At 46.2% G+C, this 72,089-nt stretch overlaps 1 protein-coding gene and 1 pseudogene across 1 annotated transcript; one reads left to right on the forward strand and one right to left on the reverse strand.

Moving 5' to 3' along the window:
- Positions 1-19,512: 19,512 nt before the first annotated feature.
- Positions 19,513-40,207, reverse strand: LOC142906378 (uncharacterized). Its single transcript, XM_076054036.1, has 3 exons — positions 40,159-40,207; positions 29,758-29,916; positions 19,513-22,552 (listed from the first exon to the last, which is right to left on the reverse strand). The coding sequence occupies exons 1-3, from the start codon at positions 40,205-40,207 to the stop codon at positions 20,592-20,594; spliced, it is 2,169 nt and encodes a 722-aa protein (XP_075910151.1). The 3' UTR covers positions 19,513-20,591.
- Positions 40,208-40,952: 745 nt separating this feature from the next.
- On the forward strand, positions 40,953-55,541 carry LOC142906434 (pre-miRNA 5'-monophosphate methyltransferase-like; annotated as a pseudogene).
- Positions 55,542-72,089: the final 16,548 nt, after the last annotated feature.

The following is a 72,089-nucleotide window of genomic DNA, read 5'->3' on the forward strand; positions in this document are numbered from 1 at the left end:
ATTAGCTTGTGACTGGTCACAGAAATAGATGTTAAAATAAAGGCCTACACATCCACAGAGCTTCAATGAACGCTGTTAAGATTCGTAGCGACTTTTAAGCTGGTTGGGAGAAGTGAGGCACCTTGACAAAGGGGTTTACATATCAAATAGCTAAGGGATTAGCTTGTGACTGGTCACAGAAATAGATGTTAAAGTCAAAGCCGACACATCCACAGAGGCACCTCGTTCATGGACGCCAAAGGGGGCTGCAACAACTCAACTGTCATACAGTAAAGCGATGTGCAAACCAACCGGCAACCATGAGAGATTCGTTCATGAGGCCATCCACATATACAAACACATAGACAATTTCAACCGAGAAGATGGATTCTGGCTTAGTAACCATTGGAAAGATGTTTTAAACCATTTCGGTTCTTAATTAATAGTATTTTACGAGGACCTTCAGACTGCAGCTCTTTCGCTGGCACTGACTTTTAATACCTCTCACACCACGGTTAATGGTATGGTTTATAACATGGAGTATAACAGCGCCTCGCAGCTGTTTCTCCCCTCCTTCCTCCTCTGCTCCAACCATGGATGGACTCGTCCGTCTGAACGTAGCTGTCCGTGGTGAGGAAGGTAAGAATCCACCCGTTTTTTCACCATATAACATTGTGATATAACATTGAGGTAGTTTATATTTTAGTTTTTATTGGTTTATTATATGATATTCATTATATAGTGTAGTGTATATCCAGTGAATGTTAATAGCTAGCTAATTGAAGAATATATTGAGTACATTTATTATATTGATGTAATTTAGAATTAGGTTTTGCACATCGCTTTACTGTATGACAGTTGAGTTGTTGCAGCCCCCTTTGGCGTCCATGTACGAGGTCCCTCTGTGGATGTGTAGGCTTTGACTTTAACATAGGTATTTCTATGACCAGTCACAAGCTTATCCCTTATCTATTTCAATGCTAAATTCTCCTGTTTGATTTGTACTAGGTGCCTCTGTGGATGTGTAGGTTTTTACTTTAACATAGCCATTTCCGTGACCAGTCACAAGCTAACCCCTCAGCTATTTGATATGTAAACCCCTTTGTCAAGGTGCCTCACTTCTCCCAACCAGCTTAAAAGTCGCTACGAATCTTAACAGCGTTCATTGAAGCTCTGTGGTTGTGTAGGCCTTTACTTTAACATCTATTTCTGTGACCAGTCACAAGCTAATCCCTTAGCTATTTCAATGCTAAATTACTAGTTGCCTCTGTGGATGTGTAGGTTTTGACTTTAACATAGCCATTTCCGTGACCAGTCACAAGCTAATCCCTCAGCTATTTGATATGTAAACCCCTTTGTCAAGGTGCCTCACTTCTCCCAACCAGCTTAATAGTCGCTACGAATTTTAACAGCGTTCATTGAAGCTCTGTGGATGTGTAGGCCTTTACTTTAACATCTAATTCTGTGACCAGTCACAAGCTAATCCCTTAGCTATTTCAATGCTAAATTACTAGTTGCCTCTGTGGATGTGTAGGTCTTTACTTTAACATAGCCATTTCTGTCACCAGTCACAAGCTAATCCCTCAGCTATTTGCACAAGCTAATCCCTTAGCTATTTCAATGCTAAATTACTAGTTGCCTCTGTGGATGTGTATGTTTTGACTTTAACATAGCCATTCCTGTGACCAGTCACAAGCGAATCCATTATCTATTTCAATGCTAAATTACTAGTTGCCTCTGTGGATGTGTAGGTTTTGACTTTAACATAGCCATTTCCGTGACCAGTCACAAGCTAATCCCTCAGCTATTGATATGTAAACCCCTTTGTCAAGGTGCCTCACTTCTCCCAACCAGCTTAAAAGTCGCTACGAATCTTAACATCGTTCATTGAAGCTCTGTCGTCCCGACAGTTCTTTACCTTTCACCTGAAGACGGCCGCTTGCGTTGTGGCCAAAACGTCGTGAGAATTTTATTGTGTTTTTTTATTATTTTATTCTCATTCTACGTGACTTTACCAAAAGAACCAAAGAAGATGAATCCTTGCAGTCACGAAAGCTTCAAATCGAAAAATATAACTTTATTGTTTCCCTTCTACGTGACTTCACCGAAAGAACCAAGAATATAGTATATGAATTAGATCATTTATTTATTTTTCTGACTTTATAATTAATCGTACACTTTAATTGCACTAGTTTAATATCTTAAGGTTTAGTTTCTAATTCTCTAGGATAAAACAAGTTATTTTGTCAAAAAAAATGACGTTAATTGGCGCATACATTGAAAGTGCATTTTTAAATTAACCGTGTCAGTCTTCAAATACTGTTCTGGTTATTCCCACCTTGTTGGTGTCCCTATTGTCTCCTGCACCCACTAACAACGGAGTTATTGTTGGGGTGGAGAGAAGCACAGCCAGCAGCCAGCCAGGAAACTCGAGACATAGAATATTTTAATAGCAGCGTGACTTACACTGCTACAGCAGCGATGTTGTCATGTAACTATTTACATTCTCTGTGTCGCAAACATTAAATGGAAACTAATTTTTTCTGTGGTACGCTTGTCCCCACGATTTGAGGGCCAATTCCTTAGCGAAGAATTTACTACCAATTGAAGGATGATACAAGTGAAATGTGAAGTTGTAAGATTGATCTTAGATCATTGCAAGCCAATCCCAAATTCTGAGTGCGGAGTGACTCGGCAGGGCCGACGGCGTGAGCCCTGCACCTTGGGAGTTGTCATGGACAGGGAGCAATGAGGCCGCGTTACCGGTTGTCTTAGTTTTGGGGAATTCTGTCTCCAGAACTCTGGTCCACAGTAACGATGAAACAAACACAATGTAGAAAAAAGAACAGTTGCAAATGTTGCAGGAAATTGAAAGGCATTTTATTACAAAAATCATTACCATTCACACAAACAGTATAGTATTATAGTAGTTCGAAAATTAGACTGTAGAAAATAGTCATGTGTAATGATGAAAAATACTTGAATATAACATTTATCATTATCTTATTGCAATATATGAACGTGTAATGGCAAATTAAAACGATGCGATACGATTTGACAATCCTTTACAGCGATACACTTAATCCAGTGAAGTTGAATGTGAACGCTGAAACACGTAAATATTACTGAACATATCGTGAATAGAAGAAACTGATTTAACAAAATATCCATGCAATTAAAACATCAATGAAGCAGGTTGCTGGAATGGATGCTCCAGGCGCCACTCTACGCGTGAGTGGTGCCAGTGGACTGAGAGGCCGTGCCAGGAGTCGCTGTCGCTGGCTGCACAATGACCACCACCCTCTCGGCCGCTGCAGGGAGGGCGCGGCGCTGAGCCTTGAACTTCAGCTTCCCGTCTTCAGTCAAGCAGCAGCTCACGCTCTGCGGGTCCACGTCCCTGGGCAGCTGCGTCTCCCTGTGGAACTCCTGGCAGCTGTGACTGTAGCTGCCGCTGCTGACTTCTCCGCTCTTCACCTCGCGCCGTCCGGCCACCACCAGCTTGTCTCCAGACACCTTCACGGCCAGGTCCTGTGGGGAGAAGTCCTGCACGTCCAGGGACGCGACAAACCCGCCTCCCTGCTCCTGTGGATCTTCAATCTGGAACCCACTGCTCACGGCCGGCTGCTGCAGCAGTGCGTCTCAGAGGCTGCCCGGAGCCCGCGTGTGGCTGCTGAGCTGATCGACTCCACGGAAGATTCTCTCCATCCTCTCGATCTCGCTCCTCATGTCTCGCTGCAGCTGCTGGAAAATACTTTCACCGCGGGGGTTCCAGACCGGCCAGCCTGGCCAGACGCTCCTCTCCATCACGTGCATCGCAGGGAAGTAAACACTGAGGGCCATGCTTGTTGATGTGCTTCACAGTGAGGCTCGCTTCAGCTGTGAGCGGTGCTCCCTCCTCCGCCGATGTTCTGCCAGTGCAGCTACAGGAGCTGCTTTTATAGCCCTGGCAGTAGCTATGAGCAGATGCCAGGGGGAGCCAGAAGCGTCCAGAATGACGCAGCTGCTCCCAGGGCTTCCCTCATCCACAGAAAATAGCAGTGACTCAAACCTGGGGTTCAGCTGTGTGACGCCTTCTCTAAACTAAAAATGATATTTCCATTGGAAACAAGCAGGCAAGACACAACTTTAATACACTATAGTACACCAGGACAGTGATATTTTGAAATGTACATATTGTCAATGAGAAAACGTGGTGTGCATTTGTGTCATTCCTTCACGTAAAGTCCTGGTCACAAAAGCAAAGTTTATGGGGAATAATAATACCCATTTTATATAGTTTTGAGGCATAAGCAATTAGAAAATAACACTTACTACCCAGGAACAAAAATCGTGTTACATAGTGAATTATCAGTGCAGAGCAAATTCCATGGCAGTAAACTGCTCACAGACTGCAGCCCGAGACACGAGTCACGCTCTTGATTCTGTGCGGATGGAGGAAGCCCCTGGGAGCAGCTGCGTCATTCTGGATTCTTCTGGCTGCCCCTGGCATCTGCTCGTAGCTACTGCCAGGGCTATAAAAGCAGCTCCTGTAGCTGCACTGGCAGAACATCGGAAGAGCAGGGAGCAGCGCTAACAGCTGAAGCGAGCCTCACTGTGAAGCACATCAACATGGAAGCATGAGATGTCCTTAATTAACGCTAAGACACATTAATCAAAAACGCTAAAACACCTATTAGCAACATCAGTAAGGATGAGCGCTTTGAGCTTCCTCAATTAAAAAAGAGAGAGGACATCGTCATCCTCTCAGCCGACAAGAGCGATGTCACTGTCATCATGGAAAAAAAAACACATACAATAACAAAATTCAGGACCTACTGAATGATTGTAGCTATACCAAAGTCAATAGAGATCCCACCAACCGCCTTGTTACAAAAACCAACAATATCATCACTGATTCAACATCTTTAATCGAACCAACCAAGCGGCTTTCCTTAAAACCCTCTGCTGCTAGACCACACAGATTTTATGGCTTACCAAAAATCCATAAAGAAGATACACCACTTCGTTCTATCATCTTCATCATTAACTCACCCACCCACAAACTGGCCCGATTTCTGTCTGAGACCTTACAACCATTCACTGGTAAGACCACCTCAGCTGTACTTAAATCAGCTCACTTGGTATCGTTAATTAAGGACATCTCACTATCTCCAGGTGATTTGCTTGTCACTTTCGATCTAGTATCGTTGTTTACCAAAGTTCCTGTGCCTGACACCATTACAATCATTGAAGATGTGGTCCAACAAGGATTGAATGCTGATGTTCCGGCCCTGGTTAGACACTGCCCAACACTTACTTCACCTGGAATGGAACATTGTACAAACAAGTTGAAGCTACCCCAATGGATTCGCCCTTATCTCCAGTTGTAGCCAATGTTTTCATGGAAAAATGTTTTGAGACAGATGCCATCCAGGCATCCACCCTACGTCTTTGTCTAAGAGGTACATAGATGACACGTTCGTCATCTGGCCACATGGCCTACCAGATCTGGGCCAATTTTTCAACCACATCAATTCCATACACCCAGCGATCAGATACACGATGGAGATGGAAAAGGATGGCAAATTAACATTCTTGGATGTTTTAATCGTACAGAGACCAGATGGCTCAATGGTACACTCTGTCTACAGGAAAGCCACCCATATGAATGCCTAACAAAACCTGACTCCCACCACCATCCATCCCAGAAGAATTCTCTCATCATAACTCTACACCATAGAGCTCGATGTATTTCCGACCATCACCGCCTAGCCAGTGAACTGGAACACGTACACCAAGGCCTCAAGATGAATGGATATTTAGACTACACAATCCGAAAAGCTATCATCCCAACCATTGGGAAGGAACCATCTGAGGACCCAATCAAAACCATCACCTTGCCATACATAGCAGGGGTCACCAAAAATATTTCCAAAATCATGAGCAAACACAAGATCCAGGTTCGATTCAACACAGTACATAACATTTGTGATCTGATCCCATCTGTGAAGGATGTGATCCCTGACATGCAATACCCCGACGTCTAAAAACTAAGCTGCGTCTGCGGCAGTAGTTACATTGGGGAAACTAAGTGACATGTCTCGGACCGTGTTCGTGAACATAAGGCAGATCTGAAACACGGTAGGACCAATACCTCAGCCATGGCTGATCATTGTTTTAATGCTGTGGGCATACACGAAATTGATTTTTCCAAGACGAAGTTACTCTGCAAACCCACTGCTTATCAGCAAAGATTCGTTAATGAAGCCTTCCAGATGGGTTAACACAGACACAATTTCAACCGACTTTGGTACAAACTGAGCAATCATTGGAAGGACGTTATTAACCAGTTTAAGTCATGACGGGCCATGATGTTCCCAGCCTACCACCTTCTGATATTAGTTGTTTTTTTCGGCTCTCTGATTTTTTACATTAACAGATGTCATTTCTCACTAACACAGCTACCTCGTGTGCCATCCTCGAGGCTGCTGCTTCAGGATCTCCCATTAACATGCTAATCTCTCACATTAACATAGCCACCTTGGCGCACTCGCCGTGAAGGAGTCTCGGCGATCTTGCATTGACATGCTAATTTCTGCCTGGCAGCCCTGTGATTGGTGGAAAGCCCACCACCGCCGCGGTCGCTACCCACCACTTGCATTGGCATTGGCTGCTGACATTTGGGCCACGCCCTTTTCAAACCTTTATACCTTTATAAGCAGTTGTTTTTAGCAGCTAACCCCACTTTTCCTGATGACGACCGCTCGTGTTGCGATTGAAACGTCGTGATATTTTTATTATGTTTTCTTATTTTTTCTCTCTACGTGACTTTACCTAAAGACCCAAACAATATGAATTCCTGCAGTCATGAAAGCTTTGAATCAAGGTTGATTAAATGTCAAGTATTGGAGATTTAATTCTGATACAATTATGTTAGTTTTTATTGATTTTGGCGCAGTTTCAAATAATTATTTTTATATCAGTATTTACGTAACTACACTCGTTTACATTCGGCTGTACTCAGCTCACCATTCCTTTGAACTAATAAAAAACTTCTGCTTAACAATTATTAAACATCCTCAGTTGTGTGTCATTAGGTTCAGTATACAAACTGGACTAACAACATTTGGTTTTATGCAACAAAAACTTTATTTCAAAATGTATTTTTTAAAAAGTGTACTGACGAAAGCAACAAATTAAACGTTCTAAATTATATTGTACGTGTACTGCATACAATGTTAACAGTAAGAGCTCAAAGCAGGAACGTACATGTACACCAGATAACTATATTCGTGTGTAAACAATAAATTGCTTACAATATTGTACTTAATGTTGCCCGGTGAAATGAAACATTCTAAATCTAATGAGTCGCATTGTAAATAACATCCTACAGGCTGTTAATATTACTGTTTAGATACGACACATTACATGTCTTTAACATTCTCATGAAGACAAATTACAAAATGCATGACATTGTATCACACTGAATTCCAGCACGAATACTGTTAAATAGTTAGACTACTGGAATGGATGCTCCAGGCACCACTCTACGCGTGAGTGGTGCCAGTGGACTGAGAGGCCGTGCCAGGAGTCGCTGTCGCTGGCTGCTCAATGACCACCACCCTCTCGGCCGCTGCAGGGAGGGCGCGGCGCTGAGCCTTGAACTTCAGCTTCCCGTCTTCAGTCAAGCAGCAGCTCACGCTCTGCGGGTCCACGTCCCTGGGCAGCTGCGTCTCCCTGTGGAACTCCTGGCAGCTGTGGCTGTAGCTGCCGCTGCTGACTTCTCCGCTCTTCACCTCGCGCCGTCCGGCCACCACCAGCTTGTCTCCAGACACCTTCACGGCCAGGTCCTGTGGGGAGAAGTCCTGCACGTCCAGGGACGCGACAAACCCGCCTCCCTGCTCCTGTGGATCTTCAATCTGGAACCCACTGCTCACGGCCGGCTGCTGCAGCAGTGCGTCTCCGTGGCTGCCCGGGGCCCGCGTGTGGCTGCTGAGCTGATCGACTCCACGGAAGATTCTCTCCATCCTCTCGATCTCGCTCCTCATGTCTCGCTGCAGCTGCTGGAAGAGACTTTCACCGCGGGGGTTCCAGACCGGCCAGCCTGGACGTGCAGGACTTCTCCCCACAGGACCTGGCCGTGAAGGTGTCTGGAGACAAGCTGGTGGTGGCCGGACGGCGCGAGGTGAAGAGCGGAGAAGTCAGCAGCGGCAGCTACAGCCACAGCTGCCAAGAGTTCCACAGGGAGACGCAGCTGCTCAGGGACGTGGACCCGCAGAGCGTGAGCTGCTGCTTGACTGAAGACGGGAAGCTGAAGTTCAAGGCTCAGCGCCGCGCCCTCCCTGCAGCGGCCGAGAGGGTGGTGGTCATTGAGCAGCCAGCAACAGCGACTCCTGGCACGGCCTCTCAGTCCACTGGCACCACTCACGCGTAGAGTGGTGCCTGGAGCATCCATTCCAGTAGTCTAACTATTTAACAGTATTCGTGCTGGAATTCAGTGTGATACAATGTCATGCATTTTGTAATTTGTCTTCATGAGAATGTTAAAGACATGTAATGTGTCGTATCTAAACAGTAATATTAACAGCCTGTAGGATGTTATTTACAATGCGACTCATTAGATTTAGAATGTTTCATTTCACCGGGCAACATTAAGTACAATATTGTAAGCAATTTATTGTTTACACACGAATATAGTTATTTGGTGAACATGTACGTTCCTGCTTTGAGCTCTTACTGTTAACATTGTATGCAGTACACGTACAATATAATTTAGAACGTCAAATTTGTTGCTTTCGTCAGTACACTTTTTTAAAAATACATTTTGAAATAAAGTTTTTGTTGCATAAAACCAAATGTTGTTAGTCCAGTTTGTATACTGAACCTAATGACACACAACTGAGGATGTTTAATAATTGTTAAGCAGAAGTTTTTTATTAGTTCAAAGGAATGGTGAGCTGAGTACAGCCGAATGGAAATGAGTGTAGTTACGTAAATACTGATATAAAAATAATTATTATAAACTGCACCAAAATCAATAAAAACGAACATAATTGTATCAGAATTAAATCTCCAATACTTGCCATTTAATCAACCTTGACTTAAAGCGTTCATGTCTGCAGGAATTCATATTGTTTGGGTCTTTCGGTAAAGTCACGTAGAGAGAAAAAATAACCAAAAAAATAATAAAAATTTCACGACGTTTCAATCGCAACATGAGCGGTCGTCATCAGGAAAAGTGGGGTTAGCTGCTAAAGACAACTGCTTATAAAGCTTTGAAAAGGGCATAGCCCAAATGTCAGCAGCCAATGCCATTGCAAGTGGTGGGTAGCGACCGCGGCGGTGGTGGGCTTTCCACCAATCACAGGGCTGCCAGGCAGAAATTAGCATGTCAATGCAAGATCGCCGAGACTCCTTCACGGCGAGTGCGCCAAGGTGGCTATGTTAATGTGAGAGATTAGTATGTTAATGGGAGATCCTGAAGCAGCAGCCTCGAGGATGGCACACGAGGTAGCTGTGTTAGTGAGAAATGACATCTGTTAATGTAAAAAACTCAGAGAGCCGAAAAAAACAACTAATATTGGAAGGTGGTAGGCTGGGAACATAATGGCCCGTTATGACTTAAACTGGTTAACAATGTCCTTCCAATGATTGCTCAGTTTGTACCCATCTTCTCGGTTGAAATTGTGTCTGTGTTTACACATCTGCATTGCTTCATGAACGAATCTTTGCTGATAGGCAGTGGGTTTGCAGAGTACCTTCGTCTTGGAAAAATCAATTTCGTGTATGCCCACAGCATTAAAACAATGATCAGCCACGGCTGAGGTATTGGTCCTACCGTGTTTCAGATCTGGCTTATGTTCACGAACATAGTCCGAAACATGTCACTTAATTTCCCCAATGTAACTACTGCCGCAGACACAGCTTAGTTTTTAGACGCCGGGGTATTGCATGTCAGGGATCACATCCTTCACAGATGGGATCAGATCACAAATTGTATGTACTGTGTTGAATCGAACCTGGATCTTGTGTTTCCTCATGAGTTTAGAAATATTTTTGGTGACCCCTGCTATATATGGCAAGGTGATGGTTTTGATTGGTTCCTGAGATGGTTCTTTCCCAACAGTTGGGGTGATAGCTTTTCGGATTGTGTATTCTGAATATCCATTCATTTTGAGGGCTTGGTGTACGTGTTCCAGTTCACTGGCTAGGTGGTGATGGTCGGAAATACATCGAGCTCTATGGTGTAGAGTTTTGATGAGAGAATTCTTCTGGGATGGATGGTGGTGGGAGTCAGGTTTTATTAGACATTCGTATGGGTGGCTTTCCTGTAGACAGATTGTCCCATTGAGCCATCTGGTCTCTGTACGATGAAAACATCCAAGAATGGTAATTTGCCATCCTTTTCCACCTCCATGGTGAATTTGATCGCTGGGTGTATGGAATTGATGTGGTTGAAGAATTGGCCCAAAGCTGGTAGGCCATGTGGCCAGATGAGGAACGTGTCATCTATGTACCTCTTAGACAAGGACGTAGGGTGGATGCCTGGATGGCATCTGTCTCAAAATATGTTTCCATTAAAAATTGGCTTCAACTGGAGATAAGGGCGAACCCATTGGGGTAGCTTCAACTTCTTTGTATAGTGTTCCATTCGAGGTGAAGTAAGTGTTGGTGAGGCAGTGTCCAACCAGGGCTGGTACATCAGCATTCAATCCTTGTTGGACCAAATCGTCAATGATTGCAATGGTGTAAGGCACAGGAACTTTAGTAAACAACGATACTAGATCGAAACTGACAAGCAAATCACCTGGAAATAGTGAGATGTCATTAATTAACGATACCAAGTGAGCTGATTTAAGTACAGCTGAGGTGGTCTTACCAGTGAATGGTTGTAAGGTCTGAGACAGAAATGGGGCCCGTTTGTAGGTGAGTGAGTCAATAATGAAGACGATAGGATGAAGGGGTGTATCTTCTTTATGATTTTTGGTAAGCCATAAAGTCTGGGTGGTCTAGCAGCAGAGGGTTTTAAGGAAAGCCGCTTGGTTGGTTCGATTAAAGATGTTGAATCAGTGATGATATTGTTGGTTTTTGTAACAAGGCGGTTGGTGGGATCTCTATTGATTTTGGTAAATCTACCATCATTCAGTAGGTCCTGAATTTTGTTATTGTATGTGTTTTTTTTTCCATGAGGACAGTGAAATTGCCCTTGTCGGCTGAGATGATGACGATGTCCTCTCTCTTTTTTAATTGAGAAAGCAAAAAACGCTCATCCTTACTGATGTTGCTAATAGGTGTCTTAGCGTTTTTGATTAATATGTGTCTTAGCGTTAATTAAGGACATCTTATGCTTGCTTGTTGATGTGCTTCACAGTGACGCTCGCTTCACCTGTTAGCGCTGTGAGCGCTGCTCCTTCCTCTGCCGATGTTCTGCCAGTGCAGCTACAGGAGCTGCTTTTATCGCCCTGGCAGTAGCTACGAGCAGATTCCAGGGGAGCCAGAAGCGTCCAGAATGACGCAGCTGCTCCCAGGGCTTCCCTCATCCACAGCAAATAGCAGTGACTCAAACCTGGGGTTCAGCTGTGTGACGTCTTCTCTAAACTAGCACATCAACAAGCATGGCCCTGAGTGTTTACTTTCCTGCGATGCACGTGAAGGAGAGGAACGTCTGGCCAGGCTGGCCGGTCTGGAACCCCCGCGGTGAAAGTCTCTTCCAGCAGCTGCAGCGAGACATGAGGAGCGAGATTGAGAGGATGGAGAGAATCTTCCGTGGAGTCGATCAGCTCAGCAGCCACACGCGGGCTCCGGGCAGCCTCGGAGACGCACTGCTGCAGCAGCCGGCCGTGAGCAGTGGGTTCCAGATTGAAGATCCACAGGAGCAGGGAGGCGGGTTTGTCGCGTCCCTGGACGTGCAGGACTTCTCCCCACAGGACCTGGCCGTGAAGGTGTCTGGAGACAAGCTGGTGGTGGCCGGACGGCGCGAGGTGAAGAGCGGAGAAGTCAGCAGCGGCAGCTACAGCCACAGCTGCCAGGAGTTCCACAGGGAGACGCAGCTGCCCAGGGACGTGGACCCGCAGAGCGTGAGCTGCTGCTTGACTGAAGACGGGAAGCTGAAGTTCAAGGCTCAGCGCCGCGCCCTCCCTGCAGCGGCCGAGAGGGTGGTGGTCATTGAGCAGCCAGCGACAGCGACTCCTGGCACGGCCTCTCAGTCCACTGGCACCACTCACGCGTAGAGTGGCGCCTGGAGCATCCATTCCAGCAACCTGCTTCATTGATGTTTTAATTGTATGGATATTTTGTTTAATCAGTTTCTTCTATCCACGATATGTTCACTAATATGTACGTGTTTCAGCGTTTGCAATTAACTTAATTTGATTACGTGTATCGCTGTACAGGATTGCTAAATTGTTTCGCGTCGTTTTAATTTGCCATTACACTTTAATATATTGCAATAAGATAATGCTAAATGTGTTATTCAAGTATTTTTCATCAACGCTGCTATAGCAATGTAAGTCATACTACTATTACAATAATCTATGCCTCGAGTTTCCTTACTGGCTGGGTTTCTCTCCACCACAACATTAACTCTGTTAGTGGGTTCCAGCTGTTTCCACCGAAACTAGCTGGGTTACTGGCTACACGGATTTTTCCGTTTACAGTAACAAATAAACATTACACATACATGCAGGCATCGACTTACGAACACTCGACTTACGAATTTCCGCACTTAGGAACCAGCTACCATGAAACATGTTTTAACATTGAGAATTACAACGCGAACTCGCACTTGCAAACTGAACCGAGGATCTATTCTTTTTTCAGCGGAGCGATCCTCCACGAGTTGTGTCATCCTCGCGCTTCCAGTGTTTGTGCTCGTGTGTGCGTGCGCGCACGTGTGTACATTATTGTGTTCCCACTTACAAACCGTTTGACTCACGAACGGGTCCCAGGAACTAATTGAGTTCATAAGTCGAGGACTGTCGGGATCGTTGTGTGAAACATAAAATACATACAAATTTATAAAAACATTTTATGTTCAAATACCTTGCATCCTGATGCTGGCTTGTCGTAAGGGGCGAAATGAGTCACCACAATTGCACACACACACACGGACAACAAACGCCACTAAGTGGCGGTGACGTTGCCACGGCACTTGTGCCAGGCTAAGTGCACTTTATGGCCACGTGATCACGGGTCAGATCCAGCTGCCATGGTTTGACTGAGATGAGTGGCAGATGTGTAAGCTGTGCCTCCCCTACTGTGCCAACTTGATGTGTTTTACCCGCCTGAGGCTCTGCTCGTTGTTGTGAGCGTCTCTCTGCTGCCCTCTGTTGTTGCTGGAGGGCGACTACCTCCAACTGCCCAGTATCGTCCATCATGAGTCTCCTCCACATAGGCCGCTCTTTACACTGCTGGTACCAGTCATTCGCAAGTCAATTCAGTTCCACATCCTCTTGTACCACATCATTTAATCTCTTCTCTAGCCCGTGCCGCGCCTGTTTAGACCCCTTTAATGTAGTGGTTAGGGAGGCGTGGTACATGACCCAGCCAATGTAGCATTACCTGCTGGAGGTGCTTACCGATGGGACTTTGTCCAGATCTGTAAAGGATTGTGAGCTCACACAATCCAGCCTGGTTAAACACAGGATGGATCGTAGGAAGGCCATCCTGAATGTTTATTACCGGCGAAGATGTTCCATTAGGGGGGTCCACGTTTGGCAAGCATCGAGAAGGAAGGGCATGACCGTGGCCGAGAAGATCCGAAGACTGCTGTGGAGCGACAGATATCAGGTAGCTTCCACACAGCGTCATGCAACCGATGAAAAGATAATGCCGCTCGACTGATTCGGAGTGAGACCTCTTCTGTCAAACCGGAGTTGGTCATAAGCACACTATCCAGATGTGGAAAACCATCCAATTTACAACTGCCCCATTACCAATGGGGAGTTAAGGGGTGGAGGGTTTAATGCAGACATGGGCTGGGCTTTTTAATCCGGCCCCCCGAACTTGTCCAAATATTATTAAATTAAATTTTACCTTTCACCTGTAATGCCCTCATTTCCCCATTAGATGGAGCACTTTGACCGGGAATGTGGTAATTGGTTTGGGCGCAGGCCTCAGATGTTTTCATGATGTTTGATCAGTCACGTTACGACATGTTTTTGTATTGTTCATGTTCGTGCAATTTGTTAAATTGCCTTGCAAATAAATGCTTTGCTACCTGTTAAAGGCCAAATCCTTTCATGTAATGATTTTTACATGTCATTTATATTAGTTCACACAAACACTCCATCCATCTGTTCCTTGCCCGGCCCCTCTGTCAAATTTTAGAACCCATTGTGGCCCGCGAGTAAAAAAAATTGCCCACCCCTTGTTTAATGGCACAACATAGCGAGGCAGGTGCTTAGTTTTGGTGGGGCTGATGGTTAAGGCCCCACCTCTTAGTGCAGGGGTGGGGAACCTTTTTTGTGCCAAGGGCCATTTGGATATTTATAACATCATTCGCGGGCCATACAAAATCATCAACTTAAAAATGAGCCTATTATATTTGGTCAAACATTTAGTTAACTCACCCCTAATGCGATGGCTGGAACTGCTTCTCTTTGGTGAGGCGTGTGGAGATATTAGCTGGCATTGATGATGTTAGCTGGTATTGATGATGTTGCTACTCGCAACTGCTTTTCCAGGTTTGCTCCAAGATTGATTGAATTTCGAGTCCCGCCTGCGGTTGCCTTGGCAGGGCCAGACCAAATGATTTCGCAGGCCTCATGGCCGGCCGGCCGGACGTTCCCCACCCCTGTCTAGTGGCACGCTCCAGGTCTAGATCATTCGCATACGTAACATGGATGACAAATCGGGAGCAAGCTCTCAAGCGCACCCGGGCATCAATCCGCCTCCCATTGTATCTATATCAGATATAGATTGCTCCGGTACGGACATGGAAGGTTTCTCGAACGACGTGGACCAAAAATATTTTAAACAGTGTACGGAGCCGGAGGACATTACTGTCGAATCCCAAGGTTAACGGGGAATAGCTTTGTCTTCCGGCCAAGTAGCTTTACTCGGCCCTGCTCAATATCATGGAAGTCCTTAATTATTGTGAGCAGAGAGTCAGAGACTCCGAAAGCATGAAGAACAACCCAGAGTCCAGACCTATTGATGGTATCATAGGCATTGACCAGGTCAATAAAGCAGAGCTGTAAGTCCTGTCGGAATTCAACACTCCTCTGCTGTAGCAAACGGAAGGAAGATGTGGCATCTGTGGCTGCCCTGGCCTGAAACCACAATGAGGCTCCCCAATCCTCTTCTCAGCATGCCTGGCAAGGTGATGTTGAATAATCCTTGCCAGGACTTTTTCTGGCACTCTAACACAGGCACAGACTCTAACCAAAGCTATCGAATAATTACACGGTTTATTTAAAATTGCACTTTCAATTAATGTCCCTATTAATGTCATTATTTCGGCAAAAAATGTTTTTATCTTAAACTAGTGCAATGAAAAAAATACCCTTTATTGTAAAATTTGCAAAATAAAGACGATATAATTCCTGTACTGTTTTAGTTTATCTTTCTGAATACACATTTAATGAAAATGTGTTTTAGTGAATGGTTGTTTTTGAAGGTGATATCGTGTAAATGTTTTCCAAAGCTGCTTATGCAGCCGTCACCATCTCCAGCCGTGATTTCTCCACTTCTGTCCGAAGCCATCACCATCTCTTGCGGATTTGCAATGCAAAAATCTGTCTGGCTACTGCCCACCGGTTGATTTATTCGATCCATCTTCGCAGTGGACGCTCTATTGGTTGTGTTCCCTCCTTTAGCTCCCATTCCCACGTTAGTCACGACCACTGGCCGTCATCTCTTCAAGTTGTGTGTCCTGCCTCACCCCACCTTTCTAAACTAAAATTATGCCTTTAATTTGCATATGATGTCCAATTGACGTGTCCGTCTTCCATTCTCAGTTTAATTCCTAGCATGTGCATCTCTATGCTTCCTTGTGCACTTCTCAACATTGGTTCCATTGTCTTCGTCAATGGCCATGTTTGTGATGCATCTGTTGTTGCAGGTCATATCCACTGATTAAAAAACGTTCTGCTTTAGGAAAATGGCTTTGTTACGTTTCATGATTTAAGTTCAGATTCCAATCAGCACTGTGCTCTGCCCTGATACGCCTCTCTTAATAATTTTCATCCCTCTCCCCCTTCAACAACCGCCCCACGTATAAATGCACTTCTATGTTTTCAAGTTGTGTCCCTGTTCTTTTTGTTCAATTTGTTATTCCCCCGCACCGCCAATAAGCATGGTTGCCCGCGTACGGTGCGAAAGAAGTTCAGCATGCAAACATACGCTGCGTTGAAAACTTACTCTACAGCATATTCACACTGGAGACGCAGGAGGGTGCTGCTATGAGATTGCCACATTTTTGACTGTAGACCAAGCCTGGACAGATTTCTCAGTCAGCACTCAGTCTAGAATTATCAGAACTACACAGTAAACGACGCAATGCGGGTGCTATATCTCGTAAGAATGAATACCCACCACCTAAACACAAATGGTAATTCCTGGACAGGTGACAACTCTAGCCATGCCCATGAAAAAATATATAGTGACTAACTTGGAGACGTAACTTCTTCGAGGCAATTCTTTAATTACACACCGAGCATACTGTTACACACTCTCTGCTGTAATACAACGCTCTGTCCCTCGCTTAAACGCAACTCTCACTCGTGGCTAGCCTACAACACAACGCTCGCCATCTGACACTGACGGCGCTGAACTAAGACAGGCAACTACTGCTAGCAGCACAATTATCAAGTGGATGACGACAGCGGCGAAGGCGACGATCTTCAACAGCAACGACGACGACGACGACGGAGATCCCACTCCAAACGATGGCCCTCATCCCCTGCTCGGGGTCCCCTTTAATCCTCTTAGCGCGGCCTCGCTCCCCTCCGGCCACGCTCCCCTTCTAGAATCTACTAGCAGGATCTCGACGTGTCCTACCCGAGATCCTTCTCAGGTCTATCACGTGGTCTGCTGTCAATCAGGGCTGCTTCACTCTGCAGATCCCCTTCCCTGCCAGCAGCCAGCGCTATGCTACGTAGTGACCAATTCTATGTGACTACACATACACAACATCCTGACCATCACTCGCCTATGCGGATGATAAAATATCAAGCATTGTAGATTTAATTCTGATCTACTGTTGTTCGTTTTGATTGATTTTGGCACAGTTTAAAATATATATTTTAATATCAGTACCAGCGGGAAGTACCCAGCATTTCCCGGGGCAAAAATATATTTACAAACTTGTCTTCTCTTAAAAACATAACATATACATACACAAACACTAAGCTATTGTGCCCATTTGTCCGTCAACAAAATTATAGAAGCGACACTAGAAAAACGGCGTATTCTATTATTTTTTTTTTTTTCTGTCAACGTGACTTAACCGAAAAAACCAAAGAGTAATTCCTGCAGTCACGAAAACTTTGAATCTAGTTTTAGCGTGTTAATGTTAAATAAACGTGTTGTCTCCTATAGAAGCCTGAGTCTCCATTTGAGCCCACTACAACTGGTGTTGGAAGTGGCCAAACGTTAGTTAATTAACTATAGATTATGGAGACTAGGCGAACAATATGTACCAGGTCTCCAGATGAAGAGGACGACGACCCACTGGCCCCGGGGATGTCGGCGCAATCCCCCAGCCCCCACTGGGGGCCTGGGGTGTCCACCTCCGGTTCCAAACCGCCCTCCAAATTGCCTTACCTACGAGTCCTACTTGGTACAGGCCGGACCCGCTATTGCCGCCTGTTGGGCCCTGACTGCAGCTACATATTTTCCAGTAGTGGTGGCGGCGTATTACGCCTGACAATTACCCACCACATTAAGAAGCACGATGGTAGCTTGCAGTTGTGTGTCGACTTTAGGAAGCTTCATAAGATATCGGTGGCTGACGCGTATCCTCTCCCTCGGATGGACGATTCCCTGGACGCTCTGGCGGGAGCACAGAACTTCTCCACCCTTGATCTCCTGTCCGGATTTTGGCATTTGCCACTAAATGAGGCCTCTAAACCCAAACGGCTTTTCGAACACCTCAAGGCCTGTTTGAATTAAATCAGCTTCCCATGGGACTCCACGCAGCACCGGCTACGTTCCAATGACTGATGGAGCTGGTGCTGGCTGGACTTCAATGGGACTCATGCTTACAATACCTCGACGATGTCATCGTCTTCAGCCGTACGTTCAAAGAACATCTTGATTGGTTACGCGCTGTCTTTCTTAAAATGCGAGCGGCCCATCTCAAATTCAAGCCGCAGAAGTGTTACCCCCTTCAGAAATCCGTGCGGTATCTCGGTCATATTGTCAGTAAATCGGGCATTGCGATAGATCCCGACAAAACCACGTGTGTTCGGACGTGGCCGACCCCCACGTTGATGATGCAGGTGCAGAGTTTTATTGGTTTTGCGTCTTATTATCGCCGGTTTGTCACTGGGTTCGCTACCTTCGCAAAACCTCTCCACGCCTTGACGGTTATGGGTCAAAGGTTTCATTGGGGGGAGGAGGAAGCCGCATTTGTTGCGCTTCGCAATTCCCCTCCGCTACTCTGACTTTGCCATGCCGTGCGTCCTTGATACTGACGCAACCAACACCAGCATTGGCGCGGTTCTGTCCCAGGTTGTCAACGGGGTGGAGTGTGTTGTTGCATACGGCAGCAGAGTGCTGTCGCCAGCCGAACAGCGTTACTGTGTCACGCGCCGGGAACTATTCAGGTCTCCCGCATTAACGAGTTGATTGCTCTGGACATCCCTGGTTCGGTTCCCGTCACCCCTCGTGGGAATAAATATTTGTTGGTTGGCGTCGAATATTTATCGCGCTGGCCGATGGCCTGGCAGCTATGGATGGGAGCCATCCGGTAGTGCCACCTAGGCACATGCCATGGTACAATGGTGAGCACACAGGACTTGTAATCAATACAGAGGTACTATGTACAGGGGCGGCAAGCAGCTAAAAAATGGTGCACGTTTATTATAAATACGACATTCTCAAATGGTTTCGAAATTAAGTGTCTTATCAGCAGAATCGTGCAGAGTTTCTGCCGAACATACACAGCATTAGTTCCTAACACACTTTGGCAGAGTTGGTGTCACTGCCTGGGAAAGGAACATTAATGGTGATTTTGTGGAAAGTCAGGTGAAATGGGTGGTTGGTCACACTGACCAGCACCCTGTGCTGTGTGGATCGCTCGTGGTTCTGGCCACCAATCGCCAAGCAAATTGGTTGCAGAGACTTCCACGTGTAGAGTGACTTCAGTTGTGTGCAACCGAGTTGCGCAACTGCTTGCACCGGCTGTGGCCGTGTGCGGAAAGCTAACTCGGGTCAAACCTGGGTTTCGAAGCGCGGTGTAGCGTTAACCATGACACTACCGCTCCACACAATCACACACACGCGAAGATCGACACCAAATACGTGCTCTGTTGCACCGCACAGCAACTCACACGCACACTGCAGTGTCCAATAACAACACAAATGTATTAATCATGACAACCACCTGCTCTGCCACTCAAAGCAATGTCCATCACATGGCCATCAACGCGACACATATAGTTCATCACGGTCACCCGACCAGCAGGAGTCACGTGTGTGAGCAGTCCGTGAATGTCGCCGGGCTATGGTGATGCAGTGGTGTGGGTTGGACAAGGGGCGGATGATGATGTCTGTCATGGAAATCTGTGGAGCGGCACGGAACAAAAGTGGGACGGGTGGCCCAGTGTGGAGCAGGAGCCGCTCGGCTGGGACGAAGGTGGGGAGGAATCCACTGATCCGGTGGAGGCGTGGGGAGGAGGGCGGGACGCCGCGTGAAGCGCGACTCGTGGGAGTGGTGCCAGGCAGAAGGGGCACCTGGGACTCCGTACGCGGGACCCCGGCCGTTGCACCTGGGCTGGGGGGGGATCCGCTGCCCTGCAGGTGGAGCGAGGCCGGGGGGAAGGTGCTCTCGGTCCGGGTGGATGGGACGAATCAATGCGGATGGAGTTGAGGATTCGAGAGGAGGTTTGCGGAGGCGGGGAGGAAGGCGGCTGTTGCGGGACTTGCGGTAACGCTGCCGTGAAGAATAGGGAGCAAAAGACTCGTGTGCCGGGCCCGGTCTGGTATCACGGTGGCGTGGAGGAACCCAGGGCTCTGGTGGAGGTGGAGGCAGGTGGAAAGCAGGGAGCTCCCAATCCTGGGGTTTAGCTTGATTACTCATGGGTGGAGGTGATGGTGCGAGTGGCGGTGGTGGCGATAGTGGCAGTGGAAGCGATGGCAGAAGTGGAGGTTGAGGCAATGGCAGGAGTGAAGGTGGAGTCGATGTCAGCAGTGGGGGTAGAGTTGATATCAGTGGTGGAGGCAATGGCCTGAGTAGAGATGGAGGCGATGGCAGCAGTGGAGTTGAGGATTCGAGAGGAGGTTTGCGGAGGCGGGGAGGAAGGCGGCTGTTGCGGGACTTGCGGTAACGCTGCCGTGAAGAACAGGGAGCAAAAGACTCGTGTGCCGGGCCCGGTCTGGTATCACGGTGGGGTGGAGGAGCCCAGGGCTCTGGTGGAGGTGGAGGCAGGTGGAAAGCAGGGAGCTCCCAATCCTGGGGGTTAGCTTGATTACTCATGGGTGGAGGTGATGGTGCGAGTGGCGGTGGTGGCGATAGTGGCAGTGGAGGCGATGGCAGAAGTGAAGGTTGAGGCAATGGCAGGAGTGAAGGTGGAGTCGATGTCAGCAGTGGGGGTAGAGTTGATATCAGTGGTGGAGGCAATGGCCTGAGTAGAGATGGAGGCGATGGCAGCAGTGGAGCCGATGGCCCGATTGGAGGTGTAGGCGATGGCAGCAGTGGGGGCGATGTCCTGAGTAGAGATGGAGGCGATGGCCTGAGTAGAGGTAGAGGCGATGGCCTGAGTAGAGGTGGAGGCGATGGCCTGAGTTGAGGTGGAGACGATGGCCTGAGTAGAGGTGGAGGCGATGGCCCGAGTAGAGGTGGAGGCGATGGCCCGAGTGGAGGTGGAGGCGATTGCCTGAGTGGAGATGGAGGCGATGGCCTGAGTAGAGGTGGAGGCGATGGCCCGAGTGGAGGTGGAGGCGATTGCCTGAGTAGAGGTGGAGACGATGGCCTGAATAGAGGTGGAGGCGATGGCCTGAGTAGAGGTAGAGGCGATGGCCTGAGTTGAGGTTGAGACGATGGCATGAGTGGAGGTAGAGGCGATTGCCTGAGTGGAGGTGGAGGCGATGGCCTGAGTAGAGGTGGAGGCGATGGCCTGAGTGGAGGTGGAGGCGATGGCCTGAGTAGAGGTGGAGGCGATGGCCCGAGTGGAGGTGGAGAAGATGGCCCGAGTGGAGGTGGAGGCGATGGCCTGAGTGGAGGTGGAGGCGATGGAAGCAGTGGAGGTGGAGTTGATATCAGTGGGGGAGGCGATGGCCTGAGTAGAGATGGAGACGATGTCCTGAGTGGAGGTGGAGGCGATGGCCTGAGTAGAGGTGGAGGCGATGGCCTGAGTTGAGGTGGAGACGATGGCATGAGTAGAGGTGGAGGCGATGGCCTGAGTAGAGATGGAGGCGATGGCCTGAGTAGAGGTGGAGGCGATGGCCTGAGTAGAGGTGGAGGCGATGGCCCGAGTGGAGGTAGAGGCGATTGCCTGAGTGGAGGTGGAGGCGATGGCCTGAGTAGAGGTGGAGGCGATGGCCTGAGTGGAGGTGGAGGCGATGGCCTGAGTAGAGGTGGAGGCGATGGCCCGAGTGGAGGTGGAGAAGATGGCCCGAGTGGAGGTGGAGGCGATGGCCTGAGTGGAGGTGGAGGCGATGGAAGCAGTGGAGGTGGAGTTGATATCAGTGGGGGAGGCGATGGCCTGAGTAGAGATGGAGACGATGGCCTGAGTGGAGGTGGAGGCGATGGCCTGAGTAGAGGTGGAGGCGATGGCCTGAGTAGAGGTGGAGGCGATGGCCCGAGTGGAGGTGGAGGCGATGGCCCGAGTGGAGGTGGAGGCGATGGCCCGAGTGGAGGCGATGGAAGCATTGGAGGTGGAGTTGATATCAGTGGGGGAGGCGATGGCCTGAGTAGAGATGGAGGCGATGGCCTGAGTGGAGGTGGAGGCGATGGCAGCGGGGGAGGCGATGGCAGCGGTGGAGGCGATGGCCCGAGTAGAGATGGAGGCAATGGCCCGAGTGGAGGTGGAGGCGATGGCCCGAGTGGAGGTGGAGGCGATGGCCCGAGTGGAGGTGGAGGCGATGGCCCGAGTGGAGGTGGAGGCGATGGAAGCATTGGAGGTGGAGTTGATATCAGTGGGGGAGGCGATGGCCTGAGTAGAGATGGAGGCAATGGCCCGAGTGGAGGTGGAGGCGATGGCCCCAGTGGGAGCGATGGCCTGAGTGGAGCTGGATTCTTCAGGTGAGGAGCACAGCTCTGCTTGGTGCCGGGGCTGTTTCCCCTCCCCTGCGCCCGCCGCTTTCGTCTCCGCGCCGCGGCCATACGAGCCCAGGGACTCGGTGCTCGGCCGAGACCTCCACCTTTCTTTCTCTGCAGCGCCCGGGAAATCTTCCTCCTTCCGGTCCTCATCCTCATTCTCATCGCTCTCTGCAAAAGTTACGAAAAACATCAACGGCGTCATTAGCTGAATCTCCCTGCTCCGTGTCTGTGAGTGCGTTGTGACCCTGGGGACAGACTTGCGAGTTTGTTTTTTACGTTTTTGAGCCAGGAGGCCAGGATTGGGAAAAACTTGGGCCACTTTTCATCCAGGCAACTGGAGAGCAGCACAGACTAAGTCTTACTTACCAAACATTTAAACTAACAACAGCATACTCTTTGGTATCTTTCGGTAAAATCACGTAGATAGAAAAATAACTAATAAAGTGAAACCTTGGATTGCGAGCATAATTCCTTCTGGAAACGTGCTCTTAATCCAAAGCACTCGTATATCAAAGCGAATTTCCCCCATAAGAAATAATGGAAACTCAGATGATTCGTTCCACAAACCAAAAATACCGTATTCATATAAAAAATATTAATACAAAATACCTTTTTATATTTTTATTATTTAATATAAAGTAATCAAATTTATTAATTACATTTAATCGTGGCTGGTGTGAGGGAGACGAGATAGAGGATGGTTATTGTGTAGGACGACTTTCACTTGCAGTACAGTTACTAAAGAACAGTCACTACACATGGACACAAAATAAAAAAAATGCTTTACGCACACACACGTATTCACAACACTACAGTACTGTAGTAAACAGTATACACGTGGTCACAACACTATAGTACTATAGTAAACAAGATAGGTTCGCACGGATGTTGACTATACGAGTGAGGCACACCGACTGAGACCGAGCATGGGAGACGATTACCCACAATCCCGCAGTATACACGTGGTCACAACACTATAGTACTATAGTAAACAGTATACACGTGGTCACAACACTATAGTACTGTAGTAAACAGTACACACGTGGTCACAACACTATAGTACTGTAGTAAACAGTATACACGTGGTCACAACACTATAGTACTATAGCAAATACAGTATTCACGTGGTCACAACACTACAGTACTATAGTAAACAGTATACACGTGGTCACAACACTATAGTACTGTAGTAAACAGTACACACTTGGTCACAACACTATAGTACTGTAGTAAAGAGTATACACGTGGTCACAACACTATAGTACTGTAGTAAACAGTATACACGTGGTCACACTATAGTACTATAGTAAACAGTACACACGTGGTCACAACACTATAGTACTGTAGTAAACAGTATACACGTGGTCACAACACTATAGTACTGTAGTAAACATTACACACGTGATCACAACACTATAGTACTGTAGTAAACATTACACACGTGGTCACAACACTATAGTACTGTAGCAAACAGTGTACACGTGGACACAACACTATAGTACTATAGTAAACAGTACACACGTGGTCACACCACTATAGTACTGTAGTAAACAGTATACACGTGGTCACAACATTATAGTACTATAGTAAACAGTATACACGTGGTCACAACACTATAGTACTATAGTAAACAGTATAGATGTGGTCACAATACTATAGTACTATAGTAAACAGTATACACGTGGTCACAACACTATAGTACTGTAGTAAACAGTATACACGTGGTCCCAACACTATAGTACTATAGTAAACAGTATACACGTGGTCCCAACACTATAGTACTATAGTAAACAGTATACACGTGGTCACAACACTACAGTACTATAGTAAACAGTATACACTTGGTCACAACACTATAGTACTGTAGTAAACAGTATACACGTGGTCACAACACTATAGTACTATAGTAAACAGTATACACGTGGTCACAACACTATAGTACTATAGTAAACAGTATACACGTGGTCACAATACTATAGTACTATAGTAAACAGTATACACGTGGTCACAACACTATAGTACTGTAGTAAACAGTATACACGTGGTCCCAACACTATAGTACTATAGTAAACAGTATACACGTGGTCACAAGACTATAGTACTGTAGTATACAGTATACACGTGGTCACAACACTACAGTACTATAGTAAACAGTATGCACGTGGTCACAACACTATAGTACTGTAGTAAACAGTATAGACGTGGTCACAACACTATAGTACTATAGTAAACAGTATACACATGGTCACAACACTATAGTACTATAGGAAACAGTATACACGTGGTCACAACACTATAGTACTGTAGTAAACAGTATACACGTGGTCCCAACACTATAGTACTATAGTAAACAGTATACACGTGGTCACAAGACTATAGTACTGTAGTATACAGTATACACGTGGTCACAACACTACAGTACTATAGTAAACAGTATGCACGTGGTCACAACACTATAGTACTGTAGTAAACAGTATAGACGTGGTCACAACACTATAGTACTATAGTAAACAGTATACACATGGTCACAACACTATAGTACTATAGCAAACAGTATACACGTGGTCACAACACTATAGTACTGTAGTATACAGTATACACGTGGTCACAACACTACAGTACTATAGTAAACAGTATGCTCGTGGTCACAACACTATAGTACTGTAGTAAACAGTATAGACGTGGTCAGAACACTATAGTACTATAGTAAACAGTATACACATGGTCACAACACTATAGTACTATAGTAAACAGTATACACGTGGTCACAACACCATAGTACTGTAGTAAACAGTATACACGTGGTCACAATACTATAGTACTATAGTAAACAGTATACACATGGTCACAACACTATAGTACTATAGGAAACAGTATACACGTGGTCACAACACTATAGTACTGTAGTAAACAGTATACACGTGGTCCCAACACTATAGTAATGTAGTAAACATTACACACGTGGTCACAACACTATAGTACTGTAGTAAACAGTGTACACGTGGTCACAACACTATAGTACTATAGTAAACAGTAAACACGTGGTCACAACACTATAGTACTATAGTAAACAGTATACACGTGGTCACAACACTATAGTACTGTAGTAAACAATATACACGTGGTCACAACACTATAGTACTATAGTAAACAGTATACACGTGGTCACAACACTATAGTACTGTAGTAAACAGTATAGACGTGGTCACAACACTATAGTACTGTAGTAAACAGTATACACGTGGTCACAACACTATAGTACTGTGGTAAACAGTATACACGTGGTCACAACACTATAGTACTGTAGTAAACAGTATACACGTGGTCACAACACTATAGTACTGTAGTAAACAGTATACACGTGGTCACAACACTATAGTACTGTAGTAAACAGTATACACGTGGTCACACTATAGTACTATAGTAAACAGTATACACGTGGTCACAACACTATAGTACTGTAGTAAACAGTATACACGTGGTCACAACACTATAGTACTGTAGTAAACATTACACACGTGATCACAACACTATAGTACTGTAGTAAACATTACACACGTGGTCACAACACTATAGTACTGTAGCAAACAGTGTACACGTGGTCACAACACTATAGTACTATAGTAAACAGTACACACGTGGTCACACCACTATAGAACTGTAGTAAACAGTATACACGTGGTCACAACATTATAGTACTATAGTAAACAGTATACACGTGGTCACAACACTATAGTACTATAGTAAACAGTATAGACGTGGTCACAACACTATAGTACTGTAGTAAACAGTATACACGTGGTCACACTATAGTACTATAGTAAACAGTATACACGTGGTCACAACACTATAGTACTGTAGTAAACAGTATACACGTGGTCACAACACTATAGTACTGTAGTAAACATTACACACGTGATCACAACACTATAGTACTGTAGTAAAAATTACACACGTGGTCACAACACTATAGTACTGTAGCAAACAGTGTACACGTGGTCACAACACTATAGTACTATAGTAAACAGTACACGCGTGGTCACACCACTATAGAACTGTAGTAAACAGTATACACGTGGTCACAACATTATAGTACTATAGTAAACAGTATACACGTGGTCACAACACTATAGTACTATAGTAAACAGTATAGACGTGGTCACAAAACTATAGTACTATAGTAAACAGTATACACGTGGTCACAACACTATAGTACTGTAGTAAACAGTATACACGTGGTCCCAACACTATAGTACTATAGTAAACAGTATACACGTGGTCACAACACTATAGTACTGTAGTAAACAGTATACACGTGGTCCCAACACTATAGTACTATAGTAAACAGTATACACGTGGTCACAACTCTACAGTACTATAGTAAACAGTATACACTTGGTCTCAACACTATAGTACTGTAGTAAACAGTATACACGTGGTCACAACACTATAGTACCATAGTAAACAGTATACACATGGTCACAACACTATAGTACTATAGGAAACAGTATACACGTGGTCACAACACTATAGTACTGTAGTAAACAGTATACACGTGGTCCCAACACTATAGTACTATAGTAAACAGTATACACGTGGTCACAACACTATAGTACTATAGTAAACAGTATACACGTGGTCACAACACTATAGTACTATAGTAAACAGTATACACGTGGTCACAACACTATAGTACTGTAGTAAACAGTATACACGTGGTCCCAACACTATAGTACTATAGTAAACAGTATACACGTGGTCACAACACTATAGTACTGTAGTATACAGTATACACGTGGTCACAACACTACAGTACTATAGTAAACAGTATGCACGTGGTCACAACACTATAGTACTGTAGTAAACAGTATAGACGTGGTCACAACACTATAGTACTATAGTAAACAGTATACACATGGTCACAACACTATAGTACTATAGGAAACAGTATACACGTGGTCACAACACTATAGTACTGTAGTAAACAGTATACACGTGGTCCCAACACTATAGTACTATAGTAAACAGTATACACGTGGTCACAACACTATAGTACTGTAGTATACAGTATACACGTGGTCACAACACTACAGTACTATAGTAAACAGTATGCACGTGGTCACAACACTATAGTACTGTAGTAAACAGTATAGACGTGGTCACAACACTATAGTACTATAGTAAACAGTATACACATGGTCACAACACTATAGTACTATAGTAAACAGTATACACGTGGTCACAACACTATAGTACTGTAGTAAACAGTATACACGTGGTCCCAACACTATAGTACTATAGTAAACAGTATACACGTGGTCACAACACTATAGTACTGTAGTATACAGTATACACGTGGTCACACCACTACAGTACTATAGTAAACAGTATGCACGTGGTCACAACACTATAGTACTGTAGTAAACAGTATAGACGTGGTCACAACACTATAGTACTATAGCAAACAGTATACACATGGTCACAACACTATAGTACTATAGTAAACAGTATACACGTGGTCACAACACTATAGTACTGTAGTAAACAGTATATACGTGGTCCCAACACTATAGTACTATAGTAAACAGTATACACGTGGTCACAACACTATAGTACTGTAGTAAACAGTATACACGTGGTCCCAACACTATAGTACTATAGTAAACAGTATACACGTGGTCACAACACTATAGTACTGTAGTAAACAGTATACACGTGGTCCCAACACTATAGTACTATAGTAAACAGTATACACGTGGTCAAAACACTATAGTACTATAGTAAACAGTATACACGTGGTCACAACACTATAGTACTATATTAAACAGTATACACGTGGTCACAACACCATAGTACTGTAGTAAACAGTATACACGTGGTCACAACACAAGCAATCGTCTTTAGGTGAAATAATACAGCAGGCGGACTGCTGAGACAGGAAGAAATGTAGCGAGAGAGCTACTGCAACCAAAGGTTACACTATATACGTTTGTGGTGGGATTTGCAAGTAAATGTAAGATCGCAGAGCAAGCATACCCCGGCTAATCCCTCGGCTACTCCGAGGGGGAGTGGGAGCGGAGGGGCTGCCGTAACGGGCGAGCTAGTGGGGGTGAAATTTACAGAGGGTACAAGCTGATAGAAAGAGGATCAAACTCAGCAAACTTAGAAATGTAATGCAACTCATTGAGTCGGCCAACACAACAAATAATACTTTGCCTGGTTGATCACCGTCCTTCTCTGCTTGTGTGTCTCCCTGTGTGTGGGGAGCGGTGGTGCAGCTGTTAGCGCTACGCTGCGCTATGAACCTGGCGACCCGGGTTCGATTCCCGCTCACGGCCAACACCAGTGACGATTATCTGAACCGGTCCCGGGCCTCCCCTAGGTCGACTCAGCCTCAAATGAGTACCTGGTGCGGTGTGTAAACATCGCCACTAGGGAGACAAAGGCGGTCGGGCGTGGTGCTGGCCACCCACCCCCTCGTGTACTGTTCCGGCCTTCACAGGTGCTCGCTAACAGCACTTGCCCCTACAGTCTGTTCAGGCTATACGGGGGATCTTTGTGTCTCCCTGTCTGTGTTTGGTCTCTCTCTCTCAAATTTAGTTTCACCTGATGACGACTGCTTGAGTTGCAATCGAAACGTCGTATTCTATTATTTTGTTTATTTTTTCTACGTGACTTTACCGAAAGACCATTGAGTAACAACAGTGTTTTTACGAATCACAGCTAAGAGACAAACAACATTATATTTTCTATTAAACATAACATTTTAATAACATGTTAAAAAATACTTTAAATCTCATCACTGCTCCTCATACTCAATCCGTGATCAGTGCCGGATTATCCTCGGAACAAAATAATCATTAGCTGTGGGCCCTGCACTTTCAAGCGCCCCGCGCTAAATGATCTCACCCTATAAATCCCCGTTCAGTGATTCTGTACTTGCTCTATTACTATAGTAAAATTACAATTACTTTACTATGCAAGTTAAAAACTTCGTGCTTTATAATTGTGTTTTTTATTTATTCTGGGCACCTTTATAATATAAGCTACAGGACCCGCACGAGCTTAATCCGGCACTGTCCGGGATACTGTTCCAGTGCCCAACCAGGCTGTTGAAGACACCGTGAGTGGAGTTGAGGGGGATCGGTGGAGGTGTGAAGGGGGCGAGTGATGCCGACGGGCTGCGAGGGGGTCATCCGAGAGGGTGCCCAGTGGGGAGATGAAGCAATGAAATCGCTCCACGTGCAGGTGCTGGGTGGATTACTGCACAGCGGCATCGTGGGAGGTGGCGACGGCTCGTGGAGGTCTCTACCCACTAGTGGATTGACCATGGCTGATGGTGGTGGTGATGATGATGGATGTTGCTCACTCACTTGGCGATGTATGAAACGCCAGAGATGCACGGCGATGTGCAGGGTGTTCAGCAGCACGGTGGAGCTGATGGCCTCCTTGCAGCCGCTGTACAGTTGACCCACAGCGTGGAGCAGAGCAGGGAGCGCGCTGTCCACTATGGCCTGGCAGCTGCTGCTCAGCTCACCCATAGCCTGCAGGAGGGCAGGGAGCACGCTGTCCACAATGTCCTCACTGTGGCTACTGAACATCGGTCCCCAGGTGGCGACCCCTGCTGATGCAGAGACGTTCTTCACGAGTCCCGAGTAGTTGATCGTGGTGGTGGTGGTGTTGGAGGCGTTAATGTCCGAACCCCCACGCCGAGATCCTCCGAGGAGCTCCACCATCGGCTGCGTGAGCAGCAGAACCACAGTGAGGACAGCCGTGAAGATCGCCATGGTGGTGGTGGTGGTGGCGAAGGTCTCTAAAGAACTCGAAGTGGAGGAGCAGCGTGGGGTGAGGTGGTTTCCTCTCCAGGAGCCGACTCCACTCTGACCTCTGCCGTGACGTCACCGGGCCATGACGTCACCGTGACGTCAGAGGTTTCCACGGCTCTTACGTCATTATAGCATTTGGAACGTGGCTGTGCAATGGAACATCAACACGTGATGCACTACAACACTGTATTGTTTATAAAATTGTAATACAATACTAATTATTCACATCTGAGACAGAACATCGGCAGAGGAGGGAGCCTCACTCCTCACTTCTCCCAACCAGCTTAAAAGTCGCTACGAATCTTAACAGCGTTCATTGAAGCTCTGTGGATGTGTAGGCCTTACTTTAACATATATTTCTGTGACCAGTCACTAGCAAATCACCCAGTTATTTCAATGCTAAATTCGCCTAGTTATTTCAATGCTAAATTCTCCTGTTTTGATTTGTACTAAGTGCCTCGGTGAATGTGTATGCTCTGACTTCAACGTAACTATTTCTGTAGCAGTTACAAGCGAGTCACTCAGCCATTTCAATGCTAAATTCTATGCTAATCCCATTGTCAAGGGGTGCCTCTGCGGATGTGTATGCCTTAACTTAGCTATTTCAATGCTAAATTCTATGCTAATTCCTTTTAACAATGGGGGCCTCTGCGGATGTGTATGCTTTAACTTTTAACATAGCTATTTCTGTGACCAGTCACAAGCTAATCATTCAGCCATTTCAATGCTAAATTTTATGCTTATTCCTTCGTCATGGCTCTTTGTTCCTCTCACACAGCTTAAAAGCCGTGATCTGAACGTGGCTCTCTCACTCCAGCGCTGTCCTACCAGACAGTCTCGCCCCCTTCACCTGATGAAGGCCGCTTGTGTTGTGGCCGAAACGTCGTGAGAATATTATTGTGTTATTTTATTTTATAAATTTATTATTTTATTCTCATTCTACGTGACTTTACCGAAAGAACCAAAGAAGATGTAGGTTTTTACTTTAACATAGCCATTTCCGTGACCAGTCACAAGCTAATCCCTCAGCTATTTGCACAAGCTAATCCCTTAGCTATTTCAATGCTAAATTACTAGTTGCCTCTGTGGATGTGTAGGTTTTGACTTTAACATAGCCATTCCTGTGACCAGTCACAAGCTAATCCCTTAGCTATTTCAATGCTAAATTACTAGTTGCCTCTGTGGATGTGTCGGTTTTGACTTTAACATAGCCAATTCCGTGACCAGTCACAAGCTAATCCCTCAGCTATTGATATGTAAACCCCTTTGTCAAGGTGCCTTACTTCTCCCAACCAGCTTAAAAGTCGCTACGAATCTTAACATCGTTAATTGAAGCTCTGTCGTCCCGACAGTACTGTACCTTTCACCTAAAGACGGCCGCTTGCGTTGTGGCCAAAACGTCGTGAGAATTTTATTGTGTTTTTTTATTATTTTATTCTCATTCTACGTGACTTTACCGAAAGAACCAAAGAAAATAAAATAATAAAGATATAAAACAATAAAATTCCCCAAATCAAAATTCATATACTGTTGATTTATTCACTCCATCTCCGCAGTGGACACTGCCGGTTGTGTTCCTTCCTTAGCTCCCATTCCCACGTTAGTCTCGACCACCGGCCGTCATCACTTCAAGTTGTGTGTCCTGCCTCACCCCACCTTTCTAAACTAAAATTACGTCTTCTTAGTTTTTTCGGTAAAGTCACGTTGAAGAGAAACAACAAAATAACAAAATATATATAAAACAATAAAAATTATCACGACGTTTCGACCATAACTCAAACGGTCATCATCACACCTGATGATGACCGTTTGAGTTATGGTCGAAACGTCGTGAGAATTTTTATTGTTTTATATATATTTTGTTATTTTGTTGTTTCTCTTCAACGTGACTTTACCGAAAAAACTAAGAATATGAATTACTGCAGTCACGAAAGCTTTAAATCAAAATTTAAAATTACGTCCTTAATTATATGAAGTCATATGAAGTCCAATTGACGTGTCCGTCTTCCAGTATCAGTGTAATTCTTAGGATGTGCATCATCTCTACGCTTCCTTGTGCATTTCTAAACATTGGTTCTATTTTCCGTTTGTGATGCATCTGTTTGAAAACAACGTTCTGCTTAAGGCATATGGCTCAGTTACGTTTCATTATTAAGTTAAGATAACAATAAGCACTTTGTTCTGCCCTGATACACCTCTCTTAATCATTTTCATCCGTCTTCCCCTTCAACAACCGCCCTACGTGTAGATGCACTTCTGTGTTTTCAAGGCTGTGTCCCTGTTCTTTTTGCGTTCAGTTTGTTATTCCCCCGCACCTCCAGTAAAGCATGGTTGGCTGCGTACGGTGCGAAAGAAGTTCACCATGCAAACATACGCTGCGTTGAAAAATGATTCTACTGACTGCAGACCAATCCTGGACAGATTTCTCAATACGAGTGCAATATCGAGGGTACAGATCAATACCAACTGAACACAGATGCTAATTCATGGACGGGTGGCAACTCTAGCCATGCCCATGCAAACATACACAACATCTTGACCATGAATCGCCTATGTGGCAGATTAAATGTCAAGCATTATACATTGAATTTCGATCTACTTTTGTTCGTTTTGATTTATTTTGGCGCAGTTTCAAGTAAGTATTTTTAATAGAATTATTGTATTGCCATTTACTGTATAATTGTGATAATAGACCAAGCACTGAGACATTGCCCAGGGTTGGTCTACAATCGAAAAGGTGGCAACCCCATAGCACACCCTCATGTGTTCCAGTGTTAACACATCGTATGTTTGTATCTTGAAATTCTTTCGCACCGTACGTAGCCCACCGCTCCCCCCACCACACACGTACACAGCAGCTCCAGAGAGCGACTTTTGGGTCAGAGGTAGCCGCATTGTACTGGGGCCGTCCATAAATGAGGGGGGGGGGGGGTGAGAAATGTGACGTCACATCAAAATGTGCAACTTTAAATAAATATAGACAACACGTTCTACGTAATTAAATAGACTTTTTAATAAATATTTTCTCCTACAACATCAGAGTGCAGCGCCACATTAAATAAGCACCACGATGACAATAGTTTAAAGCGATATGAAGCATGCTTTATTTTGGGGGGGGGGGCACAGCTTTGTACCGTCATATTTGAGGGGGGGCTCTGACTCTTTGTGACGCCGCGTGACGATGGGAGGGGGGGTCAAAAATCGTCTAAAATCGCGTGACGTCATTTATGGACGGCCCCCACAGCGTGAAATAGCGCAACAAACCGAACCCGCGTACAGCGAGGGAAGCCCTGGCTGGTTTATCATTCATTAATCTCCAGTTCAGTCACAAACGAATCTCTTAGAGCCGAAGGCGCGATTCAGTATCACGTTGGCATGCCGTGTCAACCCGTACGGGGTTACCCCGTATTGGTGTACAGGGAGATTGAGTTCTCAGGTCCATACGGCTTACTAGAGCCGTTTCAAAACGGGCAAAACAATGTTTTGTGTTTCTCCCCTTGTGATGGGATTTTGTAGGATGAACGTTGAGATTTGTAAGGGGCACGGGGTGACCAATAAGGTCTGAATTGGTCTGTAATAAGAGAGGCAATGGTTAGGGGTTGACAGGTGTGCGTTGGCACTGCGTGCCACGTCGCGTTGTCATACAGCTGACACTCCGATGAGCAATGATTCGGCGACGCACGGTGCCAAAGGGGCCGTCCATAAATGACGTCACGCGACTTCTGACGATTTTTGACCCCACCCCCCCATTGTCACACGGCGTCACAAAAAGTCAGACCCCCCCCTCAAATATGACGTCACAAAGCTCTGGCCCCCCTCCCACCAAATAAAACATGCTTCAAATCGCTTTAAACTATTGTCATTGTAGTGCGTATTTAATGTGGCGCTGCACTCTGATGTTGTAGGAGAAAACATTTATTAAAAAGTATATTTAATTAAGTAGAACGTGTCGTCTATATTTACTTAAAGTTGCGCATTTTGATGTGACGTCACATTTCTCACCCCCCCCCCCCCTCGTCACACATCGTCACAAATGTCTGATCGCCCCCCCCCCCCAGGTGCGTGACGTCATTTATGGACGGCCCCAAAGACGTTCAACATTCGTGCGTATCCGCCGTGATGTGGGGCGAAGTAATATTCTAATCTTATTATCCGCGATGCCTGCAGGATTAGCTTTTTTCTTCTTCGTCTTCCAAAGCACATTATTAATGAGAATATTGATGGAATTTCCCCCAGTGCATGTTGGCTGGGGAAGGGCTGTTTAAGACCCGCGGTGAACCCGCTCATCTCCACGTATCGGCATGAAATGATAAAATCGCAGATTTTCGGAAGCGCGTTCGTTTCAAGTGGATGCTTGTTGTCAACACCGCCATATTGACAGCACTCGCAATCATCCCATACTCAATTGAAACTCTTCTTAAGTAATTGCTTATTGTGTTTAGTTCCTTGTCCTTATCTCATACCTCCGATTAGCACGGTGGGCTACGTACGGTGCGAAAGAATTTCAAGATACAAACATACGATGTGTTAACACTGGAACACATGAGGGTGTGCTATGGGGTTGCCACCTTTTCGATTGTAGACCAACCCTGGGCAATGTCTCAGTGCTTGGTCTATTATCATAATTATACAGTAAATGACAATACAATAATTGTATAAAAAATACTTACTTGAAACTGCTCCAAAATCAATCAAAACGAACAAAAGTAGATCGGAATTCAATGTAAAATGCTTGACATTTAATCTGCCGCATAGGCGATTCATGGTCAAGATGTTGTGTATGTTTGTATGGGCATGGCTAGAGTTGCCAACCGTCCGAGAAATAGCATCTGTGTTCAGGTCGTATTGATCTGTACCCTCGATATTGCACTCGTATTGAGAAATCTGTCCAGGTTTGGTCTGCTATCAGTAGAATCATTTTTCAACGCAGCGTATGTTTGCATGGTGAACTTCTTTCGCACCGTACGCTGCCAACCATGCTTTAATGGAGGTGCGGGGGAATGACAAACTGAACGCAAAAAGAACAGGAACACAGCCTTGAAAACACAGAAGTGCATTTGCACGTAGGGCGGTTGTTGAAGGGGAAGAGGGATGAAAATGATTGAGAGAGGCGTATCAGGGCAGAGCAAAGTGCTTATTATTATCTTAACTTAATAATGAAACGTAACTGAGCCATATGCCTTAAGCAGAACGTTTTTTTCAAACAGATGCATCACAAACAGAAAATATAACCAATGTTTAGAAATGCACAAGGAAGCGTAGAGATGATGCGCATCCTAAGAACAACACTGATACTGGAAGACGGACACGTCAATTGGACTTCATATGCAAATTAAGGACGTAATTTTAGTTTAGAAAGGTGGGGTGAGGCAGGACACACAACTTGAAGTGATGACGGCCGGTGGTCGAGACTAACGTGTGAATGGGAGCTAAGGAAGGAACACAACCGGCAGTGTCCACTGCGGATATGGAGTGAATAAATCAACAGTATATGAATTTTGATTTGGATAATTTTATTGTTTTATATCTTTATTATTTTATTTTCTTTGGTTCTTTCGGTAAAGTCACGTAGAATGAGAATAAAATAATAAAATGACACGATAAAATTCTCACGACGTTTTGGCCACAACGCAAGCGGCCGTCTTTAGGTGAAAGGTAACTGTCGGGACGACAGAGCTTCAATTAACGATGTTAAGATTCGTAGAGACTTTTAAGCTGGTTGGGATAAGTGAAGCACCTTGACAAAGGGGTTTACATATCAATAGCTGAGGGATTAGCTTGTGACTGGTCACGGAATTGGCTATGTTAAAGTCAAAACCTACACATCCACAGAGGCAACTAGTAATTTAGCATTGAAATAGCTAAGGGATTAACTTGTGACTGGTCACAGGAATGGCTATGTTAAAGTCAAAACCTACACATCCACAGAGGCAACTAGTAATTTAGCATTGAAATAGCTAAGGGATTGGTTTGTGCAAATAGCTGAGGGATTATCTTTATTATTTTATTGTTTCCCTTCTACGTGACTTTACCGAAAGAACCAAGAATATAGTATATGAATTAGATCATTTATTTATTTTGCTAACTTTACAATTAATCGTACATTTTAATTGTACTAGTTTAATGTCTTCAGGTTTAGTTTTTAATTCTCTAGGATAAAACAAGTTATTTTGTCAAAAAGAATGACGTTAATTGGCGCATACATTGAAAGTGCAATTTTAAATGAACCGTGTCAGTCTTCAAATACTGTTCTGGTTATTCCCACCTTGTTGGTGTCCCTATTGTCTCCTGCACCCACTAACAACGGAGTTATTGTTGGGATGGAGAGAAGCACAGCCAGCAGCCAGCCAGGAAACTCGAGACATAGAATATATTAATAGCAGCATGACTTACACTGCTACAGCAGCGAGGTGGTCATGTAACTATTTACATTCTCTGTGTCGCAAACATTAAATGGCAACTAATCTTTCCGTGGTACGCTTGTCCCCACGATTTGAGGACCAATTCCTTAGCGAAGGATTTACTACCAATTGAAGGATGATACAAGTGAAATGTGAAGTGGTAAAATTGATCTTAGATCATTGCAAGCCAATCCCAGATTCTGAGTGCGGAGTGACTCGGCAGGGCCGACGGCGTGAGCCTGGCACCTTGGGAGTTGTCATGGTCAGGGAGCAATGAGGCCGCGTTACCGGTTGTCTTAGTTTTGGGGAATTCTGTGTCCAGAACTCTGGTCCACAGTAACGATGAAACAAACACAATGTAGAAAAAAAGAACAGTTGCAACTCTTGCAGGAAAATGAAAGGTATTTTATTACAAAAAACAAACATCATTTACCATTCACACAAACAGTATAGTATTATAGTAGTTCGAAAATTAGACTGTGGAAAAGTCATATGTAATGATGAAAAATAATTAAAGATAACATTTATCATTATCTTATTGCAATATATGAACGTGTAATGGCAAATTAAAACGATGCGATACAATTTGACACTCCTTTACAGCGATACACTTAATCCAATGAAGTTGAATGTGAACGCTGAAACACGTAAATATTACTGAACATAGCGTGGATAAAAGAAACTGCTCTTTGGTTTTTTCGGTAAAGTCACGTAGAAATAAGAAATAATAAAATACAATTACAGAATAGCATATTCCCTGGCAGTAGCTACGAGCAGATGCCAGGGGCAGCCAGAAGCGTCCAGAATGACGCAGCTGCTCCCAGGGGCTTACATCATCCGCCCAGAATCAAGAGCGTGACTCGTGTCTCAGGCTGCAGTTTATGACAAGTTCACTACAATAGCATTTAGTTCACCCTGCCAATGTGTAAGTATCAAACCATAACATTACGTATATTTTAAAAATAACCATTGTACAGAATTGATACTTTTTTATTAATTAAGTTAAATGTAAGGGACATTCGTTGTTTTTGTGTGACTCAGTCTTTCCTGATAAGGCTGATGATGTCATTGTGCTGTGTAAGCGAGAATTTAAGTTTCGGTTTGTATCACCCTTCAAAGTGTAGTAATTTCAGTTAAATATAGAAGAGCACATCACTCTGTTTTACATTCATTATGAGTGCTGAGTGAATTCCATGGCAGTAAACTGCTCACAAACTGCAGCCTGAGACACGAGTCACGCTCTTGATTCTGTGCGGATGAGGGAAGCCCCTGGGAGCAGCTGCGTCATTCTGGACGCTTCTGGCTCCCCCTGGCATCTGCTCGTAGCTACTGCCAGGGCTATAAAAGCAGCTCCTGTAGCTGCACTGGCAGAACATCGGCGGAGGAGGGAGCAGCGCTCACAGCTGAAGCGAGCCTCACTGTGAAGCACATCAACAAGCATGGCCCTCAGTGTTTACTTCCCTGCGATGCACGTGATGGAGAGGAGCGTCTGGCCAGGCTGGCCGGTCTGGAACCCCCGCGGTGAAAGTCTCTTCCAGCAGCTGCAGCGAGACATGAGGAGCGAGATCGAGAGGATGGAGAGAATCTTCCGTGGAGTCGATCAGCTCAGCAGCCACACGCGGGCCCCGGGCAGCCACGGAGACGCACTGCTGCAGCAGCCGGCCGTGAGCAGTGGGTTCCAGATTGAAGATCCACAGGAGCAGGGAGGCAGGTTTGTCGCGTCCCTGGACGTGCAGGACTTCTCCCCACAGGACCTGGCCGTGAAGGTGTCTGGAGACAAGCTGGTGGTGGCCGGACGGCGCGAGGTGAAGAGCGGAGAAGTCAGCAGCGGCAGCTACAGCCACAGCTGCCAGGAGTTCCACAGGGAGACGCAGCTGCCCAGGGACGTGGACCCGCAGAGCGTGAGCTGCTGCTTGACTGAAGACGGGAAGCTGAAGTTCAAGGCTCAGCGCCGCGCCCTCCCTGCAGCGGCCGAGAGGGTGGTGGTCATTGAGCAGCCAGCGACAGCGACTCCTGGCACGGCCTCTCAGTCCACTGGCACCACTCACGCGTAGAGTGGCGCCTGGAGCATCCATTCCAACAACCTGCTTCATTGATGTTTTAATTGTGTGGATATTTAGTTAAATCAGTTTCTTCTATCCACGCTATGTTCAGTAATATTTACGTGTTTCAGCGTTTACATTCAACTTCATTGGATTAAGTGTATCGCTGTAAAGGATTGTCAAATTGTATCGCATCGTTTTAATTTGCCATTACACGTTCATATATTGCAATAAGATAATGATAAATGTTATCTTCAAGTATTTTTCATCATTACACATGACTATTTTCCACAGTCTAATTTTCGAACTACTATAATACTATAGTGTTTGTGTGAATTTTAATGATGTTTGTTTTTTGTAATAAAATGCCTTTCAATTTCCGTATTCGTGTACAGGGAAATTGATTTTTCAGGTCCATACGGCTTACTACAGCCGTTTTATAACGGGCAAAACAATGTTTTGTGTTTTCCCCTTGTGATGGGACTTTGTAGGATGAACGTTGAGATTTGTAAGGGGCACGGGGTGACCAATAAGGTCTGAATTGGTCTGTAATAAGAGAGGCAATGGTTAGGGGTTGACAGGTGTAAGTTGGCACTGCGTGCCACGTCGCGTTGTCATACAGCTGGCACTCCGATGAGCAATGATTCAGCGACGCACGGTGCCAAAGGGGCCGTCCATAAATGACGTCACGCGATTTTTGACCCCCCCCCATCGTCACGCGGCGTCACAAAAGTCAGACCCCCCCCATCAAATATGACGTCACAGAGCTGTGCCCCGCCCCTCCCCAAACATATAAAACATGCTTCAAATCGCTTTAAACTATTGTCATTGTAGTGCGTACTTAATGTGGCACTGCACTCTGATGTTGTAGGAGAAAACATTTATTAAAAAGTCTATTTAATTAAGTAGAACGTGTCGTCTATATTTATTTAAAGTTGCGCATTTTGAGGTGACGTCACATCTCTCAACCCTGCCCCCCCATCGTCACACATCGTCACAAATGTCTGACCCCCCCCGCCCCCCCCTAGGTGCGTGACGTCATTTATGGACGGCCCCAGTGCAATGTGGCTACCTCTGACCCAAAAGTCGCTCTCTGGAGCTGCTGTGCGCGTGTGTGGTGGGGGGAGCGGTGGCGCAGCAGTTAGCGCACTGCGCTACGAACCCCGACTACACGAGTTCGAATCCCGCTCACGGCCAACAAACACCGGCGATGGCGATTATCTGAACCGGTCCTGGGCCCCCCTTCCCCCTAGGTGCGCGGTGTGTAGTAAACATCGCCACTGGGGGAGACAAAGGCGGCCGGGCGTGGTGTTGGCCAACCACCCCGTCGTGTGCCACAGTGCCGATCTTAATCGGTGCTGCCACTCGCTAACAGCACTTGCCCCAACAGTCTGTCACAGGCTACACGGGGGATCTTTGTCTTTGTTGGACTGTGAGCGCTGTGCCCCAGTGTTTTTATGTATTTGGAACGTCGCCGACTGTGTCCACGTTGATCACTTCCCGACGTAACATGGCGGAAATTTCATCCACGTCGTTGACTTCCCCACATAACATGGCTGACTCTGTCTCCACGGTGTTTACTTCCCCACGTAACATGGCTGACTGTCTCCACGGTGTTCGCTTCCCCACGTAACATGGCTGACTGTGCCTCCACAGTGTTGACTTCCCCACGTAACATGGCTGACTGCCTCCAGTGTTCACTTCCCCACGTAACATGGCTGACTACCTCCACAGTGTTCACTTCCCCACGTAACATGGCTGACTGCCTCCAGTGTTCACTTCCCCACGTAACATGGCTGACTACCTCCACAGTGTTCACTTCCCCACGTAACATGGCTGACTGCCTCCACGGTGTTCACTTCCCCACGTAACATGGCTGACTGCCTCCACAATGTTCACTTCCCCACGTAACATGGCTGACTGCCTCCACAATGTTCACTTCCCCACGTAACATGGCTGACTGCCTCCACAATGTTCACTTCCCCACGTGACATGGCTGACTGCCTCCACAATGTTCACTTCCCCACGTAACATGGCTGACTGCCTCCACAATGTTCACTTCCCCACGTGACATGGCTGACTGCCTCCACGGTGTTCACTTCCCCACGTGACATGGCTGACTGCCTCCACAATGTTCACTTCCCCACGTGACATGGCTGACTGTGCCTCTACGGTGTTCACTTCCCCACGTAACATGGCTGACTCTGTCTCCACAGTGTTTACTTCCCCACGTAACATGGCTGACTCTGTCTCCACAGTGTTTACTTCCCCACGTAACATGGCTGACTCTGTCTCCACAGTGTTTACTTCCCCACGTAACATGGCTGACTGTGCCTCCACACACTCGCGCGTCCCGCTCCCCTCCTTTTGCTTGTGCCGATCCCGCCTGACAGCCTCCTCGCTTACGGCCTCCACAGGGATGGAGGCGAGGAAAGAGGAGGACGAGGAGGAGATTAAGAAGGATGACGGCGGGGAGGAGATGGCAGCGCCCGGGGCCCCGAGGAAGAGGGAGCCAGGCGCGGCTCCCCACGGGAACTTCATCAACTAGGCGGCCTTCAACCCCCCGGCTCGACGCGTCGCGCTGCTGCCCCGCGAGCTTCTGAGGCGGCTCCTGCCGGAGTCCGCGCCGCCGTTCCTCGCCCTGGACATGGGCTGCAACAGCGGGGTGAGCGCAACTCCACGTTACCACGGACGGGGCTGAGGACGTCGACCGCTGGGGAAGGTTCTGAAACTCTCGGGACGTTCACTCGAACAAAGCCGTGGCTGTGAGACTCGTCCAGTCCCAGTGTGGTATAGTGTACTAGTCACTATGGTAGTGTACTAGTCACTGTGGTAGTGTGGTAGTGTACTAGTCACTGTGTAGTAGTGTGGTAGTGTACTAGTCACTGTGTGGTAGTGTGGTAGTGTACTAGTCACTATGGTAGTGTACTAGTCACTGTGGTAGTGTGGTAGTGTACTAGTCACTGTGGTAGTGTACTAGTCACTGTGGTAGTGTACTAGTCACTGTGGTAGTGTGGTAGTGTACTAGTCACTGTGGTAGTGTGGTAGTGTACTAGTCACTGTGTGGTAGTGTACTAGTCACTGTGTGGTAGTGTGGGGGTGTACTAGTCACTGTGTGGTAGTGTACTAGTCACTGTGTGGTAGTGTGGTAGTGTACTAGTCACTGTGTGGTAGTGTACTAGTCACGGTGTGGTAGTGTACTAGTCACTGTGTAGTAGTGTGGTAGTGTACTAGTCACTGTGTGGTAGTGTGGTAGTGTACTAGTCACTGTGTGGTAGTGTACTAGTCACTGTGTGGTAGTGTACTAGTCACTGTGTAGTAGTGTGGTAGTGTACTAGTCACTGTGTGCTAGTGTGGTAGTGTACTAGTCACTGTGTGGTAGTGTACTAGTCACTGTCTGGTAGTCTACTAGTCACGGTGTGGTAGTGTACTAGTCACTGTGTGGTAGTGTGGTAGTGTACTAGTCACTGTGTAGTAGTGTGGTAGTGTACTAGTCACTGTGTGGTAGTGTGGTAGTGTACTAGTCACTGTGTGGTAGTGTACTAGTCACTGTGTGGTAGTGTGGGGGTGTACTAGTCACTGTGTGGTAGTGTGGTAGTGTACTAGTCACTGTGTGGTAGTGTACTAGTCACTGTGTAGTAGTGTGGTAGTGTACTAGTCACTGTGTGGTAGTGTACTAGTCACTGTGTAGTAGTGTGGTAGTGTACTAGTCACTGTGTGGTAGTGTACTAGTCACTGTGTGGGGGTGTACTAGTCACTATGGTAGTGTGGTAGTGTACTAGTCGCTGTGGTAGTGTGGTAGTGTACTAGTCACTGTGTGGTAGTGTACTAGTCACTGTGTGGTAGTGTGGTAGTGTACTAGTCACTGTGTGGTAGTGTACTAGTCACTGTGTGGTAGTGTACTAGTCACTGTGTGGGGGTGTACTAGTCACTATGGTAGTGTGGTAGTGTACTAGTCACTGTGGTAGTGTGGTAGTGTACTAGTCACTGTGTGGTAGTGTACTAGTCACTGTGTGGTAGTGTACTAGTCACTGTGTGGTAGTGTGGTAGTGTACTAGTCACTGTGTGGTAGTGTGGTAGTGCACTAATCACTGTGTGGTAGTGTGGGGGTGTACTAGCCACTGTGTGGTGGTGTGGTAGTGTACTAGTCACTGTGTGGGGGTGTACTAGTCACTGTGTGGTGGTGTGGTAGTGTACTAGTCACTGTGTGGTAGTGTGGGGGTGTACTAGTCACTGTGTGGTGGTGTGGTAGTGTACTAGTCACTGTGTGGGGGTGTACTAGTCACTGTGTGGTGGTGTGGTAGTGTACTAGTCACTGTGTGGGGGTGTACTAGTCACTGTGTGGTGGTGTGGTAGTGTACTAGTCACTGTGTGGTAGTGTGGGGGTGTACTAGTCACTGTGTGGTAGTGTGGGGGTGTACTAGTCACTGTGAGGTAGTGTGGGGGTGTACTAGTCACTATGTGGTAGTGTGGGGGTGTACTAGTCACTGTGTGGTAGTATGGGGGTGTACTAGTCACTGTGTGGTAGTGTACTAGTCACTGTGGTAGTGTGGTAGTGTACTAGTCACTGTGGGGTAGTGTGTTAGTGTACTAGTCACTGTGTGGTAGTGTGGTAGTATACTAGTCACTGTGTGGTAGTGTACTAGTCACTGTGGTAGTGTGGGGGTGTACTAGTCGCTGTGTGGTAGTGTGGGGGTGTACTAGTCACTGTGTGGTAGTGTGTTGGTGTACTAGTCACTGTGTGGTGGTGCACTATTCACTGTGTGGTAGTGTGGGGGTGTACTAGTCACTGTGTGGTAGTGTACTAGTCACTGTGTGGTAGTGTGGGGGGTGTACTAGTCACTGTGTGGTAGTGTGGGGGTGTACTAGTCACTGTGTGGTAGTGTGGGGGTGTACTAGTCACTGTGTGGTAGTGTGGGGGTGTACTAGTCACAGTGTGGTAGTGTGGGGGTGTACTAGTCACTGTAGGGTAGTGTGGTAGTGTACTAGTCACTGTAGGGTAGTGTGGTAGTGTACTAGTCACTGTGTGGTAGTGTGGGGGTGTACAAGTCACTGTGTGGTAGTGTACTAGTCACTGTGGTAGTGTGGTAGTGTACTAATCACTGTGTGGTAGTGTTGAGGTGTACTAGTCACTGTGTGGTAGTGTGGGGGTGTACTAGTCACTGTGTGGTAGTGTGGTAGTGTACTAGTCACTGTGTGGTAGTGTTGAGGTGTACTAGTCACTGTGTGGTAGTGTTGAGGTGTACTAGTCACTGTGTGGTAGTGTGGTAGTGTACTAGTCACTGTGTGGTAGTGTGGGGGTGTACTAGTCATTGTGTGGTAGTGTGGTAGTGTACTAGTCACTGTGTGGTAGTGTGGTAGTGTACTAGTCACTGTGTGGTAGTGTGGTAGTGTACTAGTCACTGTGTGGTAGTGTGGTAGTGTACTAGTCACTGTGTGGTAGTGTACTAGTCACTGTGTGGTAGTGTACTAGTCACTGTGTAGTAGTGTGGTAGTGTACTAGTCACTGTGTGGTAGTGTGGTAGTGTACTAGTCACTGTGTGGTAGTGTACTAGTCACTGTCTGGTAGTGTACATGTCACGGTGTGGTAGTGTACTAGTCACTGTGTGGTAGTGTGGTAGTGTACTAGTCACTGTGTAGTAGTGTGGTAGTGTACTAGTCACTGTGTGGTAGTGTGGTAGTGTACTAGTCACTGTGTGGGAGTGTACTAGTCACTGTGTGGTAGTGTGGGGGTGTACTAGTCACTGTGTGGTAGTGTGGTAGTGTACTAGTCACTGTGTGGTAGTGTACTAGTCACTGTGTAGTAGTGTGGTAGTGTACTAGTCACTGTGTGGTAGTGTACTAGTCACTGTGTAGTAGTGTGGTAGTGTACTAGTCACTGTGTGGTAGTGTACTAGTCACTGTGTAGTAGTGTGGTAGTGTACTAGTCACTGTTTGGTAGTGTACTAGTCACTCTGTGGGGGTGTACTAGTCACTATGGTAGTATGGTAGTGTACTAGTCACTGTGGTAGTGTGGTAGTGTACTAGTCACTGTGTGGTAGTGTACTAGTCACTGTGTGGTAGTGTGGTAGTGTACTAGTCACTGTGTGGTAGTGTACTAGTCACTGTGTGGTAGTGTACTAGTCACTGTGTGGGGGTGTACTAGTCACTATGGTAGTGTACTAGTCACTGTGGTAGTGTGGTAGTGTACTAGTCACTGTGTGGTAGTGTACTAGTCACTGTGTGGTAGTGTGGTAGTGTACTAGTCACTGTGTGGTAGTGTGGTAGTGTACTAGTCACTGTGTGGTAGTGTACTAGTCACTGTGGTAGTGTGGTAGTGTACTAGTCACTGTGTGGTAGTCTAATAGTCACTGTGTGGTGGTGTACTAGTCACTATGGTAGTGTGTTAGTGTACTAGTCACTGTGAGGTAGTGTGGTAGTGTACTAGTCACTGTGTAGTAGTGTGTTAGTGTACTAGTCACTGTGTGATAGTGTGGTAGTGTACTAGTCATTGTGTAGTAGTGTGGGGGTGTACTAGTCACTGTGTGGTAGTGTGGTAGTGTACTAGTCACTGTGTAGTAGTGTGGTAGTGTACTAGTCACTGTGTAGTAGTGTGGTAGTGTACTAGTCACTGTGTGGTAGTGTACTAGTCACTGTGTAGTAGTGTGGTAGTGTACTAGTCACTGTGTGGGGGTGTACTAGTCACTATGGTAGTGTGGTAGTGTACTAGTCACTGTGGTAGTGTGGTAGTGTACTAGTCACTGTGTGGTAGTGTACTAGTCACTGTGTGGTAGTGTACTAGTCACTGTGTGGTAGTGTACTAGTCACTGTGTGGGGGTGTACTAGTCACTATGGTAGTGTACTAGTCACTGTGGTAGTGTGGTAGTGTACTAGTCACTGTGTGGTAGTGTACTAGTCACTGTGTGGTAGTGTACTAGTCACTGTGTGGTAGTGTACTAGTCACTGTGTGGTAGTGTGGTAGTGTACTAGTCACTGTGTGGTAGTGTGGTAGTGTACTAGTCACTGTGTGGTAGTGTGGTAGTGTACTCGTCACTGTGTGGTAGTTTACTAGTCACTGTGGTAGTGTGGTAGTGTACTAGTCACTGTGTGGTAGTGTACTAGTCACTGTGTGGGGGTGTACTAGTCACTATGGTAGTGTGTTAGTGTACTAGTCACTGTGAGGTAGTGTGGTAGTGTACTAGTCACTGTGTAGTAGTGTGTTAGTGTACTAGTCACTGTGTGATAGTGTGGTAGTGTACTAGTCACTGTGTGGTAGTGTGGTAGTGTACTAGTCACTGTGTGGTAGTGTACTAGTCACTGTGTGGTAGTGTACTAGTCACTGTGTAGTAGTGTGGTAGTGTACTAGTCACTGTGTGGTAGTGTGGTAGTGTACTAGTCACTGTGTGGTAGTGTACTAGTCACTGTGTGGTAGTGTACTAGTCACTGTGTAGTAGTGTGGTAGTGTACTAGTCACTGTGTGCTAGTGTGGTAGTGTACTAGTCACTGTGTGGTAGTGTACTAGTCACTGTCTGGTAGTGTACTAGTCACGGTGTGGTAGTGTACTAGTCACTGTGTGGTAGTGTGGTAGTGTACTAGTCACTGTGTAGTAGTGTGGTAGTGTACTAGTCACTGTGTGGTAGTGTGGTAGTGTACTAGTCACTGTGTGGTAGTGTACTAGTCACTGTGTGGTAGTGTGGGGGTGTACTAGTCACTGTGTGGTAGTGTGGTAGTGTACTAGTCACTGTGTGGTAGTGTACTAGTCACTGTGTAGTAGTGTGGTAGTGTACTAGTCACTGTGTGGTAGTGTACTAGTCACTGTGTAGTAGTGTGGTAGTGTACTAGTCACTGTGTGGTAGTGTACTAGTCACTGTGTGGTAGTGTACTAGTCACTGTGTGGGGGTGTACTAGTCACTATGGTAGTGTGGTAGTGTACTAGTCACTGTGGTAGTGTGGTAGTGTACTAGTCACTGTGTGGTAGTGTACTAGTCACTGTGTGGTAGTGTACTAGTCACTGTGTGGTAGTGTGGTAGTGTACTAGTCACTGTGTGGTAGTGTGGTAGTGCACTAATCACTGTGTGGTAGTGTGGGGGTGTACTAGCCACTGTGTGGTGGTGTGGTAGTGTACTAGTCACTGTGTGGGGGTGTACTAGTCACTGTGTGGTGGTGTGGTAGTGTACTAGTCACTGTGTGGTAGTGTGGGGGTGTACTAGTCACTGTGTGGTGGTGTGGTAGTGTACTAGTCACTGTGTGGGGGTGTACTAGTCACTGTGTGGTGGTGTGGTAGTGTACTAGTCACTGTGTGGGGGTGTACTAGTCACTGTGTGGTGGTGTGGTAGTGTACTAGTCACTGTATGGTAGTGTGGGGGTGTACTAGTCACTGTGTGGTAGTGTGGGGGTGTACTAGTCACTGTGAGGTAGTGTGGGGGTGTACTAGTCACTGTGTGGTAGTGTGGGGGTGTACTAGTCACTGTGTGGTAGTGTGGGGGTGTACTAGTCACTGTGTGGTAGTGTACTAGTCACTGTGGTAGTGTGGTAGTGTACTAGTCACTGTGTGGTAGTGTGTTAGTGTACTAGTCACTGTGTGGTAGTGTGGTAGTATACTAGTCACTGTGTGGTAGTGTACTAGTCACTGTGGTAGTGTGGGGGTGTACTAGTCGCTGTGTGGTAGTGTGGGGGTGTACTAGTCACTGTGTGGTAGTGTGTTGGTGTACTAGTCACTGTGTGGTGGTGCACTAGTCACTGTGTGGTAGTGTGGGGGTGTACTAGTCACTGTGTGGTAGTGTACTAGTCACTGTGTGGTAGTGTGGGGGGTGTACTAGTCACTGTGTGGTAGTGTGGGGGTGTACTAGTCACTGTGTGGTAGTGTGGGGGTGTACTAGTCACTGTGTGGTAGTGTGGGGGTGTACTAGTCACAGTGTGGTAGTGTGGGGGTGTACTAGTCACTGTAGGGTAGTGTGGTAGTGTACTAGTCACTGTGTGGTAGAGGTAGTGTGGGGGTGTACAAGTCACTGTGTGGTAGTGTACTAGTCACTGTGGTAGTGTGGTAGTGTACTAATCACTGTGTGGTAGTGTTGAGGTGTACTAGTCACTGTGTGGTAGTGTGGGGGTGTACTAGTCACTGTGTGGTAGTGTGGTAGTGTACTAGTCACTGTGTGGTAGTGTTGAGGTGTACTAGTCACTGTGTGGTAGTGTTGAGGTGTACTAGTCACTGTGTGGTAGTGTGGTAGTGTACTAGTCACTGTGTGGTAGTGTGGGGGTGTACTAGTCATTGTGTGGTAGTGTGGTAGTGTACTAGTCACTGTGTGGTAGTGTGGTAGTGTACTAGTCACTGTGTGGTAGTGTGGTAGTGTACTAGTCACTGTGTGGTAGTGTGGTAGTGTACTCGTCACTGTGTGGTAGTGTACTAGTCACTGTGTGGTAGTGTACTAGTCACTGTGTAGTAGTGTGGTAGTGTACTAGTCACTGTGTGGTAGTGTGGTAGTGTACTAGTCACTGTGTGGTAGTGTACTAGTCACTGTCTGGTAGTGTACATGTCACGGTGTGGTAGTGTACTAGTCACTGTGTGGTAGTGTGGTAGTGTACTAGTCACTGTGTAGTAGTGTGGTAGTGTACTAGTCACTGTGTGGTAGTGTGGTAGTGTACTAGTCACTGTGTGGTAGTGTACTAGTCACTGTGTGGTAGTGTGGGGGTGTACTAGTCACTGTGTGGTAGTGTGGTAGTGTACTAGTCACTGTGTGGTAGTGTACTAGTCACTGTGTAGTAGTGTGGTAGTGTACTAGTCACTGTGTGGTAGTGTACTAGTCACTGTGTAGTAGTGTGGTAGTGTACTAGTCACTGTGTGGTAGTGTACTAGTCACTGTGTAGTAGTGTGGTAGTGTACTAGTCACTGTTTGGTAGTGTACTAGTCACTCTGTGGGGGTGTACTAGTCACTATGGTAGTATGGTAGTGTACTAGTCACTGTGGTAGTGTGGTAGTGTACTAGTCACTGTGTGGTAGTGTACTAGTCACTGTGTGGTAGTGTGGTAGTGTACTAGTCACTGTGTGGTAGTGTACTAGTCACTGTGTGGTAGTGTACTAGTCACTGTGTGGGGGTGTACTAGTCACTATGGTAGTGTACTAGTCACTGTGGTAGTGTGGTAGTGTACTAGTCACTGTGTGGTAGTGTACTAGTCACTGTGTGGTAGTGTACTAGTCACTGTGTGGTAGTGTGGTAGTGTACTAGTCACTGTGTGGTAGTGTGGTAGTGTACTAGTCACTGTGTGGTAGTGTACTAGTCACTGTGGTAGTGTGGTAGTGTACTAGTCACTGTGTGGTAGTGTAATAGTCACAGTGTGGGGGTGTACTAGTCACTGTGTGGTAGTGTGGGGGTGTACTAGTCACTGTGTGGTAGTGTACTAGTCACTGTGGTAGTGTGGTAGTGTACTAGTCACTGTGTGGTAGTGTGTTAGTGTACTAGTCACTGTGTGGTAGTGTGGTAGTATACTAGTCACTGTGTGGTAGTGTACTAGTCACTGTGGTAGTGTGGGGGTGTACTAGTCGCTGTGTGGTAGTGTGGGGGTGTACTAGTCACTGTGTGGTAGTGTGTTGGTGTACTAGTCACTGTGTGGTGGTGCACTAGTCACTGTGTGGTAGTGTGGGGGTGTACTAGTCACTGTGTGGTAGTGTACTAGTCACTGTGTGGTAGTGTGGGGGGTGTACTAGTCACTGTGTGGTAGTGTGGGGGTGTACTAGTCACTGTGTGGTAGTGTGGGGGTGTACTAGTCACTGTGTGGTAGTGTGGGGGTGTACTAGTCACAGTGTGGTAGTGTGGGGGTGTACTAGTCACTGTAGGGTAGTGTGGTAGTGTACTAGTCACTGTGTGGTAGAGGTAGTGTGGGGGTGTACAAGTCACTGTGTGGTAGTGTACTAGTCACTGTGGTAGTGTGGTAGTGTACTAATCACTGTGTGGTAGTGTTGAGGTGTACTAGTCACTGTGTGGTAGTGTGGGGGTGTACTAGTCACTGTGTGGTAGTGTGGTAGTGTACTAGTCACTGTGTGGTAGTGTTGAGGTGTACTAGTCACTGTGTGGTAGTGTTGAGGTGTACTAGTCACTGTGTGGTAGTGTGGTAGTGTACTAGTCACTGTGTGGTAGTGTGGGGGTGTACTAGTCATTGTGTGGTAGTGTGGTAGTGTACTAGTCACTGTGTGGTAGTGTGGTAGTGTACTAGTCACTGTGTGGTAGTGTGGTAGTGTACTAGTCACTGTGTGGTAGTGTGGTAGTGTACTCGTCACTGTGTGGTAGTGTACTAGTCACTGTGTGGTAGTGTACTAGTCACTGTGTAGTAGTGTGGTAGTGTACTAGTCACTGTGTGGTAGTGTGGTAGTGTACTAGTCACTGTGTGGTAGTGTACTAGTCACTGTCTGGTAGTGTACATGTCACGGTGTGGTAGTGTACTAGTCACTGTGTGGTAGTGTGGTAGTGTACTAGTCACTGTGTAGTAGTGTGGTAGTGTACTAGTCACTGTGTGGTAGTGTGGTAGTGTACTAGTCACTGTGTGGTAGTGTACTAGTCACTGTGTGGTAGTGTGGGGGTGTACTAGTCACTGTGTGGTAGTGTGGTAGTGTACTAGTCACTGTGTGGTAGTGTACTAGTCACTGTGTAGTAGTGTGGTAGTGTACTAGTCACTGTGTGGTAGTGTACTAGTCACTGTGTAGTAGTGTGGTAGTGTACTAGTCACTGTGTGGTAGTGTACTAGTCACTGTGTAGTAGTGTGGTAGTGTACTAGTCACTGTTTGGTAGTGTACTAGTCACTCTGTGGGGGTGTACTAGTCACTATGGTAGTATGGTAGTGTACTAGTCACTGTGGTAGTGTGGTAGTGTACTAGTCACTGTGTGGTAGTGTACTAGTCACTGTGTGGTAGTGTGGTAGTGTACTAGTCACTGTGTGGTAGTGTACTAGTCACTGTGTGGTAGTGTACTAGTCACTGTGTGGGGGTGTACTAGTCACTATGGTAGTGTACTAGTCACTGTGGTAGTGTGGTAGTGTACTAGTCACTGTGTGGTAGTGTACTAGTCACTGTGTGGTAGTGTACTAGTCACTGTGTGGTAGTGTGGTAGTGTACTAGTCACTGTGTGGTAGTGTGGTAGTGTACTAGTCACTGTGTGGTAGTGTACTAGTCACTGTGGTAGTGTGGTAGTGTACTAGTCACTGTGTGGTAGTGTAATAGTCACTGTGTGGTGGTGTACTAGTCACTATGGTAGTGTGTTAGTGTACTAGTCACTGTGTGATAGTGTGGTAGTGTACTAGTCATTGTGTAGTAGTGTGGGGGTGTACTAGCCACTGTGTGGTAGTGTGGTAGTGTACTAGTCACTGCGTAGTAGTGTGGTAGTGTACTAGTCACTGTGTAGTAGTGTGGTAGTGTACTAGTCACTGTGTAGTAGTGTGTTAGTGTACTAGTCACTGTGTGATAGTGTGGTAGTGTACTAGTCATTGTGTAGTAGTGTGGGGGTGTACTAGTCACTGTGTGGTAGTGTGGTAGTGTACTAGTCACTGTGTAGTAGTGTGGTAGTGTACTAGTCACTGTGTAGTAGTGTGGTAGTGTACTAGTCACTGTGTGGTAGTGTACTAGTCACTGTGTAGTAGTGTGGTAGTGTACTAGTCACTGTGTGGGGGTGTACTAGTCACTATGGTAGTGTGGTAGTGTACTAGTCACTGTGGTAGTGTGGTAGTGTACTAGTCACTGTGTGGTAGTGTACTAGTCACTGTGTGGTAGTGTACTAGTCACTGTGTGGTCGTGTACTAGTCACTGTGTGGGGGTGTACTAGTCACTATGGTAGTGTACTAGTCACTGTGGTAGTGTGGTAGTGTACTAGTCACTGTGTGGTAGTGTACTAGTCACTGTGTGGTAGTGTACTAGTCACTGTGTGGTAGTGTGGTAGTGTACTAGTCACTGTGTGGTAGTGTGGTAGTGTACTAGTCACTGTGTGGTAGTGTGGTAGTGTACTAGTCACTGTGTGGTAGTGTGGTAGTGTACTCGTCACTGTGTGGTAGTTTACTAGTCACTGTGGTAGTGTGGTAGTGTACTAGTCACTGTGTGGTAGTGTACTAGTCACTGTGTGGGGGTGTACTAGTCACTATGGTAGTGTGTTAGTGTACTAGTCACTGTGAGGTAGTGTGGTAGTGTACTAGTCACTGTGTAGTAGTGTGTTAGTGTACTAGTCACTGTGTGATAGTGTGGTAGTGTACTAGTCACTGTGTAGTAGTGTGGGGATGTGTACTAGTCACTGTGTGGTAGTGTGGTAGTGTACTAGTCACTATGTAGTAGTGTGGTTGTGTACTAGTCACTGTGTGGTAGTGTGGGGGTGTACTAGTCACTGTGCGGTAGTGTGTGCGTGTACTAGTCACTGTGTGGTAGTGTCGGGGTGTACTAGTCACTGTGTGGTAGTGTAGTATACTAGTCACTGTGTGGTAGTGTGGGGGTGTACTAGTCACTGTGTGGTAGTGTACTAGTCACTGTGTGGTAGTGTACTAGTCACTGTGTGGTAGTGTGGTAGTGTACTAGTCACTGTGTGGTAGTGTGGTAGTGTACTAGTCACTGTGTGGGGGTGTACTAGTCACTGTGTGGTAGTGTGGTAGTGTACTAGTCACTGTGTGGTAGTGTGGTAGTGTACTAGTCACTGTGTGGTAGTGTGGTAGTGTACTAGTCACTGTGTGGGGGTGTACTAGTCACTGTGTGGTGGTGTGGTAGTGTACTAGTCACTGTGTGGTAGTGTGGGGGTGTACTAGTCACTGTGTGGTAGTGTGGGGGTGTACTAGTCACTGTGAGGTAGTGTGGGGGTGTACTAGTCACTGTGTGGTAGTGTGAGGGTGTACTAGTCACTGTGTGGTAGTGTACTAGTCACTGTGGTAGTGTGGTAGTGTAATAGTCACTGTGGTAGTGTGGTAGTGTACTAGTCCCTGTGGTAGTGTGGTAGTGTACTAGTCACTGTGTGGTAGTGTGTTGGTGTACTAGTCACTGTGTGGTAGTGTGGTAATGTACTAGTCACTGTGTGGTAGTGTACTAGTCACTGTGGTAGTGTGGGGGTGTACTAGTCACTGTGTGGTAGTGTGGGGGTGTACTAGTCACTGTGTGGTAGTGTGTTGGTGTACTAGTCACTGTGTGGTGGTGTACTAGTCACTGTGTGGTAGTGTGGGGGTGTACTAGTCACTGTGTGGTAGTGTACTTGTCACTGTGTGGTAGTGTGGGGGTGTACTAGTCACTGTGTGGTAGTGTGGGGGTGTACTAGTCACTGTGTGGTAGTGTGGGGGTGTACTAGTCACTGTGTGGTAGTGTGGGGGTGTACTAGTCACAGTGTGGTAGTGTGGGGGTGTACAACTCACTGTAGGGTAGTGTGGTAGTGTACTAGTCACTGTGTGGTAGTGTGGGGGTGTACTAGTCACTGTGTGGTAGTGTGGTAGTGTACTATTCACTGTAGGGTAGTGTGGTAGTGTACTAGTCACTGTGTGGTAGTGTGGGGGTGTACTAGTCACTGTGTGGTAGTGTACTAGTCACTGTGGTAGTGTGGTAGTGTACTAGTCACTGTGTGGTAGTGTTGAGGTGTACTAGTCACTGTGTGGTAGTGTGGGGGTGTACTATTCACTGTGTGGTAGTGTGGTAGTGTACTAGTCACTGTGTGGTAGTGTTGAGGTGTACTAGTCACTGTGTGGTAGTGTTGAGGTGTACTAGTCACTGTGTGGTAGTGTGGTAGTGTACTAGTCACTGTGTGGTAGTGTGGGGGTGTACTAGTCATTGTGTGGTAGTGTGGTAGTGTACTAGTCACTGTGTGGTAGTGTGGTAGTGTACTAGTCACTGTGTGGTAGTGTGGTAGTGTACTAGTCACTGTGTGGTAGTGTAGGGGTGTACTAGTCACAGTGGGGTAGTGCGGGTGGCCATGGGCCTGAGACATGTTTACAAAAATGCATTTTCACCTTTCTCCCACAGATGGAATACACTACCCCATATGCGCGTTGTTCATCATTATGTGAGTGTCAAACACGTGAGTCATGGAAATTCATCATTAGCTCCAGACTTTTTGTCAATTAACTGCTGGATGAAGGCCTATGCCATGCCATGTTGGTCACGGGTGGTTTTGGCAATCAAGGTTGCTGAAGGTGCGTGTCAAGGACTGGTTCAGACATATCACCGGTTTGAGGCGTTTATTAGATATTTAAAGTTGCATTCATGTCAGTAGCTGAACATCGAACTTAGTCTCGTTGGATTTTTTGACCTAGAATCACTGCGTCATAGGTTTGAATTGAATAAAGTTGCATCTAATACTGTGGCCAGAATCAAAATATTCATACTGGAGGAATGCGATGAGCGATAAAGCTCTTTTTCGCAGACGTCCAGTAGAAGGAGGGTAAGAACGTTACAACAACAAAAAATACAAAACATGATAGTAGTGCAAAGTGCAAGAGAGGTAAACACATCACCCAAACACATACAAATAAAACTAAACCATCCCCATCCTACCGGGCAAAGCCCACTGAGGTATTAACTTATTTTCATTTTGAATAATGAAGTACTCCATCCTCGCATCACGTCTGTTTTTTTACGACATTCTCCAGCAAAGAAACAAACCCGCCACCGGTGTCCTCGTGTTTTCTCGCAGGAGCTGACGGTGGCTGTGTATCGGCACCTGACGGGGCTGGACCAGCCCGAGGGTGGACGCTCTGGGCAGGTTGCCCGCGTGCTGCCGCTATCTGTGCTGGCATGCGACCTGGACGCCGATCTGGTGGAGCGTGCGCAGGGCGACAATCCTCACCCGGAGGTCATCGCCTACGAGACGTTTGACTTCATGGACACCGCAGCACGAGACGCCGCGCTGGACGCCTTCCTGCGACGCCACGGCCGGGCGCGCTTTGACCTGTGCCTGTGCATGTCGGTGACGATGTGGATTCACCTGCACCACGGCGATGCCGGCCTGCGGCGTTTCCTCGCGGCCGCCGCGCGCACCGCCACCTTCCTGTTGGTCGAGCCGCAGCCGTGGAGGTGCTACCGAGCGGCCGCGCGCCGCCTGCGCCGTCTGGGGCTGGCCGAGTTCCCCCTCCTGCGGGATCTGCGGCTCCTGCGTGGGGCTGGCGGCGGTGGCGGCCGCGCGGAGGCCGATGAGCTGGCCGCCTTGCTGGGAGAGGAGGGAGACATGCGCTTGCTGTCCAGCCTGGGCAGCACCGAGTGGGGGCGGTCCCTGCTGCTGTTTGGACGAACGGGAGTGGCCTTGGGATGCATTGACAAAAGTACCGATTGAAACTGCGTTGCTGCTGTGGCCTTCGAGGATCTGTTGCCTATTTGGAGAGAATTCGTGGTCGGAAATGTTAAGTGTTTGTCAGTTTTTAACACCTTTATTTGTTGATGGTACATTGTTTTCTCGTCGTGCGTGTAAATGCAGCATGTTGTTGAAAACGAGTTATAATTTATCAGAATATTATATATATAAAGTGACAACAATGCAAAACGTACCTTTTTTGTACCTCTGAAAATAAAATTGTATGCAAAAAGAGTTGTCAGTTTTGAAGGACCCAACCAGAATCATTTATGATAAAGGGAATGAATGGGTTTTTTTTTATAAATGGGACAACAGCATCTCATAAAATGGAAAATGAATATCACCAACTTCAAATCATTGTTTGGAGGAGGCATTTTGAAAATTATATCAAACCCAGCCCATGGAAGACATACAGAAATATTTCCTCTTCACATGCGATTTTCCTCAAATAATTTAAGGCAGCTCATGATGTGACAGTGGAGGCTGCTTTGTAAAGGTGAACTATGTCCCTGTTTCTTTTGGATTTCCACGTGCATCTGAAATATTTTTGAAATGCACATGTAAATGTTTTGGATACGCCACTTTTATATTTATAGTGAAATAAAATCTGAACATTGTAAATAGTTGATGGGTGCATTGTAATTGTGTGAAGTCATAATTGCCATTCATCCTCCCATTAACCACAACATCTGGTATGGAGGCAATCCATCCCATGTTCCTGTCCAGTGAGCTCCCTCCGCTCCATAAATATCTTTGTTGTGTTGTCTATATGCACAGTTTGCAGAGTGCACTCAGACTGACATAAGTGCCGTTGCGATATCACCACGACCGAGTGGCAACTAGCGTGCAATGCTCTGTTTGATAGATATGTTTCAGCAGTTAAGGGTGAAAAGTTAGACAAGCGGGATTTGATTGCTGAAAAAAAATCTTCGGGTTGGCCATCGCAAACGATGATGACTGCCGAGAAGAGCTGCTCGTAGCATTTTCCTGCACGCTGGTGGGAAGAGCCCAGCAACTTGAGCGGAAGCATCGATCGCACTGTCGGCAAGAGTTGCTCGTCTGCTGAATGGGACTTGTGTTGTGCCGTTACTGGTGTTGATGCCGATGGGTTCTCTCACGTTTTTCTTTAATCCGCTTGGCTGAGTCGGCTATGGAACTTCTCCACTGCTTACAGCTGCTCTCAAAGTAAACATCTAGAAAAAATATCTACGGACAAAAATAATGCTTACCCAATGTTACTGATAATCTTGGACCAATATCTTTAAATGGTAACTGTTTGAGGCCAAACCAGTGTGATGAGACCCATGGAGATGACACTTCTCCGTTGTACCTACTGCAAACAGGGTACGCAGCAGCATTGGTGCCTGATTAGATTTCTTGAAGTGGAATCTGATCATTTGCTGTAACTGCTGCAATGGAACAATCTTTGCGGTGGCAGAATGTTATGACACGTCTGTTATTCATAGCCATGCACTTAGTGTCCTGCCTCGCACAAGCATACAATGTCACCGACCATCCAAAATTATAATTTCAATCATGAAAGAATCTTACAAGTTAGTGAGTTTTTTTCGTACATACGTCAGGAAGCAGCTGGTTGTGTATGGAGCTGGTTAAGCATGGGGCTGGTTATGCATGGGGCTGGTTATGCATGGGGCTGGTTATGCATGGGGCTGCTTATGCATGGGGCTGCTTATGCATGGGGCTGGTTATGCATGGGGCTGGTTATGCATGGGGCTGGTTATGCATGGGGCTGCTTATGCATGGGGCTGGTTATGCATGGGGCTGGTTATGCATGGGGCTGGTTATGCATGGGGCTGGTTAAGCGGGTGTGAATTATCGTGTGTGGGAGGGAGGGGAGTCAGTCTAATTTCCAGTTTAGTCAAGTAAACTCAGGGTCTCTGGAGTGGCATTCATGAGGGGGCCCCAGATATGGGACAACTCCCCTTCCCTATTCCTCAGTTTAAGACTCAAGTGTTCTAAAGCTACTACACCGTTGTCTCGTGAGTAGAGCTCTGAGTAGTGTTCTACCCACCTGGCCATTTGCTCTTGTTTATTAGTGATGATGGCCCCTGTGCTGGATTTAAGGGGGGCAGTCCTCCTGATGTTTGGACCAAAGGCTGTCTTGATGCCTTCATACATGGCACGGATATTGCCAGTGTCAGAGGCGAGTTGGATCCTACTACTCAGATTCACCCAGTAGTCGTTGGCACAGCGTCTGGCGGTCGTTTGAGCTGCACTGCGAGCAGCTTTCAGTGCCCTTAACGATCCTGTACTTGGGACTTGCTTGTACTTCAAGAGCGCCATGCGTTTGGCTTGGAGGATGGGTTCCAATATAGCCAGGTGTTCCTCAAACCAGTCTGTGTTCTGCCTTGTCTGCTTGCCGAAGCTATTGATGGCTGCATTAAAGATGGCGTCTCTGATGTATGCCCACTTTGTCTCCACGCTTCCATCTGGTGTGTCGTGTAGGGACTGCTCAAGGCTGTGTTGGAAAATCGAGGGAGCTCTGGGAGGGATGTCTTGGCAGAGTTGATGCGTAGGTAGCGCTTTTGTTTGAGTCTGTGTATCTTTTTGGGGCGTAGTCTGACCTTGCTGGATACCAGCGAGTGGTCGGTGTCACAGACTGCACTGTGGTAGCTGCGTGTGATGAGTACCGAGTTGAGGAGGGCTCGTCGGGTGATGACGAGGTCCAGTTGGTGCCAATTAAGAGACCTTGGATGTCTCCATGATACTTTATGGCATGGTTTTGTGAGAAAGATTGAGTTTGTGATACAGAGATTGTGGTATGAACAAAGCTCCAGTAGTCTTTGGCCACTGGAATTTATCTTTCCAATGCCATGATAGCCAAGGCATGCGGGCCACGCGTCGTGGTCAGCCCCAACCCTTGCATTGAAGTCTCCCAACAGAAACATGTGCTCAGAGCTGGGGATTTTGCGAATAATATTGTGAAGCTCTTCATAGAATTGGTCATGAATCTCCGGAGGTGAGTAGAGTGTTGGGGCGTTGACACTCAGGATGTTTACATGGCCAGAAGCAGTGAGCAATCTCATGAGTAGAATCCGCTCGGAGCCTGCAGTCGGTGGTTCTATCATGCCAAGGAGTGTGTTTTTGACAGCGAACCCAACACCATGTTGCCTTGGTTCGTTCTGCTGTTTTCCTTGCCAGTAGAAAGTGTAGTCACTCTCTCGTAGTGAGCCACTGCCAGCAAGCCGGGTCTCCTGCAGTGCTGCAATATCGACATGGAGTCTCGCCAACTCCCTGTCGATAACTCCAGTCTTGCGGATGTCCTCAATCTGCAATAGATCTTCGGAGAGTCCAGAACACATTGTGCGTACATTCCAGCTTGCAAAATGAAGGGCTGGAACCTTCTTTCGTTTTGTTTTGCTTTTGTCTGGTGCAAGTTTTGCAGCCCACTTGTCTGGTGATGAACCGTAAGGTCCAAGCCCCATTGGAGCAGGTGAGCCGTGGCGGGAAAGGACCTTATTGGCCGGGGGCTGCCCAGCCTGAGGCGGGTGGCGGTAGCTATCCATTGGGGTGCAATGACCCCTCCCACCGACGATGGAAACCCGTGGCGCCCATTTTTTACGCCAATATAAAATGAGCTTATAACCCGTGACTGCTGCCATCCGTGTTTCTTGGCCACGATTAGGTGGCCGAGGAGTGTCCTCTCCCCATTTTTGCACCTCTTGTTAGTGCAAAGCCCGGGCAGGTTATTCTGGAAATCCTGGGTTGCCCATGCGTCAGGATCCCCCCTCGGCCTTGCCGGTGATGTCCAAAGGAGTGCGTAGCACGACGTTTGGTACCAGTTTGGCTGCAGGGGCTGCCGGGAATGTGCCGCAGTGCGTCACAAAACCGCCTGAGGGGCCCCACTCCTGATTTTCTGTCGGGGTTTACTCCCTTAGCCATTGACTCTCCCGAGACACTCACAAGGCAGTGAGAAAACTGCGTAACCCTGGGAGGGGCCCTTACCAGCTACTGACAGCCGGGCCAGCTGTGCCTGGGACTCGCGTAAGGCAGGGTCGTCACGCCCTGAGGTAGTTTATCACAAACTACCCGCTACCACACCGCGGGGCCAAATTGGTCACCCCGTGCCCCTTACAAATCTCAACGTTCATCTTACAAAGTCCCATCACAAGGGGAGAAACACAAAACATTGTTTTGCCCGTTTTGAAACGGCTCTAGTAAGCTGTATGGACCTGAAAAACTAAATTTCCCTTCGGCTCTAAGAGATTTGTTTGTGACTGAACTGGAGATTAATGAATGATAAACCAGCCAGGGCTTCCCTCGCTGTACGCGGGTTCGGTTTGTTGCGCTATTTCACGCTGTGGAGGCCGTCCATAAATGACGTCACGCGATTTTGGACGATTTTTGACCCTCCCCCCCCCCCATCGTCACGCGGCGTCACAAAAAGTCAGACCCCCCCCTCAAATATGACGTCACAAAGCTGTGCTCCGCCCCCCCCCCCCCCCCCCCCCAAAATATAAAACATGCTTCAAATCGCTTTGAACTATTGTCATTGTAGTGCATATTTAATGTGGCGCTGCACTCTGATGTTATGGGAGAAAAGATTTGTTAAAAAGTCTATTTAATTAAGTAGAACGTGTTGTCTATATTTATTTAAGGTGACGTCATATTTCTCAACCCCCCCCCCCCCTCATCGTCACACATCGTCACAAATGTCTGACCCCCCCCCCCCCCCCCACGTGCGTGACGTCATTTATGGACGGCCCCAGTGCAATGCGGCTACCTCTGACCCAAAAGTCGCTCTCTGGGGTTGCGTGCGCGTGTGTGGTGGGGGGAGCGGTGGCGCAGCAGTTAGCGCGCTGCGCTACGAACCCCGACTACAGGGATGAAAATGATTAAGAGAGGCGTATCAGGGCAGAGCAAAGTGCTTATTGTTATCTTAACTTAATAATGAAACGTAACTGAGCCATATGCCTTAAGCAGAACGTTTTTTTTTCAAACAGATGCATCACAAACGGAAAATAGAACCAATGTTTAGAAATGCACAAGGAAGCGTAGAGATGATGCACATCCTAAGAAAAACACTGATACTGGAAGACGGACACGTCAATTGGACATCATATGCAAATTAAGGACGTAATTTTAGTTTAGAAAGGTGGGGTGAGGCAGGACACACAACTTGAAGTGATGACGGCCGGTGGTCGAGACTAACGTGGGAATGGGAGCTAAGGAAGGAACACAACCGGCAGTGTCAACTGCGGAGATGGAGTGAATAAATCAACAGTATCTGAATTTTGATTTGTGAGAATTTTATTGTTTTATATCTTTATTATTGTATTTTCTTTGGTTCTTTCGGTAAAGTCACGTAGAATGAGAATAAAATAATAAAATAACACAATAAAATTCTCACGACGTTTTGGCCACAACGCAAGCGGCCGTCTTCAGGTGAAAGGTACAGAACTGTCGGGACGACAGAGCTTCAATGAACAATGTTAAGATTCGTAGCGACTTTTAAGCTGGTTGGGAGAAGTGAGGCACCTTGACAAAGGGGTTTACATAGCAATAGCTGAGGGATTAGCTTGTGACTGGTCACGGAAATGGCTATGTTACAGTCAAAACCTACACATCCACAGAGGCAACTAGTAATTTAGCATTGAAATAGCTAAGGGATTAGCTTGTGCAAATAGCTGAGGGATTAGCTTCTGAATGGTCACGGAAATGGCTATGTTAAAGTCAAAACCTACACATCCACAGAGGCAACTAGTAATTTAGCATTGAAATAGCTAAGGGATTAACTTGTGACTGGTCACAGGAATGGCTATGTTAAAGTCAAAACCTACACATCCACAGAGGCAACTAGTAATTTAGCATTGAAATAGCTAAGGGATTAACTTGTGACTGGTCACAGGAATGGCTATGTTAAAGTCAAAACCTACACATCCACCGAGGCAACTAGTAATTTTGCATTGAAATAGCTAAGGGATTAGCTTGTGACTGGTCACAGAAATAGATGTTAAAATAAAGGCCTACACATCCACAGAGCTTCAATGAACGCTGTTAAGATTCGTAGCGACTTTTAAGCTGGTTGGGAGAAGTGAGGCACCTTGACAAAGGGGTTTACATATCAAATAGCTAAGGGATTAGCTTGTGACTGGTCACAGAAATAGATGTTAAAGTCAAAGCCGACACATCCACAGAGGCACCTCGTTCATGGACGCCAAAGGGGGCTGCAACAACTCAACTGTCATACAGTAAAGCGATGTGCAAACCAACCGGCAACCATGAGAGATTCGTTCATGAGGCCATCCACATATACAAACACATAGACAATTTCAACCGAGAAGATGGATTCTGGCTTAGTAACCATTGGAAAGATGTTTTAAACCATTTCGGTTCTTAATTAATAGTATTTTACGAGGACCTTCAGACTGCAGCTCTTTCGCTGGCACTGACTTTTAATACCTCTCACACCACGGTTAATGGTATGGTTTATAACATGGAGTATAACAGCGCCTCGCAGCTGTTTCTCCCCTCCTTCCTCCTCTGCTCCAACCATGGATGGACTCGTCCGTCTGAACGTAGCTGTCCGTGGTGAGGAAGGTAAGAATCCACCCGTTTTTTCACCATATAACATTGTGATATAACATTGAGGTAGTTTATATTTTAGTTTTTATTGGTTTATTATATGATATTCATTATATAGTGTAGTGTATATCCAGTGAATGTTAATAGCTAGCTAATTGAAGAATATATTGAGTACATTTATTATATTGATGTAATTTAGAATTAGGTTTTGCACATCGCTTTACTGTATGACAGTTGAGTTGTTGCAGCCCCCTTTGGCGTCCATGTACGAGGTCCCTCTGTGGATGTGTAGGCTTTGACTTTAACATAGGTATTTCTATGACCAGTCACAAGCTTATCCCTTATCTATTTCAATGCTAAATTCTCCTGTTTGATTTGTACTAGGTGCCTCTGTGGATGTGTAGGTTTTTACTTTAACATAGCCATTTCCGTGACCAGTCACAAGCTAACCCCTCAGCTATTTGATATGTAAACCCCTTTGTCAAGGTGCCTCACTTCTCCCAACCAGCTTAAAAGTCGCTACGAATCTTAACAGCGTTCATTGAAGCTCTGTGGTTGTGTAGGCCTTTACTTTAACATCTATTTCTGTGACCAGTCACAAGCTAATCCCTTAGCTATTTCAATGCTAAATTACTAGTTGCCTCTGTGGATGTGTAGGTTTTGACTTTAACATAGCCATTTCCGTGACCAGTCACAAGCTAATCCCTCAGCTATTTGATATGTAAACCCCTTTGTCAAGGTGCCTCACTTCTCCCAACCAGCTTAATAGTCGCTACGAATTTTAACAGCGTTCATTGAAGCTCTGTGGATGTGTAGGCCTTTACTTTAACATCTAATTCTGTGACCAGTCACAAGCTAATCCCTTAGCTATTTCAATGCTAAATTACTAGTTGCCTCTGTGGATGTGTAGGTCTTTACTTTAACATAGCCATTTCTGTCACCAGTCACAAGCTAATCCCTCAGCTATTTGCACAAGCTAATCCCTTAGCTATTTCAATGCTAAATTACTAGTTGCCTCTGTGGATGTGTATGTTTTGACTTTAACATAGCCATTCCTGTGACCAGTCACAAGCGAATCCATTATCTATTTCAATGCTAAATTACTAGTTGCCTCTGTGGATGTGTAGGTTTTGACTTTAACATAGCCATTTCCGTGACCAGTCACAAGCTAATCCCTCAGCTATTGATATGTAAACCCCTTTGTCAAGGTGCCTCACTTCTCCCAACCAGCTTAAAAGTCGCTACGAATCTTAACATCGTTCATTGAAGCTCTGTCGTCCCGACAGTTCTTTACCTTTCACCTGAAGACGGCCGCTTGCGTTGTGGCCAAAACGTCGTGAGAATTTTATTGTGTTTTTTTATTATTTTATTCTCATTCTACGTGACTTTACCGAAAGAACCAAAGAAGATGAATCCTTGCAGTCACGAAAGCTTCAAATCGAAAAATATAACTTTATTGTTTCCCTTCTACGTGACTTCACCGAAAGAACCAAGAATATAGTATATGAATTAGATCATTTATTTATTTTTCTGACTTTATAATTAATCGTACACTTTAATTGCACTAGTTTAATATCTTAAGGTTTAGTTTCTAATTCTCTAGGATAAAACAAGTTATTTTGTCAAAAAAAATGACGTTAATTGGCGCATACATTGAAAGTGCATTTTTAAATTAACCGTGTCAGTCTTCAAATACTGTTCTGGTTATTCCCACCTTGTTGGTGTCCCTATTGTCTCCTGCACCCACTAACAACGGAGTTATTGTTGGGGTGGAGAGAAGCACAGCCAGCAGCCAGCCAGGAAACTCGAGACATAGAATATTTTAATAGCAGCGTGACTTACACTGCTACAGCAGCGATGTTGTCATGTAACTATTTACATTCTCTGTGTCGCAAACATTAAATGGAAACTAATTTTTTCTGTGGTACGCTTGTCCCCACGATTTGAGGGCCAATTCCTTAGCGAAGGATTTACTACCAATTGAAGGATGATACAAGTGAAATGTGAAGTTGTAAGATTGATCTTAGATCATTGCAAGCCAATCCCAAATTCTGAGTGCGGAGTGACTCGGCAGGGCCGACGGCGTGAGCCCTGCACCTTGGGAGTTGTCATGGACAGGGAGCAATGAGGCCGCGTTACCGGTTGTCTTAGTTTTGGGGAATTCTGTCTCCAGAACTCTGGTCCACAGTAACGATGAAACAAACACAATGTAGAAAAAAGAACAGTTGCAAATGTTGCAGGAAATTGAAAGGCATTTTATTACAAAAATCATTACCATTCACACAAACAGTATAGTATTATAGTAGTTCGAAAATTAGACTGTAGAAAATAGTCATGTGTAATGATGAAAAATACTTGAATATAACATTTATCATTATCTTATTGCAATATATGAACGTGTAATGGCAAATTAAAACGATGCGATACGATTTGACAATCCTTTACAGCGATACACTTAATCCAGTGAAGTTGAATGTGAACGCTGAAACACGTAAATATTACTGAACATATCGTGAATAGAAGAAACTGATTTAACAAAATATCCATGCAATTAAAACATCAATGAAGCAGGTTGCTGGAATGGATGCTCCAGGCGCCACTCTACGCGTGAGTGGTGCCAGTGGACTGAGAGGCCGTGCCAGGAGTCGCTGTCGCTGGCTGCACAATGACCACCACCCTCTCGGCCGCTGCAGGGAGGGCGCGGCGCTGAGCCTTGAACTTCAGCTTCCCGTCTTCAGTCAAGCAGCAGCTCACGCTCTGCGGGTCCACGTCCCTGGGCAGCTGCGTCTCCCTGTGGAACTCCTGGCAGCTGTGACTGTAGCTGCCGCTGCTGACTTCTCCGCTCTTCACCTCGCGCCGTCCGGCCACCACCAGCTTGTCTCCAGACACCTTCACGGCCAGGTCCTGTGGGGAGAAGTCCTGCACGTCCAGGGACGCGACAAACCCGCCTCCCTGCTCCTGTGGATCTTCAATCTGGAACCCACTGCTCACGGCCGGCTGCTGCAGCAGTGCGTCTCAGAGGCTGCCCGGAGCCCGCGTGTGGCTGCTGAGCTGATCGACTCCACGGAAGATTCTCTCCATCCTCTCGATCTCGCTCCTCATGTCTCGCTGCAGCTGCTGGAAAATACTTTCACCGCGGGGGTTCCAGACCGGCCAGCCTGGCCAGACGCTCCTCTCCATCACGTGCATCGCAGGGAAGTAAACACTGAGGGCCATGCTTGTTGATGTGCTTCACAGTGAGGCTCGCTTCAGCTGTGAGCGGTGCTCCCTCCTCCGCCGATGTTCTGCCAGTGCAGCTACAGGAGCTGCTTTTATAGCCCTGGCAGTAGCTATGAGCAGATGCCAGGGGGAGCCAGAAGCGTCCAGAATGACGCAGCTGCTCCCAGGGCTTCCCTCATCCACAGAAAATAGCAGTGACTCAAACCTGGGGTTCAGCTGTGTGACGCCTTCTCTAAACTAAAAATGATATTTCCATTGGAAACAAGCAGGCAAGACACAACTTTAATACACTATAGTACACCAGGACAGTGATATTTTGAAATGTACATATTGTCAATGAGAAAACGTGGTGTGCATTTGTGTCATTCCTTCACGTAAAGTCCTGGTCACAAAAGCAAAGTTTATGGGGAATAATAATACCCATTTTATATAGTTTTGAGGCATAAGCAATTAGAAAATAACACTTACTACCCAGGAACAAAAATCGTGTTACATAGTGAATTATCAGTGCAGAGCAAATTCCATGGCAGTAAACTGCTCACAGACTGCAGCCCGAGACACGAGTCACGCTCTTGATTCTGTGCGGATGGAGGAAGCCCCTGGGAGCAGCTGCGTCATTCTGGATTCTTCTGGCTGCCCCTGGCATCTGCTCGTAGCTACTGCCAGGGCTATAAAAGCAGCTCCTGTAGCTGCACTGGCAGAACATCGGAAGAGCAGGGAGCAGCGCTAACAGCTGAAGCGAGCCTCACTGTGAAGCACATCAACATGGAAGCATGAGATGTCCTTAATTAACGCTAAGACACATTAATCAAAAACGCTAAAACACCTATTAGCAACATCAGTAAGGATGAGCGCTTTGAGCTTCCTCAATTAAAAAAGAGAGAGGACATCGTCATCCTCTCAGCCGACAAGAGCGATGTCACTGTCATCATGGAAAAAAAAACACATACAATAACAAAATTCAGGACCTACTGAATGATTGTAGCTATACCAAAGTCAATAGAGATCCCACCAACCGCCTTGTTACAAAAACCAACAATATCATCACTGATTCAACATCTTTAATCGAACCAACCAAGCGGCTTTCCTTAAAACCCTCTGCTGCTAGACCACACAGATTTTATGGCTTACCAAAAATCCATAAAGAAGATACACCACTTCGTTCTATCATCTTCATCATTAACTCACCCACCCACAAACTGGCCCGATTTCTGTCTGAGACCTTACAACCATTCACTGGTAAGACCACCTCAGCTGTACTTAAATCAGCTCACTTGGTATCGTTAATTAAGGACATCTCACTATCTCCAGGTGATTTGCTTGTCACTTTCGATCTAGTATCGTTGTTTACCAAAGTTCCTGTGCCTGACACCATTACAATCATTGAAGATGTGGTCCAACAAGGATTGAATGCTGATGTACCGGCCCTGGTTAGACACTGCCCAACACTTACTTCACCTGGAATGGAACATTGTACAAACAAGTTGAAGCTACCCCAATGGATTCGCCCTTATCTCCAGTTGTAGCCAATGTTTTCATGGAAAAATGTTTTGAGACAGATGCCATCCAGGCATCCACCCTACGTATTTGTCTAAGAGGTACATAGATGACACGTTCGTCATCTGGCCACATGGCCTACCAGATCTGGGCCAATTTTTCAACCACATCAATTCCATACACCCAGCGATCAGATACACGATGGAGATGGAAAAGGATGGCAAATTAACATTCTTGGATGTTTTAATCGTACAGAGACCAGATGGCTCAATGGTACACTCTGTCTACAGGAAAGCCACCCATATGAATGCCTAACAAAACCTGACTCCCACCACCATCCATCCCAGAAGAATTCTCTCATCATAACTCTACACCATAGAGCTCGATGTATTTCCGACCATCACCGCCTAGCCAGTGAACTGGAACACGTACACCAAGGCCTCAAGATGAATGGATATTTAGACTACACAATCCGAAAAGCTATCATCCCAACCATTGGGAAGGAACCATCTGAGGACCCAATCAAAACCATCACCTTGCCATACATAGCAGGGGTCACCAAAAATATTTCCAAAATCATGAGCAAACACAAGATCCAGGTTCGATTCAACACAGTACATAACATTTGTGATCTGATCCCATCTGTGAAGGATGTGATCCCTGACATGCAATACCCCGACGTCTAAAAACTAAGCTGCGTCTGCGGCAGTAGTTACATTGGGGAAACTAAGTGACATGTCTCGGACCGTGTTCGTGAACATAAGGCAGATCTGAAACACGGTAGGACCAATACCTCAGCCATGGCTGATCATTGTTTTAATGCTGTGGGCATACACGAAATTGATTTTTCCAAGACGAAGTTACTCTGCAAACCCACTGCTTATCAGCAAAGATTCGTTAATGAAGCCTTCCAGATGGGTTAACACAGACACAATTTCAACCGACTTTGGTACAAACTGAGCAATCATTGGAAGGACGTTATTAACCAGTTTAAGTCATGACGGGCCATGATGTTCCCAGCCTACCACCTTCTGATATTAGTTGTTTTTTTCGGCTCTCTGATTTTTTACATTAACAGATGTCATTTCTCACTAACACAGCTACCTCGTGTGCCATCCTCGAGGCTGCTGCTTCAGGATCTCCCATTAACATGCTAATCTCTCACATTAACATAGCCACCTTGGCGCACTCGCCGTGAAGGAGTCTCGGCGATCTTGCATTGACATGCTAATTTCTGCCTGGCAGCCCTGTGATTGGTGGAAAGCCCACCACCGCCGCGGTCGCTACCCACCACTTGCATTGGCATTGGCTGCTGACATTTGGGCCACGCCCTTTTCAAACCTTTATACCTTTATAAGCAGTTGTTTTTAGCAGCTAACCCCACTTTTCCTGATGACGACCGCTCGTGTTGCGATTGAAACGTCGTGATATTTTTATTATGTTTTCTTATTTTTTCTCTCTACGTGACTTTACCTAAAGACCCAAACAATATGAATTCCTGCAGTCATGAAAGCTTTGAATCAAGGTTGATTAAATGTCAAGTATTGGAGATTTAATTCTGATACAATTATGTTAGTTTTTATTGATTTTGGCGCAGTTTCAAATAATTATTTTTATATCAGTATTTACGTAACTACACTCGTTTACATTCGGCTGTACTCAGCTCACCATTCCTTTGAACTAATAAAAAACTTCTGCTTAACAATTATTAAACATCCTCAGTTGTGTGTCATTAGGTTCAGTATACAAACTGGACTAACAACATTTGGTTTTATGCAACAAAAACTTTATTTCAAAATGTATTTTTTAAAAAGTGTACTGACGAAAGCAACAAATTAAACGTTCTAAATTATATTGTACGTGTACTGCATACAATGTTAACAGTAAGAGCTCAAAGCAGGAACGTACATGTACACCAGATAACTATATTCGTGTGTAAACAATAAATTGCTTACAATATTGTACTTAATGTTGCCCGGTGAAATGAAACATTCTAAATCTAATGAGTCGCATTGTAAATAACATCCTACAGGCTGTTAATATTACTGTTTAGATACGACACATTACATGTCTTTAACATTCTCATGAAGACAAATTACAAAATGCATGACATTGTATCACACTGAATTCCAGCACGAATACTGTTAAATAGTTAGACTACTGGAATGGATGCTCCAGGCACCACTCTACGCGTGAGTGGTGCCAGTGGACTGAGAGGCCGTGCCAGGAGTCGCTGTCGCTGGCTGCTCAATGACCACCACCCTCTCGGCCGCTGCAGGGAGGGCGCGGCGCTGAGCCTTGAACTTCAGCTTCCCGTCTTCAGTCAAGCAGCAGCTCACGCTCTGCGGGTCCACGTCCCTGGGCAGCTGCGTCTCCCTGTGGAACTCCTGGCAGCTGTGGCTGTAGCTGCCGCTGCTGACTTCTCCGCTCTTCACCTCGCGCCGTCTGGCCACCACCAGCTTGTCTCCAGACACCTTCACGGCCAGGTCCTGTGGGGAGAAGTCCTGCACGTCCAGGGACGCGACAAACCCGCCTCCCTGCTCCTGTGGATCTTCAATCTGGAACCCACTGCTCACGGCCGGCTGCTGCAGCAGTGCGTCTCCGTGGCTGCCCGGGGCCCGCGTGTGGCTGCTGAGCTGATCGACTCCACGGAAGATTCTCTCCATCCTCTCGATCTCGCTCCTCATGTCTCGCTGCAGCTGCTGGAAGAGACTTTCACCGCGGGGGTTCCAGACCGGCCAGCCTGGACGTGCAGGACTTCTCCCCACAGGACCTGGCCGTGAAGGTGTCTGGAGACAAGCTGGTGGTGGCCGGACGGCGCGAGGTGAAGAGCGGAGAAGTCAGCAGCGGCAGCTACAGCCACAGCTGCCAAGAGTTCCACAGGGAGACGCAGCTGCTCAGGGACGTGGACCCGCAGAGCGTGAGCTGCTGCTTGACTGAAGACGGGAAGCTGAAGTTCAAGGCTCAGCGCCGCGCCCTCCCTGCAGCGGCCGAGAGGGTGGTGGTCATTGAGCAGCCAGCAACAGCGACTCCTGGCACGGCCTCTCAGTCCACTGGCACCACTCACGCGTAGAGTGGTGCCTGGAGCATCCATTCCAGTAGTCTAACTATTTAACAGTATTCGTGCTGGAATTCAGTGTGATACAATGTCATGCATTTTGTAATTTGTCTTCATGAGAATGTTAAAGACATGTAATGTGTCGTATCTAAACAGTAATATTAACAGCCTGTAGGATGTTATTTACAATGCGACTCATTAGATTTAGAATGTTTCATTTCACCGGGCAACATTAAGTACAATATTGTAAGCAATTTATTGTTTACACACGAATATAGTTATTTGGTGAACATGTACGTTCCTGCTTTGAGCTCTTACTGTTAACATTGTATGCAGTACACGTACAATATAATTTAGAACGTCAAATTTGTTGCTTTCGTCAGTACACTTTTTTAAAAATACATTTTGAAATAAAGTTTTTGTTGCATAAAACCAAATGTTGTTAGTCCAGTTTGTATACTGAACCTAATGACACACAACTGAGGATGTTTAATAATTGTTAAGCAGAAGTTTTTTATTAGTTCAAAGGAATGGTGAGCTGAGTACAGCCGAATGGAAATGAGTGTAGTTACGTAAATACTGATATAAAAATAATTATTATAAACTGCACCAAAATCAATAAAAACGAACATAATTGTATCAGAATTAAATCTCCAATACTTGCCATTTAATCAACCTTGACTTAAAGCGTTCATGTCTGCAGGAATTCATATTGTTTGGGTCTTTCGGTAAAGTCACGTAGAGAGAAAAAATAACCAAAAAAATAATAAAAATTTCACGACGTTTCAATCGCAACATGAGCGGTCGTCATCAGGAAAAGTGGGGTTAGCTGCTAAAGACAACTGCTTATAAAGCTTTGAAAAGGGCATAGCCCAAATGTCAGCAGCCAATGCCATTGCAAGTGGTGGGTAGCGACCGCGGTGGTGGTGGGCTTTCCACCAATCACAGGGCTGCCAGGCAGAAATTAGCATGTCAATGCAAGATCGCCGAGACTCCTTCACGGCGAGTGCGCCAAGGTGGCTATGTTAATGTGAGAGATTAGTATGTTAATGGGAGATCCTGAAGCAGCAGCCTCGAGGATGGCACACGAGGTAGCTGTGTTAGTGAGAAATGACATCTGTTAATGTAAAAAACTCAGAGAGCCGAAAAAAACAACTAATATTGGAAGGTGGTAGGCTGGGAACATAATGGCCCGTTATGACTTAAACTGGTTAACAATGTCCTTCCAATGATTGCTCAGTTTGTACCCATCTTCTCGGTTGAAATTGTGTCTGTGTTTACACATCTGCATTGCTTCATGAACGAATCTTTGCTGATAGGCAGTGGGTTTGCAGAGTACCTTCGTCTTGGAAAAATCAATTTCGTGTATGCCCACAGCATTAAAACAATGATCAGCCACGGCTGAGGTATTGGTCCTACCGTGTTTCAGATCTGGCTTATGTTCACGAACATAGTCCGAAACATGTCACTTAATTTCCCCAATGTAACTACTGCCGCAGACACAGCTTAGTTTTTAGACGCCGGGGTATTGCATGTCAGGGATCACATCCTTCACAGATGGGATCAGATCACAAATTGTATGTACTGTGTTGAATCGAACCTGGATCTTGTGTTTCCTCATGAGTTTAGAAATATTTTTGGTGACCCCTGCTATATATGGCAAGGTGATGGTTTTGATTGGTTCCTGAGATGGTTCTTTCCCAACAGTTGGGGTGATAGCTTTTCGGATTGTGTATTCTGAATATCCATTCATTTTGAGGGCTTGGTGTACGTGTTCCAGTTCACTGGCTAGGTGGTGATGGTCGGAAATACATCGAGCTCTATGGTGTAGAGTTTTGATGAGAGAATTCTTCTGGGATGGATGGTGGTGGGAGTCAGGTTTTATTAGGCATTCGTATGGGTGGCTTTCCTGTAGACAGATTGTCCCATTGAGCCATCTGGTCTCTGTACGATGAAAACATCCAAGAATGGTAATTTGCCATCCTTTTCCACCTCCATGGTGAATTTGATCGCTGGGTGTATGGAATTGATGTGGTTGAAGAATTGGCCCAAAGCTGGTAGGCCATGTGGCCAGATGAGGAACGTGTCATCTATGTACCTCTTAGACAAGGACGTAGGGTGGATGCCTGGATGGCATCTGTCTCAAAATATGTTTCCATTAAAAATTGGCTTCAACTGGAGATAAGGGCGAACCCATTGGGGTAGCTTCAACTTCTTTGTATAGTGTTCCATTCGAGGTGAAGTAAGTGTTGGTGAGGCAGTGTCCAACCAGGGCTGGTACATCAGCATTCAATCCTTGTTGGACCAAATCGTCAATGATTGCAATGGTGTAAGGCACAGGAACTTTAGTAAACAACGATACTAGATCGAAACTGACAAGCAAATCACCTGGAAATAGTGAGATGTCATTAATTAACGATACCAAGTGAGCTGATTTAAGTACAGCTGAGGTGGTCTTACCAGTGAATGGTTGTAAGGTCTGAGACAGAAATGGGGCCCGTTTGTAGGTGAGTGAGTCAATAATGAAGACGATAGGATGAAGGGGTGTATCTTCTTTATGATTTTTGGTAAGCCATAAAGTCTGGGTGGTCTAGCAGCAGAGGGTTTTAAGGAAAGCCGCTTGGTTGGTTCGATTAAAGATGTTGAATCAGTGATGATATTGTTGGTTTTTGTAACAAGGCGGTTGGTGGGATCTCTATTGATTTTGGTAAATCTACCATCATTCAGTAGGTCCTGAATTTTGTTATTGTATGTGTTTTTTTTTTCCATGAGGACAGTGAAATTGCCCTTGTCGGCTGAGATGATGACGATGTCCTCTCTCTTTTTTAATTGAGAAAGCAAAAAACGCTCA

Source organism: Petromyzon marinus, chromosome 64 (assembly GCF_048934315.1).
Source record: "Petromyzon marinus isolate PM22_M1 ecotype Great Lakes invasive population chromosome 64, UKy_Petmar_22M1.pri1.0, whole genome shotgun sequence".
NCBI lineage: Eukaryota > Metazoa > Chordata > Hyperoartia > Petromyzontiformes > Petromyzontidae > Petromyzon > Petromyzon marinus.

What these genes read in the sequence shown, in the direction of transcription:
- LOC142906378 (XM_076054036.1), bottom strand. Translation starts at nt 40,207, where the DNA reads ATGTTATGTGGGGAAGTCAACGACGTGGATGAAATTTCCGCCATGTTA. An exon ending in TGAAATTTCCGCCATGTTAC is followed by an intron (nt 29,917 to 40,158) that starts GTCGGGAAGTGA and finishes GCTATGGGTGAG; the next exon opens with CTGAGCAGCAGCTGCCAGGC. An exon ending in GGCGTTTCATACATCGCCAA is followed by an intron (nt 22,553 to 29,757) that starts GTGAGTGAGCAA and finishes TAACTTTTGCAG; the next exon opens with AGAGCGATGAGAATGAGGAT.